This window comes from Bos grunniens, chromosome 18 (assembly GCF_055505025.1).
Source record: "Bos grunniens cultivar Pamir isolate PY7600 chromosome 18, Bosgru_T2T1.0, whole genome shotgun sequence".
NCBI classification, from domain to species: Eukaryota; Metazoa; Chordata; class Mammalia; order Artiodactyla; family Bovidae; genus Bos; species Bos grunniens.
The window spans coordinates 31,729,493-31,801,581 of NC_141182.1; the positions used below are offsets into that span (position 1 = coordinate 31,729,493).

Genomic DNA, 72,089 nt, shown 5'->3' on the forward strand with positions numbered 1-72,089 from the left:
TTGCTGGACTACACCTGGCAAGTGCGTTACAATAGATAACTTTCCTTCATTCATTCACTGTGTATATTTTGTGCACCAAGTGCTGGAAAACATTCTAAGCACTGACAATGCAAAGAACAAAGTAGAATTCCTCTGTACTCAGGAAACTTGTATTTATTTTCTGGAAAGCAGACAATAAAGAACTTCTTAAAAAAAAACTGTCCCCATAATGATAATTAGAGTTTTACAAACTAGGATGAAGTAGAGAAGAACTTCCTGGGAAGGTAGGATTTGAGCTAACAACTGAAAGATGAGACAGAGCTAACCAAATGAAGAAGGAAAAATAGAGGTAAGTTAAACAACACCCTGAGCGTCAGAAAAACTATTGTAAAATTTCTGGTCCTATTTTGGGAAGAAAGCCTATAATCAGACAGGCATATATAATATAAGAACACCAAAGCTCCACATAATCTAAAATATTCATTACAAACAAGTGTTTCTAGGTTCTATTGCCCTTATGAGCCAGAGTCAGAGGTTAGAGATCAGGGCTTGAACAGGGGAAAGGTTTATGAGAGAACCAACTCATATGGATCTGAGGTCTTAAAGGCTATATTCTCAGGGTAAGAGGAAAGCAAATTTGTTTAGAGGGTGTATCTCATATTAACTGTTATTACCAAAATAAAGTAAAATTTAAAAATAAAAGACATAAGGAAGAAATAATTGCTTTCAGGAAGAGCTGAAGACCTATCAGGAGCAGGGTGAAACCAATACAAGTATTCGCTCAACTTTTTGGAAAATGGTTCACAATGTACTGCAGAGAAAGACAATACTAAGGAGTCTTAGGAGAATATTTGACAGTGGATCTTTGCTTACTAGTTCGTGGAATTTGACAACTTTGGACCATCCTACTAGTGACAACCATGCAGTGATCTCTATAAGGAGAAAGGGTGATTTTAATACACTTATGAATTATTTGGGATTATCATTCCAAAACCCAGGTAAGGGACCAAAAGAAGAGAGGGGTTGAGAACTTGCTCAATGTGATAAAGCCAGTTAATAGTAGAACTGTGATAAAACCTCAGGCAGACTGGCAATGAGTCCAAGTTCTTAAACATATTCCAGAAAACTGAGTCAAGAAACGAATGAATTAATGAATATTTGGGAATGATGAAGCACACAATCCTGAGGCCATTAAACTATGTGGATTACATTATTATAAAAGAGATACATGTACAGGCCAGTGATTCTTAACTTTCTTAATCATAATTGTGTCAGTTTTCCAAGAGGGCATTTCTCATTGTCTAGGTATATCTTTGGCCTTCTCACCTGAGGTCAGGGGCCAGTTACTGGCGTAGAATGGTAGAGGGAAGGGAAGCTGCTAACATTCTACACAGTGAATAGGCTAGTATTTCATAACAAATAATTGACTACAATGCCAGTTATACAGCTGTTGAGGAATCTTGTTCTAGACCTTCTATAAATCACCCTAACTGTCCTGAATCCCAGATTCCTCATTTACTAAGAAGGAAGAGCCACATCTACACAGTGGTAATTTAAAAAAATAAAAAAAGAGATAGATCATGACATCTATAATAATGCCTGGCACATGGTTAAAAGCTTTAACATTTTAGATTTAAGCAGGCAAATCACATGTTTGTTTTATCGCAAATGGCATTTTAGAAAGATCATTCTAATAGAAATGTTAAGAATGAATCAATGGATAAGGTGAAATTTCACAGGTGGAAAGCAATCAGGAAGAGGATAGAAAGTGTGCACATCTGAACTTGGGTAAATGCAAGAGGGGTCTTCCAACTCGACTAAAAGTACTGACATATCACACGTTAGAATATGAGGCTGTTTTCTGTTTGTTCTGTTGTTGTTGTATTTACTCTTGCTACTTCATTTCTTATTATGAACCTGAAGAGAATACCAATTGAAACCTTCTTTGCAAACAATGATGCTTCATTTCTTTTGGCTAAAAACATTTTAATCTATTAAATGAATTATATGTTCACAAATCAGACTGTCATCTTCAGGTGAATTGTGTGTTTATGCACACACACACACACACGCGTGCACACATGCAAATCCAATTTGAAGTTGTGATTTATTATTTGAAAGGTGTAGGTTTCACATGAGAAATTTCATCATCTGAAATTGCCTTGTCGTTGAGGATAATAAGAATTAAATTCAGCTGCTGAAAGGAACAAAGACAAATATTGAAAGATGGGAGACTTTCCTAATCCACTGCAGAACTGTAGAGTCCTCTGTGAGATTAGACTGAGGCACCATTTGCAGAAATCACTAACTGTTTCAGTTTATTAAAAGATTAAGAGTAAATCTATTTGGGTAATATGTGCTTTGCAAGACAAGAAATTTCTTCAAAATCGATGCTTTTGCTTTTTCATTTCCTCTCAACTCACTGAGAGGCAATCAACATGGGAGTAGCTCTGATCACACGAAGAGAGCATTCTGATCTTCATTAGTGCAGGGTCGATGCAAGAAACTTTATTTCACATTAAAATCTAGAGGTGGTTCCCGTAGATTTAAAACCCTTTTCTGTTTTAACACATCAAGCCTCCGGATTTCATAATCCCCATAATTAATACACTACCACGCACACAACTTTCAAAACAGGGTTCTGCAAGTTGCAAATAGAAGCTGCATGCTTGAAAATCGATAAATAGATATTTGTCTTCAATTTTCATTTTTTTTCTCTTCTTTTTGTGGAATTAAGGGAGGCTGGGAATTGACATAATGGTAGGAAATGTCAAGAAAATTACATTTCCTTAGTCTATAATTTTTATGCCAAAGTCTATAATCTTTGTATACAACATTTTATGAACTAAATGAAACATAGGTTGCTTCCCAGTGATTGTTTTTATTTAGTTATCAATGTACCAATGAATCAATAAAATGTTTCTTGAGCATATGTGCTGGTCATCATGATGGATGCAAAATGCCCAACCAACACAGAGTCTGTTGGCTCTAGGAGGTCAAAGTCTTGAAGACAAGCAGGTACAGAAACACAAAAATGTAATAATAACTATGTGAGAAGTGCCATGGCTAAAGAAAATACACAGCACTGAGATAGCGATGATGAGGGACTCTCAGCCTGTCTTGTGTTAAATGACTTTGAGAAAGTTCTAATATAGCAATGACCCATTTCGAATTGGTTATGGTCAAAATATGAAGAGACAATTCAGTGCCCGGGTAAATTTTATCTTTTATATAGGAGATGGGAGGGTTAAAGTGGAATGAGAATGTTCTTTATGTTCCTAGAGAGTATAGAATTTTATTTCAATAACTAGTAAATCAGTTATTCAAAAAACAAGGATGTTTAGTTGTGTGTGTGTGTGTGTGTGGTTGCACGATGTACTTGCTCTGTCTCGTTTGTGGTGATTTCAGAGTGGCCTTATCTCTCTCCTGATTCATCACTGTTACATAGTAACCTGCTTGAGTACTATTCATACTCTCTGAAAGTTCTTCATGTTCACTAGAGAGTACGGCTGACCTGTCAGCTCCTAGCTGTCAGCAACCAGCTGCCAGCTATCAGCACTATATTTCTAAATCTATTTTCTCAACACACTGCATGTGATTGAATAATTCCTCTACACAAAGATATTTATATTGTTCTCAGTTTTTGCTCTTGATCATTTGCAATACTGCAGTGAATATCCACGTACATACTCAAAGACGAAATTTCTCAGAGGAGCCTGTTGTATATATATATGTTTGTGTGCATGCTGTGTGCTAAGTCCCCTCAGTCAGGTCTGACTCTTTGTGACCCCATGGACTATAACCCAGAAGGCTCTTCTGTCCATGGGATTCTCCAGGCAAGAATGCTGGAGTGGGTTGCCATGTTCCCCTCATATATCCCCTCTATGATCATTGCTTTCATTAAATTCTCCTGATTAAACACTTATTTAGATGCTAAATTTCTCCATAGAGTTTTTCTTTTCTGTGAATTACTTGTCCCTTTATCTAAATTTCCTCCGCTTATATTTCTCCATACTAATGTTTAAACAGTAGTTCCTATATTTTATGGAAGCAAATCAGTTGCTGGTAATTAACATCTCCATTTAGTATGCTAATTATTTTTAAGTTATTTTATATTCTTTTTCAGAGATTTTCTTTGATGAAGGCACTTGGATTAAAATAAGTAAGATCTAGAAAAAAAGTGGAAATCTAAAAAAAAGAGTGTTAAGGGAAAACATGGCACAATTTACATAGATACATAAACCAATAGATATTCTATTTAGTCTTGAGGTTTAATTTAGATTTCTGCTTTTTACTTCTATGAAGCTTATCAGATAAAATTTAGTCCATGACATTATAATGAACTCTGCCCATGACCCTATGTATATTTCTTTCAACACTTTCCACTGATTTATCTACTACAGTGGAAATGATCTCTAGCTTTAAAAATAATGTATTCCACATCTTCACAATAGAAGGGAAGATACAGCTGAGTTTTTCTTTTCCAGTATTTTGGATATGGAGTGTATGCTGAAGAAACATTTATTGAATGACATGAAAATTGTTGAAATGTTAATATCCCTTATTTGAAATTCTTTTGAATGTTATTTCCTTTTGAAATCACTTCAGTGGACAGATAGAATTTTCCTGTACACATTTTTTCATTTAGAGGAAGCTCACCTTAGACTTCAGAGTCAGTGCAGTCTGGTCTTTGAACCTAACTGTATCACTCTCAGCAATATAACCTTGAAAAGTAAATAGGCTTTTTAATATTCAGTTTCCTCATCTATGAAAATGGGGAGCTGATATCGTAAAATTATAGTATATGCTCTTTATATGGCAGTGCAAGGAAGCTTTAAGTAAATATCTTGTCTTCTTAGGAAACATGTGCAACTGATATCTATGACTATTGTGCTTAGGCAGGACTAAACTTGTAAACTTTGTTTAAAAGTATTTTTTCCAGCTCTTACTATAAGAGGTCACAGCTCAGGGAAACTGGATGGAGAGAAAAATTTATACTATTGCTTATAAACACTACCTTTGAAATCTACTGCTTAAACAGTTGAACAAAATAATCTGTTTTTCAGATAAATTAAATTTTAAGAAATATTAATTTATTTTCTGATTAAAACATTTTTTTCAGTGTGGTTGATGTCCCTTTCCCCTTACAAAACTCCAGTATTATTTAGACATTCTGTGCCTTCACTTTATCTCAGATAAAGTGAACTAACCTCCTCTTTAATTTAGAGTTGTCTAATTCTTCTAAGTTGATCATGGAAAAGCCCCTTCTCTTTGTTAGTAGAGCTGATTACATAGCCCAGTGTTGATCAGTGCGAAGTAAGATGAGGCCTAGATGTGGGCTTATGGTAAAGGATTTAATTTCTTTTAAAAATAGACACATGACAGAGGAGATTGCTCTTCCACTCTCGGTCACTGAAATGCTGCATGTGATTTATAAAACCTTGCAACCAAGAGGCCACCCACTCTAGAGAGCTAACCAGAGAAAAAAGCCCCAGTGTTAAGGAAAGAAAATCATGGGCTGCTGAAAACATATGAGATAATTCACCTTTGAGCTCCCATTCTTTAAAGTCATTATGATGTGAGCTAACAGTTCGGTATTGTTGATTTCTATCATACTGGAGTTTTCTGATACTTGTAATCACAACCATTTAAACTGTTTATAAAATGGATATTTTATAACACTATTTTCATCCATTCATCTAATCAATGGATAACCGTTGAATATCAACTATGTCCCAGGAACCACGTCTGGCCTAGGGATTCAAATGAGGACAAGACAATAAGATCACTCCCCTTGTGCATGATGTAGGATTGAGTCTAATGTTTCTAACAATTGCTTCTATTAAACCCAAGAAGTAAATAGCTCATGAGCTGATAAGCTGATGTGTTAGAAGGAGAATGTGTTCTCTTCCATCTATCAGAAGAACATGGTTCTACATATAATTATACTCACAATTTACTCTGAGAATAGAGCATCATAGTAATTGTGACAGGACAAGACCAGTCACCAAATATGACATGGGACTGTGGGTACTACAAAGTGGGCATTCTGCATTCACTCTTTGAGTTTTAGGTCTAATTTCTAAAGCTATGTAAACGTATATTGTTGTCATTTTGTAGGAGATTGGTAGTATCTAATTATACTTGATATGTACACTTCAGTAATAGGAGTTCTATTTATTAGATCCTTATAAAACTAACTAAATTAAATGTCTTTTTTTCTTACATGAAATACGGAAATGCTAGTGAGAGGAATATATCTGGAAAGGAGGACATGTCTGGAAAGCATTGGTATACTATGGAGGGAGGGAAAAGAAGTAGTTACTGTATTTGAGTGCTTATTACATGTCAGACAATTACCTTACTCTCAACATAAGTATGCATGTTTATCTTCATTTTGTTATGAGAAAACTGAGATACAAGAAAAAGAAATGATGGCCCTTCAGGCTGGGAACTGAGATTCAGATATGCCAAACTCCATACCTTCATATTGGGCTGATTCAAAAGTTCCTTAATTTGCAGGGTGCAATAATATTGTTTCATGAGCTGAACTGAAGCTTTACTTTATACTAGCTATGGGGGAAAATATGAAAAATGATTTCTTATATCCATGAAATCTCAAAGGGCAAATTTAGGCCAAAACCACAAACTAAAATGCCTACGAAGGGCAGGAAGGCATGTGAAATGAATATTTGTGAAATACCCAAAACAGTGAGGCAGGGACCTAGGCTAACTGGAGAACACATGTGCCAGTGAATTGTTGCCATGGAAAAATGAAAGCTCACTGTTGCCAGATGTCAACTATTTTGACACAAGCCAGAAATATAGGTTTCTATGTACTACAGTGGACAAGTAATTGAGGTTTACAAGATTGCACATGCAATTGAATTCTGATAAGCATACTTAAGAATATACATATGCAGCCAATAATTTTTAGCAAGTATAATTACTACATACAAGGAATTCTTAGTAAAATATTTATTAAATATGGTAGTAACATTTCAAAAAAACTTCACTGAATGTCATATGCAGTATGAACATAATTTTTAACCTAATTATTGTCATAATTAAATCGAATATCATGTGTCTTATAAAATTGAGGTAAGGCTAAAATTCTTTGCAAATTCAGTTTTCTATTATTTCCACTCAGAGAAGTTTATGAAGTAATACTGCATATTTATTCAGTTCAGTCACTCAGTCATGTCCAACTCTTTGCGACCCCATGAATTGCAGCACGCCAGGCCTCCCTGTCCATCGCCAACTCCTGGAGTTTACCCAAACTCATGTCCATCGAGTCAGTGATGCCAACCAGCCATCTCATCCTCTGTCGTCCCCTTCTCCTCCTGCCCCCAATCCCTCCCAGCATCAGGGTCTTTTCCAATGAGTCAACTCTTCGCATGAGGTGGCCAAAGTATTAGAAACATATCAAGTAATTACTAGCACTGGCCATGATTAACACTAGAAGTTAATATTGTGTCTTGTGATGAGCATAATCTTAATTTTTCACATTTTATTTGGAAGTATATTAAAATTATTTTATACTTACAGAAATGTAGCAAAAATGATATCAAGGACTTAAGTATACTTTTCTCCAGTTTCTCTTTCCCTTCCACTAACTCTGCTCTCTGTTTATCTCTCCCTCTCACTGCCCCCCAACATTCACATGCACATTATTTTTTTCTGAATCACTTGAAAATACATTAAATACACAATGTCACTTTATATCTAAGAAATTCAGAGTGTATTTTCTAATAATAATTATATTCTTTTAACCATAGGATTATCAAAATCAGAATATTAATACTGATATAGTAATATCATCCAATCTACAAGCCTTATTCAAATTTTGCCATTTGTCTCCCTATTGCCTTTATTGCAAAAGAAAAAGAATTTGGCCTGTTATCAATCTGAAGATCATGAGATGTATTTGTCATATCACTAATGTTCTCAACCTGAAATTTTCCTCAGTCTGTCTTGGTTCTTCATTATCTTGATATTCTTAAAAATACAAATATTTATTTCAGAATATCAAAGAGAACCAGACTGTGAGATATTTTTTAAATCGGTTAAGATCCTTATGCTGGGGAAGATTGAAGGCAGGAGGAGAAGGGGACAACAGAGGATGAGATGGTTGGATGGCATCACTGACTTAATGGACATGAGTTTGAGCAAACTCTAGGAGATGGTGAAGGACAGGGAAGCCTGGTGTGCTGCAGTCCATGGGGTTGCAAAGAGTCGGACACAACTGAGCAACTGATCATCAACAACAAATTCAACAAGCTGAATGTATTAATATTTTATTCTATGATTAAAACTTTTGGGTTCTATTTATGTATACTTTTCTTACCCCCAAAACAAAGATATTCTCCTATATTTAGAAATTTTATTTATTTACCTGTTTTTTAACCTTTCAATTTAGATTAACAATTTATCTGGAATTGTGTATGGTATATTGTAAAAGTCAGGATTGAATTTTTCTTTTATATATGTATATACACATGTATGTATATATACATGTTATACAGAAGTGTGTGTGCATACTGAGTGAATATATGTGTATATATATATATGTTTGAATTGTTAGATGGATGCTGGGTATACATGGAATTGTGTATACATAATTTAACAACATTTATTGAAAAGAGCATAGTCAAAAACTTAATGAAATATCAATTGCATACATGGAATACATCCATCTCATCAATATTTTCAAATGTAACAACATAAAATTGTTACTGCCCTTATATTATTAAGCATTCGTTAACTACATACCTGGAGCAATGACTTCTGTTCACGATTGTCTTCCATTTTTATTTATTTATTTTTTAATGGACTTGTATCAAATATTTATTTAAGTGAATAATGAGGGAACTTGGGTTTCAAGGAAATGATAGAAAATAACACCGAAATGTTTGCTGAGCTAGAGACTAACAGGCTAATTCCTACAGGATAATAAAACCATAACCATTGTGTTTGTTTTTTTCTACTAGATTGAAATTATTTAAACCTCTACTGGAAAAATCTTCGTAAGTTAACATATAATTTCACAATTTGGGCCCTAATCAATAGTAAGTAGAAGTCAAACAAAGGCATATCCCTCTAACCAATGAAATACCCTTGCATTAGCCCATTGGACAATGCTCCAGAGTAGCATCAAAAGGACTTCCTTCTTATTTTATTTATTTATTTATTTTTTGTTGCGCTAAGGCATGTAGGATCTTATTTCCCTAACCAGTGATGGAACCCATACCCCTAAGAGTGGCAGTGCAGTGTCTTAACCATTGGTCTGCCAGAGAAGTTTCAAGTCTTCCACTTTTGAATTCTTGATAAGTTTTATTACAGGTTTGTCAATATTATTAGTCTTTCCAAAGCTAACCAACAAATAATTTACTTTGAATCTTGTACATCCTCTATATATTTGCTTTCTGTTCCATTTAAATTTGCCTTCAACTTTAATACTTTTTCCTTATACATAATTTTGTTTTGCTATTCTTTCATAAACTTTGTTCTGAAGCTTAGTTCATTAGTTTTATTTCTTTCCTTTTTGTAACATACAGTTCAGTTCAGTCGCTCAGTCACGTCCAACTCTTTGCAACTCCACGGACTGCAGCACGCCAGGCCTCCCTATCGTTCAACAACTCCTGGAGCTTGCTCAAACTCATGTCCATCGAGTTGGTAATGCCATCCAAACATCTTATCCTCTGACGTCCCCTTCTCCTCCTGCCTTCAATCTTTCCCCAAATCAGGGTCTTTTCCAATGAGTCAGTTCCCCACATCAGATGCGCCAAAGTATTGGAGTTTCAGCTTCAGTATCAGTCCTTCCCATGAATATTCAGAACTGATTTCCTTTAGAATTGACTGGTTTTAACATACAGGAAAAGCTTTAAATTGTGCTGCAAGTACTGCTTTCAGTGAAACAATAACCTATTTTTATTTATTTGCTGTTTTTACTCATAGATTTTTATGCAGTACATTTCTAGATTGGGCTTCCCTGGTGGCTTAGATGGTAAAGAATCTGCCTGCCATTCAGGAGACCTGGGTTGGATTCCTCGGTAGGGAAGATCCCCTGGAGAAGAAAACACGACCCACTCCAGAAATCTTGCCTGGAGAATTCCATGGACAGAGGAGCCTGGCAGGCTATAGTTCATGAGGTCACAAAAGAGCTGGACATACTGAATGAATAACACTTTCACTTTCTTTTTTATCATTGTTTATATATTTTGAGACCACGTTACTCAGTGGAAAAAAGTAATTAATATTGTGATTTTTTTTCACTCACAACTTATCATTTTCAATAACGAGTACCTTTATCTGTAACAGACTTTGCCTTGACTTCCATTTTTCTGTTAATAATATAGATATATGAGCGTAATTTGTTTAGTTTGGGCATACTTTTTTTTTCCCTTTTGTTTTAGTCATAAGCTTCCTCATTATTGTTGCTTGCAGTTGCCCAATAACATTAAATTTGGGTTCTTCCTAGAAACACAGATTGATATGTCTTTCTCTGGAGAGATAGTCTGATTGTTTCTGCTGAGTACCTAGAGGAATGTAAGATCTCTTCCACTTAGTACTGCTTCCAAACCTATCTGAAGATTAAGGGTCCCAAGACCATCAAGGATATGAATACTTAGGATAGATAAAAGAACTATGTCCAAAGGATGGGAGAAGTCAGTTATAGATTTGACTTCCTCACTCTAAAATAAGCTTTAAGACCCCAGATCCATATGGGTTGGGTTTGACCTCTGACTCTGGCTCATAAGGGCCACAGAACAAAAAATCACTTGTTTATAATGAATACTTTAGGTTATGTGGAGCTTTGGTGTTCTTATATATTCTGTATGCCTTCATGATGATAGGTTTTCTTCCCAAAATCAGGCTAGAAATTCTGCAATATTTTTTTCACATGTTCAGATTTTCTGCTTGTTTTTGTTTTGTTTTAACCTAACCACAAGGAGGTCAAAACTTTCAATCCTAAAGGAAATCAACCCTAAATATTCATTGGAAGAACTGATGCTGAAGCTGAAGCTCCACTACTCTGGTAACCTGATATGAAGAGCCAACTCATTGGAAAAGACCCTGATGCTGGGAAAGACTGAAAGCAAAAGGAGAAGAGGGCAGCAGAGGATGAGATGGTTGGATAGCATCACCAGCTCAATGGACACGACCTCGAGCCAACTCCAGGAGATAGTGAAGGACAGGGAGCCTGGCATGCTACTCTCCACGGGGTTGCAAAGAGTCAGACATGAATAAGCAACTGGAAAACAACAACAAAACTCAGTATCTGATACTTGTTGTTTGGCTTATTCTATCCTGTCACTACCACAACCGTAAACTGACGTCCTTTCACAGAGATTTTTTATTCCGTGTTTTATTGACTCACTCCTGTGGAGTGAATTGTGATTTTACACAATGCTAGCTCATCGACTTCAATATCTCCTTACATTTATAGCTTAAAAAGTTTCCTGATGGGGGGTGGGAATCACACAAGGACTATAGTGATTGAATTCCCACAGACAAATTATGACTAAATTAGGATTAATTTACCAGGTTGTTTACTTCCATTTTCCGGCATTCACACACATGCATATTATCTCTAGGTTTGCCTATCAAATCCTACTTTATGAAGTACAGGCCAATACTTTGACTTTCCACCTCCAGCCACTGAACCTGGAAAGTAACTCCAGAGTACTCACTTTACTTTTTTTAGAAATAAATCAGTATAGTATAATGTCTGGCACATAGTAGACTTTTAATATGTTTGTTTAATATATGTTGTAGAAGTGAAAAAAAGTGTTAAATTGTATCTATCAAATGTCAGATAAAAATTCAGTGGTCAGTTTGTCAAGCTGTTGTTTGATGTTTATATTTCATTTAAGAAAATGGATACCTAAAAATCATAGTAGGAACATAATTAAATTTTTGCACACTCTATATTTATATCTACATATATCTACATAATGTGTGCATATATATATATATCATATATATGATATATTGTTGTTGTTTAGTCACTAAACATGCTATTTAGTCACTAAATCAAGCCCGACTCTTTTTTGACCCAATGGACTGCAGCCCGCCAGGCTCCTCTGTCCATTGGATTTCCCAGACAAGCATAATGGAGTGGGTTGCCATTTCCTTCTCCAGAGGATCTTCCAGATTCAGGGATCAAAGTCCACCTCCTGCACCTCCTCCATTTCAGGCAGATTCTTTACTGTGAAGCCACCAGGGAAACCCATATGTATATAAATGTGTATATAAATATTCCTCTCTTAAAAAATTTGGCAATGGTTTGTTTTGTTTTTCACACGAGTTCTTAAACACATGAATTAACACTGAATGTAATTTCCGTAAAAGTGAAAATTGAATTCTCTCTAGGGAGTATGTTTATCCCTCCTATCAATCTTCAGCTTTTAAAATGGAATGTTAACATCATTTTGGGATGCACCAAGGTGTGTGCATGTGTGTGTGTGTGTGTGTGTACAATATATCTCAAAACGACAGAAAGACAAATTGAGCAACACATCATTGCTTTAGGCACGGTTTTTAACAAAGAAGTAGTTACTCTGCTGGATATCGCCTATTTCACTTCCCATGCCTATTCTCCTCCCTTCTCTCCACTACTCGCTGTCCTGGGAGGCTGAATAAAAGAACTGCATCTGCAGACTCCCTGATATGCTCCTTCAGTTGTGTTTAGATGAATGGGTGCACTGGTGGGCATGAAGGGAAAGAAGACAGTAAATGTATAGATTGTCTAGACTGTCATTCACACAGAAGTCACTGTGCCTCTCCAGGGAACTTTCTCTTTGCATCTCTGGTTCTGGGTTATTGGTACCTACTCTTTTCCCCCATTATTCAGGATTTGCAGTAGTTATATCTCTGTTTTTGCTAATCTTGGGTTTCCACCCTATTTTTTTGTGTGTTCTCCTGTTCCCTGCCTGTACTTTTATGAATAGTACTTAATTAAACTTTCCTCCAGTTACACTAATTTGAGTGGTTCATTTGTTTCCTATGGCCACCCTAAGTGATGCAGGAGAGTAGACGCTCAGTTATCCAAGACCCACAATAACTGACCAAAGTCTTTAGTTAGTATGCAAAAAGATATCATTTAATTCATACAAAAATTTCCATTCTTAGCTCAAATACCTCTGGACCATTGATTCCCCACAATTAACATTAAGGTGAAAATGTTACCCTAACATGAAACTATGAAAGGAGTCAGCAAACAAAGCTTTGAGTATTGGCTTTGCTCCCTGAGCATTCTCTATAACAAAGGGATGCTCTCCATAGAAAAGACTTTACCACAGCCTATCCCAACTGAGAAAAGGATATTTCTACTATTACAGCCTACCATTACAGCCTTCCTGTCTCAACAACAGTGGACAAATATAAGAACTACTTGTAAAGGTCACAACCTAGGGACACAAGTCCACTAAAGACTGATATTTAATCATAAGATTGCTATCAATCTTTGTAAAATTATTTTAAAATTTATAAGGAAAGGCAAAAGACCTAGAATAACCTACAAAATACTAAAGAAAAAGAAAAAGTAGGAAGAGGAAAAGGAGGAGAAGGAGAAGAAAGTTGGAGGACTCACACTATCCTTTATCAAGATTTACTATAGAACTATACTAACCTAGACTACATAGTATTGGTAAAACAGAATCAGTGAAACAGAATAGAGACCCCAGAAATAGATCCATATATATAATTGGACTTTGACTAAGGAGCAAAGTCCAATTAATAAAAAAATATAATCACTTCAACAAATAATAATGGAGCAATTCAATATCCATGTGCCATGTGCAAATCTGAAACCGGCACACACTGTAACCCTTTTACTAAAATGAAATTTTAAAAAAATGGATTATAGATCTAGATGTGAAATGGAAAACTATAAAACATTTAGAAGAAAACATAGAAGAGAGTCTTAAGGACCTTAGGTGAATGCTGACATGTAATAACAAAAGCATAATTTATAAGAACAAAATTTAATAAGATAGACTTCATTAAAATTTCAAATTCTACTCTGTGAAAGACACTGTTAAGATAATGAAAAGGAGAAACATACTGGAACAGAAATCATCTCTGATAAAGGACATATATCCCAAATATAGAAAGAACTTTTAATAATCAACAATGGTCCCAGACAAATAGGCAAAAAGTCTAAAAAGACATCTTACCAAAGAAGACATGTGGATGAAAATAAGAATAATTTTACATTAGGGAACTTCTAGTTCAAATAACAAGACTTCACTTCACACCTATTTCAATGACTAAGATGTCCTTTCCCCCAAAAAATAAATAACAAATAAACCAAAACAAAACCAAACCCTGACAATATCTACTGTTGAAGAGGATGAGGAACAAAAGTGACTCATACTCTTTGCTGATGAGACTGCAAAATGGTAAAGATACTTCTTAAAGTTGTATGAGAATCTCTTATAACGTGGTCTAGTGATCATGCTCCTAGGTATCCATTCAACTTATTTGAAAACACATGTCCACATAAAAACCTTCACAAAAGTGAATGGATCCAGTCTGAAAAGACTACACACTTAATGTCCTCAATTGTAAGCTCTTCTGGAAAAAGGAAAACTATAAGGATTGTTTAAAAATAATAATAATAATAATCAGTGGTTCCTATGAGTTTGGGAGGATGGGATGCTACTGTAGAGATTAAGTACAAAGGAATTTTTGTAGGTGAAACTTTTCTATATAAAACCATAATGGTTATTTCATAACACTGTGAATTTGCCAAAATCCATAGAACTTAGGACAAAGAGTGAACCTTAATGTATGCAAATTTAAAAAACTCATTTAGAATGTTATGGGATCCTTAGATGGAATTGAGAAGGTGATAAAACAACTCCATTACAGATATATGAACTAACCTTACTACAGGATGTTGGGGGAAAGGATGTTGATCTAAGTAACTTTGAAAACAAGTGGAATCTTAAGACTAAAGGCAAAATAAACTACTTAAGCAGTATGTATATTGGGGCTCCCCGGGTGACTCAGTGGTAAAGAATCTGCCTGCAATGCAGGAGACATGGGTTCAATCCATGAGTCTGGAAGATTCCCTCGAGAAGGAAATGGCAACCTACTCCAGTATTCTTTCCAGGGAAATCCCATGGACAGAGAAGCCTGGCAGGCCACAGTCCACAGGATCGCAAAAGAGTTGGGCATGATGTAGCAACTAAATAACAATAACAAAGCAGTATAGTAAGCTGATGAAATGGTTTACTATGAGGGTACAGGTTAACAGCTGTGATACTGCCTTACATGTAAACTGGAAACAATCATTATGCAAACAAGTGCCCAATGGTAAGAGTTAGATTCCTCACTGTTGAGAGGTTACTAATAAACAAGAGAAGGCTAGAATGATTCATGCGGTAATGCATTTAAATTGAATGTATCAGTATGAAGCTATGTTAACTTAATATAAATGTAGATGTGTACAAATAGGAGTATTTGTACATATATGTATATACACAGTTTAGTACACTCATATAGAAGTCCATGTTTTATCATCTGAGAGGGTCCAGGAGCGTCTATACTAGACTGGCAATAATCACACTTAGCACCCAGAACTTGGATTCAAATACCATTCTTCAGTAAAAGAAACAAAGGCTCCCAGGAGCAACTGCTGATTAAAGTACATGAAAAGAATTATACAAGGTGAGCTTGGAGCATCCTGTAGTAAGAAAATATAAGAGAGTGCTAAAAAAAGTATCCCTCAATGGTGGTAGGATTTCAAATGGAAATGAGAGCCAAATGAAGAGTTCCCAAAAGCAAAAGCTGGAGTAATTTTTAAAAAGTAGAATTGGATTATAAACCAAAGTATAAAATAAAAAACAATGAGTCCATACAGGTATAAATGAGGCATTGGATGATTAAATAAATGGGGTAGAAGAAACAAATATCCTATAGAGAAGAATTTCAAATAATTTACAGATACTCTGCCCTCAGGAGGTGAATCAAAATTCCCCGCTCCTTAAACGTTGTCTGTACACATGACTTCCTTCCGGAGAGAACAGTATGAAAAAGCAGAGGAAAAAATAAACTACAGTGGAATTACCAACATACTACCTTAGCCAAGTGATCAAGGTTAACATCAATGGTAATAAATCAAGTTGATATGAGCCTTTGATATGTGATTAAAACACCATTTCCCCCTATGATATTCCTCCTCCAAATTCATAGTCTCAGTCTAATTATGAGAAAAACATTAGACAAATCCTGATTGAAGGACACTCTATAATACTTGACTAAAACTTAAGGTTATCAAGAACAAGAAAAGTCTGAGAAACTGTCATAGTCAAAAGGAGATTTAAGGTGTATTATGAGAAAGTGTAATGTGATATTCTAGATGAGACCTACCTAGAGCATCTTAAAAAAGACGTTAAATAACTACTAAGTATGGGCTTTACTTACATCAATATTGGCTCAGTAATTGTGACAAGTTTGTCACAGTAATATGTTGATAATAAAGGATATCGTATGCAGTTTGTGAGAACTCTTTGTACTATGTTGGCAAATTTTTAATAGCCAAAACTTTCTAAAATTACAAGTTTATTTTAAGAGTTCAGTGGATTAATACTAAAATCTTCATGATGCATGGTATGCAGTTAACAACACATACTATATATTGTGATGATATGAAACAATCCACCTTGACCACTGTTATTTCCTTTAAAGTGAAAATTTTCTATAATCGAGAAAAATTCAGCCATGAAGTTTGTAGATAATACTGGGGATCTGCGATGTTACCCTTTAAAGCTGAAACGAATTGTTGCAAAAGTTTAATTTACACCTGCCATCTTCACATCCCTCAATCAACTAATCTCATATCACAGTAGAATCAAATGTAAAGAGGACTCAAGTAATTTTTCAGTCATATCCTCTAAATTCTTGTGCTCATAAATTTACACTAAATTGCCTTTATTTCTGTACTGCTCTTCTTTTTTAACCATCCCAAATTTGTACAATTTAATCTGTACTCCAAAATACATTTATTTTATAGCTGTCCCTCTTTCCTTCATTATTTATGTGTAGTTATTTCTTTACTATCTCTAACTTTCTTTAAATATCAGTTTAAATATTAAATGTCTCATAAATTCATTAATTTGTGATGTTTATATTATCATCTGCATGCAGGAGAGTCTGAAACCTATAATATCTAGTCTTAGCCAGTTGGTTAAGTCCCACATTTCTTTTTCAAAGAAAAAGAACCACCTTCCAGCCATCTCCATCCGCATTTCTAACAAGTACTTCATATTTAGCATACAACCCTTATTGAGACAGCACTCTGTCCATTATCAATGGCATTTGACAAGTGTATCCAAAATACACTCGTTGTCATGGATACATCTTTCCTCCTCATGTTTCTACTTCAGTCCCTGGACATAATCCTCAAACTCCATTCTTACTTGTGTTGTTTTCATTCCATTGACTCCATTCACAGTTTTAACTTTTCTGAAAAGTATCTTTATAACTTTGTCTTTATACTTCAAAAACAAATACAGCCATTGCCTTTGAAATGCCATCCCATGCTGTTGACTTTTGTAATATGTATGTACTTCATTTAAAAGATGTCTCAAAGGATACAATTACACAGTTTTAGAAATGAGAGGAATAAACAGCAAACTCCTTGCTTCATCCCTTATTCCAGAGAGTAGGTAAATGATACAAGAAAAGAAGATGATAGACTTTAAGAGAAATAGAGAAGGTGAAGAATCAGATATGCAGCAGGGAAAAATGATATGTAATTTTGCACATCTTGCTTCCATATGGCCAGAGTTCAAGACAGTGATATCTCCAAAGATATTAATAATGTATAGGTTTTTATGTTGCGTGTATTCACTTTATTACTATGCTATATAAATATATTGTAGTTTTATAAAAAATATTATATAATGAGTATATATGATAAAGTGAAAGTGAAAGTTGCTGAGTCGTGTCCAGCTCTTCGTGACCCCATGGACTGTATAGTCCATGGAATTCTCTAGGCCAGAATACTGGAGTGGGTAGCCTTTCTCTTCTCCAGGGGATCTTCCCAACCAGGGATTGAACCCAAGTCTCCCACATTGCAGGCAGATTCTTTGTCACCTGAGCCACAAGGGAAGCCCATACATGATTAAGTACTCTCCAAAATGAAGCCATTTATATATAATTCCCATAAAAATAAATTTATATTAGAAGCCTTCTTACTATGCATGTATGCATCTTATATGTGCAAGGGTTCCTAAATCCCCAGTTACTACAATATTTTCTTTATTCAACATAATGAGCAATTGTCCACTTGATTTTCATTTGCTTTCTCCCCAGTCATTCTTAAAGATCTCCATCTGTTATTTAGGCTCAATGAGAGGGAGTAACAAAAAACTGCTCTGTTAAATAACCAGATCCAGATCTCTATTTTCACTCTGATACCAATTTTCGTTAATCTTAAGAGCAAGACAATTGTTTTTAAGTAAAAAGAACTATATTTATTGGTTCTCCTTAAAATCCAAATTCAATATCTAACAAAGTATTCACTATATTTACTACAGAAATGACATTTTAATCTAATCCACATCCTTTGCAAGTTTTCTTTGCCCAAGTCCAGTTTTTCTTCCTTTCACACAGGGCCATAAGAAATTATCTATCATGGTTTACTCACTTATTTTTCATTACTAGAGTCATGAAAGAGGGATAAAATCCATGTATGGAAAGGCACACTCTTACAAAGATATAAGGCATTTTCAACTTGACACATGAATTCAAAGAGATCCTAAAGATACTTCTTTAGCAAATTTGAAAAGCTCATTTGGCAAAAACAATCCAGATGGATAGCCTATTGGGAGGTAGGAAAAAAAAGAAAGAAAATATGTTAATAGAAGAAGAGCTTTACCATATATATGTAATAAAAATACAAAACATACATTTGAGAACACACATATTCATCCACATGTATACTTTAGTCCTGGTATAGAAATAGAATTAGCTGTTTATATGATATACTGAATTCAGAATATGATAATGCCAACATTTTTAGTCAGCAAGAGAGGACATGTTTTTTGACAAGTGCAATTGAAATAACTGGTTAGGATTTTAGGGGAAAGGAGGCAGTAAAATACATTTCAGTAAACATTAGATTAAAGGAAAATGTTAAACCTTAAATGGCTAACAAAATGTGACATATTTATTTCAAAGTCTTACTTTGAAAAAAGACTTTTTAATGACAGAAATTTTAACAATCATGATATATAATTTCACAATCATGATAATTCAAAACAAAAAAAATTTAAAAGTTGATTAAAAAAAAATAGGCAATGAGTTAATTAACATCTATACACCCCCACATGCACACAAAAACACAGTAATAAATTTTAGGTTGATGAAAGGTGTGACTGAGAATGCGTGTGTGTGTGTGTGTGTGTGTGTGAGAGAGAGAGAGAGAGAGAGAGAGAGAGAGGTTAGCCCCATTTGGATATTTATCACTCATTTCTTTATCCAACTGATATTTCTTCCTCAACACTATGCCACTAGCCTTGAAAATATCCCTGTCAGTTAAAGAAGGGAGAAGATATATTTTACATCTGTTAAGCAGACTTAAAAAATAGAGACATATTAAGCAAGTTTTTAAAATTAAATTAAACCAGAAACAAGATTTATGATGCTTCTCTGAAAAATTTTTGACCTGATTTTCTAGTGTACTGATAATTCTAGAATGAAAGACAGTGAGGACGCATGAGAAAATAGTAGCACCATACCTTAGACACAACTAAGAAAAATGTTCAGATGCTTCTCAGGGCTATTCAAAGAATAAGAAGATAAAAAAAAAAAAAGTTAGGGGATAGGAAAAGGAGATAAAAACCCATGAGAGGCACATAAAAATGATTAATACATTTTCAATATTAAAGATTCTAAATGATGGATGAAATTTTAATTTTAAAAATTAATCCAGAACAGAAATGAAAATTTCCAAAAATGTTTTTTGGCACTTTTGAAAATTATTGAGAATATGAAGGCTTTTGTAATAGAAATTAAAATGAGATGCCAAACTGGGCATCCATACAGCAATAGAATAGTAAGGCAACAGACCTAGACTAAAGAGAAAAATTCAAAACAGTAGACATTAAAAGGACACTAGAAATTGCTAAAAAAAAAAAAAAAAAAGGCAGTGTAAATAGAACTCAAAATGGTGAAAATACATAGAGAAAAAGAGTAAAAACAAGAAGGGCTAAGCTCTACTGCTATTTCCAGATTCAAATACACCAGCTTCCTCTTTCTTTTCTTTTCCACTCAAGAAATAACATAACTCATAAATTTCACAGAACTACTGAACAATGATATTTACAAATTCATTTTCTTGCACAGATCTTGCTTTCCTCTCTTCAATGAGCTAGCTTCTGTTCACCTCAGATCTCAGATGGAATATTAGATCATTATTGCATTCCCTTCCTGGTCTGTCTAGTTTGTAAACACCTGTTTTAAACTTCATGCTGTCTTAATACCATCCTTTTACAAGTAAAACAATTATATATATATATATATATATATATATATACACACACATATAGTATGTGTGTGTGTTTGTTGTCACTGAGATTTTACATGAATTTATTTTATTACTTGATTAATATACACTACCCTTTACTACACTATGCATTCCTTACCATGTATCTACAATGTGCCAGGACAAAAGTAGGAGTTCCTTTAATTCTATAAAAAACTTTCATATGTGTGTGTGTGTGTGTGTATTTGTGTCTCCTAGACTGGTAAAGAATCTGCCTGCAATGCAGGAGAGGGTTCAGTCCCTGGGTGGGGAAGATACCCTGCAGAAAGGAATGGCAACCCACTCTATTATTTTTGCCTGCAGAATCCCACGGACAGAGGAACAGAGTGGGCTACAGTCCACCAAGTCGCAAAGAATCGGACATGACTGAGAGATTGATTATTTCCTAGAGTGGCCTAAACTATTTATTTTCTGAATCTATTTGATTCAGGAAATACATTCTGTGTTCTTCTTTTGGTTACTTGGCCAAGTTCAGATATTTTCTATTATCCTTTATGCACACCCATGTGGGTTTGTGTGTTTGTGAGTGTGTTTGTGTATGCTGTTTTTCACTAATCTCATAAATGAGTGACAATTTAAAGTAAAAATATCACTGGCGTTGGTGTCTAACAATAAGTGTAAGAGATATTATTATGATTCACGTCTAACATCATGTTTTTGGGAAGCAAACTCATCAGCTATCATTATGATTAATATCTTTATTATCACTACAAGAAAACAACAGTAATATAAAAATCCTCAATGTATTAAATGCTTACCATGAGTTGTGTTCTGTACTGAACACTATGAATACAGGATTTATAAGCCAGTAGCAACCTCCTTACTGCCTCCATATTACAATTGGTTAAAACCCACCATCTCTCGTGGCTCAGCTGGTAAATAATTCACCTGCAATGTGGGAGACCTAAGTTCGATCCCTGGGTTGGGAAGATTCCCTGGAGAAGGGAAAGGCTACCCACTCCAGAATTCTGGCCTGGAGAATTCCATGGAATCTATAGTCCATGGGGTTGCAAAGAGTCAGACATGACTGAGTGACTTTCACTTCACTTCACTTCACCATCACAGATGTAAATAACAGTTTAATCCATACATGAGTCAGAATTTGAATCAGGTTGGATGGAATCAAAAACCCTTTGCTTTTCCCTGATCAATGCTGCCTCTCTGAGCCTCATTCCTCAGCATAAAAAAGAGGTGAGAAAGCCTACTACAAGGTGTCTCTAAGGATTACATGTGATACAAGAACATAGCTATTCCAGGATCTAGAACATACCAGGGGTTCAATAAACATCTACTGAGGAACAAATTCTCAGCTGAGGAATATACCACTGAAGTGTTAACTATATATGTATTAATTTGACCTTGCCAAGTTGTAAACCCCATGACAGAATACTTAGAATTTCCAACAACATTCCAAATGGAATGGTAGAGAAGTCAACACCTGAAGTCTAACTGGGGCAGTAGTTACACAGTCCAGTTGTTCAACAAACTGTCACCAAGCACTATGCACAAGACAAACTTTTAGACCCTGTAGAAACAAAAAGTAATCTATAGTTCATAAAGAGTAAGATTGTTTCAAGGTTCAGAAGCAATGTCATAAGTACCAAAAAGGTGGAAGTCAAATGGCGTATTGGCTACACCAACTTAGTTTTTTTTTTTTTTTTTTTAATAATAAAACTGCTAATTTATAATTTAAAACATTATTTGTAAAACTTTCTTACTGCGTAATTATTTTCCAAGAGAACAGTTATGTAAATAATCTTTTCCAAATGGACTTCCACCTATTAGGTGGATAGTCTATTGACTATTATATTTAGCTTTGTCAGATAAATGGATGATATCTGTCCTTGCCTCATTTGCTTTCCTCAATAGTTATTCAATGAAAATAAATAATTCACCTAAATTGTCACAGACTGAAATTCAGGATCTCTGCTCACTCCAGCCATGAATTTAGGTAGTAACAGTATAATTACTTGTTAATTGTTCTTTGATTACATTTACCTTTATCTGTCACAACTTGAACAGGTACCCTAATTGCAACTCAGATAATAGTGTTCCTCCATCATGCTACATTCAGCTTAACTGCAATGAAGAATAGAGGTATTTAATTCTTTTGAGACATGATCATCTCATTCTGGACATTAAAGAATTTTAAAGAGAATCAGTTATTAATGAGGAAAGCTCATGCTATTTGCTCTTGTCCAAAAGGGACATTTATCAGAAGACACAGTAATGCGTTAATGTAAAAAGACGCTCTAAAATTACACATCTAATTGCAAGCTTGTTTTGATCTATTCTTTGAATAAAGGATGACTTGTGACTGAAATCTTTTTAGAGTAATGGTAATTGGGACAGCATGGATCACTGACAAGCACAACTAATATTGTTTATAACTGTCAATACACCGATGCCTTCTTAATGAGACAACTTTTAGCCCAAGGGAAAAGGATTTAGTTAACCAAATGGAGGAAAAAAAAAAAAAACCGACAAGTATTTTCTTAGACTAGCTTATCTGATTCTCTCCTCCCCTCTCTATCACTTAATTTTAAGGAAAAAAGTTAGTAGATGCTTTACGCTGGTGGTTAGTCTGTTTATAAAATATGACAGTACTTTGGTCCTATGCCCGGCTTAGCAGAGGTCACAGGTCCTGCTTGTCCTAGTCACAGAGATAATCCTGAACAGGAAAAAGGATACATTTGAAGCTATCCTCATCCCCTTTGGTGGAAGAGACAACTTTGGGGCCTGAAATGAAAATTTACTTCCCACAAATCACCATGTCTTAATCCTCCCTTTAGTTCTAGTTTCTTGGAGAGGAACCTGAGTTAGCTAGTCTTTTTGAAAGATATAAGCTAACTCAAACAGAAGGTGGGTGGGAGACTGGTCTATTTTGAGACAAATGTGTTAAAGAAATATATGGCAAAACCAACACAATATTGTAAAGTTAAAAAATAAAATAAAAAAAAAATATAGCATCAAAAAAAAAAAAGAGTTTCAAAAGGCCAAAAAAAAGAAGTAGTGGTAATACCTCAAGCAAAGCTTCCATGATAGTAGCTGATATTAACAATGAGTGCTTGAGAATTGTGAATACAGGACTAAAGTTTGATACTGTATGATTCTTTTGTTGCATTTCTTTTCCAGTAGGAAGTCCAACTTCCTCTAGTACCAATTAGCATGGTATGCATACTTAGTGGTATATATTATATATACCATAATTTATTATAGAAGGTGATAAGGTAATGAGTTACACTGAGGTTATATGCAGGGACTTTGAAGTTCGCTCCAAAGGTTCATATCAGTTCAGTTGAGTCAGTCGTGTCCAACTCTTTGTGACGCCGTGGACTGAAGCACGTCAGGCCTCCCTGTCCATCACCAACACTCAGAGCTTGCTCAAACTCATGTCCATCAAGTTGGTGATGCAATCCAGCCATCTCATCTTCTGTCGGCCCCTTCTCCTCCTGCCTTCAATCTTTCCCAGCATCAGGGTCTTGTCAAATGAGTCAATTCTTTACATCAGGTGGCCAAAGTATTGGAGTTTTCAGCTTCGACATCAGTCCTTCCAATGAATATTCAGGACTGATTTCCTTTAGGATGGACTGGTTGGATCTCCTTGCAGTCCAAGGGACTCTCAAGAGTCTTCTCCAACTCTATAGTTCAAAAGCATCAATTCTTTGGTGCTCAGCTTTCTTTATAACTCAACTCTCACATCTATACATGACTACTGGAAAAACCGTAGCTTTGACCAGACAGACCTTTCTTGGCAAAGTAATGTCTCTGCTTTTTAATAGGCTGTCTAGGTTGGTCATAACTTTTCTTCCAAGGAGCAAGTGTCTTTTCATTTCATGGCCAACGTAGACAGCATATTAAAAAGCAGAGACGTTAGTTTGCTGACAAAGTTCTGACTAGTCAAAGCTATGGTTTTTCCAGTAGTCATATATGGATGTGAGAGTTGGAATATAAAAACAGCTGAACACCAAAGGTTCATATAATTGTAGCCAAAATTACTTTTACCCTTTTGAAACTCAATTTCTGAAAATATAACATTTGGAGAATAGAAGCAATAATGTACACTATTATTGTAAATTTTGATTGGGATAATGTACATAAACTACTTACAACAGTACCTGGCACATAGAATATATATTATTATAATACTATAATATTATAATTAAACTTACGCCATGATCTGAATGTCTAGTGTCAAGACTATTATTCTCTAAGTTCTGCATCCTATCTTAAATACATTTAAATCTTTTGCTATAATGTGAATAGATTTCATTACACCATACATAGTGTGTGTGTGTGTGTGTGTGAGAGAGAGAGAGAGAGATATTTAAAATGGTAAACTTCTCTTATTCTAGGTTTTTGCATTTTCCATAAGTAGTGACATTTTCACAGTGACTGTAGTCTTTAAATGATTTTTCTCAGTCTTATTGACATACGTATCGATTTCTAAATTTATTTGCCAAAAAATGTTAATATTGGTGGACCTGTAACTTTGTAAGCTGATTATTAGATATAAAGAGGAAATGCATTCCAAAATTCTAGTTCTTGTCTTATCTTCTTAAATTAACTGCTTAAGATGAAATTTATATACCTAAAATTCACCCATTGCATGTGTATATAGAGAGAGTAAATTCATATTCAGTAAATTTGTACTAATACATAGCCAATACCCAGTTTTATAACAGTTCCATCACTCCAAAAAAAGTGTTTCATGTCTATTTGAATGTCAATCCCCACTCTCACCCCAACTTCAAGCAACCACTGATATGCTTTCTATCTCTATAATTTTGCCTCTTCCAAAATTGCATATAAATGGACCCATAAAGTAAATAGTTTGTGTGTGTGTGTCTGATTTCTTTCATTTAGCATGCTGTTGAACTTTGTCCATGTTGTGCACATCTATGGTTTTTTTTTAATATCCAACTATATTATATTGTATAGATATACCTCATTTTGTTTATCCATTTAAGTACTGATACATATTTGGATTATTTCCAGTTTGAAGTTAAAACAATAATACTGTCATAAATATTTCTTCCTCTACCTTTCTCTTTGAATAAGTCCTATGAAATCTGATGGGGAGGGAGGTGGGAAGGGGGTTCAGGATGGGGAACACATGTACACTTATGGCAGATTCATGTCAATGTATGGTAAAACCAATACAATATTGTAAAGTAAAATAAATTAATTAATTAAATAAAAAAATGAGGCTACTGTTTTCAGAGAAATATAAATGTGTACCTTGCCAAAAAAGCAATGATTCAGTTTCAAGTTTCATAGGCTTCTAGAACCCCAAAAGTCATCTATGATTCCCTGGATCCAGACTAAAAGACCATTCCTAAGAACATGCAGATCATTACTTTAAGATACAGAGAAAATTTCTTGTTTCCTTATACAAAATTATAATTATACTGTGTGTTTTAGAGAAACATACACATAATGGAGCAATTGACTTCCAAAGAACTACAACCTTTGGTCAAGCTAATCCTGATAAACCACACATAAGCAGAAAGGCCAGGGGACAAGAAACAGCTATGAGCTGTGACATCTGCTATGTTGACAATGTACAGACAAGGCACTAAAGAAATCTATAGCCTAGCAAGACATGTCAATATCATGATTTGATTTCAAGTCCTGAATCCTGAATAAAGAAGTGACACACATCATCAACAGTCAATGATCACTATTTGAGGGAATGTCTAGGATATACGCAAACAGTTGGGAAGAAGATGGAGAGTGCCAAGTATGGTGTCTGCCCAGAACGAACCTGGAGTTCCCTGGCACTCAGAAATTACACAGAAAAACTCTTTTTACTGAGCTTTCAAAAAAAAAAAAAATAGCACCTAAGTGCCAATTTCAATATCACTGGAGTTATTTACTTCCTATAAGATTTATGGAGCTGAGTTGTTTCTAAAAATAGGACATAATTATGTGCATATGTTGCCTAACACAGATTAGGTATTTAATTCATTATGGCTGTTAGGACTTGTCCCATTCCATTAAAATCCTGATGTAATAGCTGGGGAATCCGATGTATAAATAAATAACTGCAAATAATTGATTTGGTGAAGGAATAGACAACATCTTTCCAAGCAGAAACGGGGAGCAGCTGTGGCAACTCTGGATGCGCGGGGGTGGGATTGGATGACATACTTAAAGAGCAGCAAAGAAAGACAGATTTGGAAGAAGAGCAGAAGTTAACAGAGTGGATCAGTGGTAAAGATTAAACAGAATATTTAGGCAAAGGAAAAGCGTATAGAAAGACATGGACACGTGGAAATGTGTGAAGTATTCAAGGAGCAACGAGTTTTCAAATGTGGCTGCAATGGATACAACAAAACAAATGCAGTGGAGTTTAGGTTTAGCACTCTGAGCAGGCAGATGGGACAATCCAGCGATCCCTGCTCATGCCCTATGTTATTGTTTTCAGAGAGATGTTATCATAGCCTGTATTTGCATGACACTTCATGCTGCAGAAAACTTCTCATTTAGAATTATCTAATTTGCTCCTTAACTACCTGGAGATGGAGGTGACAAAAGAATCTTTGGCCTAATTTTTAACCAGGAAGCCTTTCCTGAGAGAGGTTAATTGATTTTCCTCACTCATACAGGCAGGTAGTTGTCTGATTTAAAGTTAACACTACTAAATGCAAAAGTAATGGTGCTTTTCAATTGTCCTTGGATTTTGAAGTCAGATTGAGTATTACTACAGAGAAACGGAAGATTTCCAACAATGGTGATGATGACTATATTAACTCACAAGATTATTTGATTGTTTATTCTCTAGGTTATGTATTCTCAAATATTGAATATATTAGATTCTATTGTATTAATCTCTATTGCAGGTTGAATAAATTACTTCTAGTCTGAAATCAGAGTGGACCTCATGCCAGACACTTTAATGAACAATGAGAAAAAGAAGATAAGATATATTGAGTAGTTTTTTCAGAAGCTTGCTCATGGAAGATGGTTTGGAATGACCATACTATTATATAGGATTATTATGTAAATTGAATATACTTATTATACAACATTTCCCCAAATTTGAATTGCTTGTCAACAATCTAAGAGTTACGGAAAATCAAAACTATCAGTTAAAATTTCCGTCTCCCTCTCTCCCTCCCTTCCTCTCTCTCTCTCTCTCTCTCTCACACACACACACACACACACACATACCACTTTAAAGATCACTAAAACATAATACATCCTTTTTGCTAGAAACTTGTTCTCCAGAATGCCGAGGTACATGTTATATCACATTATAGTTGAGTAGGAATTACTATGGAAATGTTCAGTTGTAGTCTTTGTAGCACAGACATCTTCTTACCAGAAATGGCTACCTGCTGCCTGATGGGCTGCCTCCTGTGAAAGACACCCCCCGGTTCCCTTCAGTCTTTCTCTACAACTACACCTGTATGATGTGCTGCATTTGTCAAACCAAAAAAAGACAAGGAATATTGACAAAGAGAAAGTATGTTGTTATTTTTACCTTCAAAGGATAGAATTCATTGAAGTATTTACGAGGGAAGAAGAAAATAAAATTATCTATAAACTAAAACATTTTTTTTTTGCAAATTTAAGCATTCACTTTCATTACTATATTGGGCTTCCCCAGTGGCTCAGTGGTAAAGAATCTGCCTCCAATTCAAGAGACAGAGGTTCGATCCCTGGGTCCGGAAGATCCCCTGGATAAGGGCATGGCAACCCACTCCAGTATTCTTGCCTGGAGAATCTCATGGACTGAGAAGCCTGGCGGGCTATAGTCCATAGAGTCGCAAAGAGTCAGACACGACTGAAGTGACTTAGCACTCGTCCACAAGGTGAACTTCTCAAAGGACTGTTTTAAGTGTTTAGAGTACTGAATAAGAAAGGGTTCCCTATTCTCAAGGTTTTTTTTTTTTTTTTCATGGAGAAGGGAGGTGGGGGAGAGAAACAAATAAATGGGTAACTGCCTGAAAATGTCCCTGGTGGCTCAGATGCTCAAGAATTTACCTGCAAAATGGGAGACCTGGGTTTGATCCCTGGGTTGGGAAGATCCCTGGAGGAGGGCATGGCAACCCACTCCAGTATTCTTGCCTGGAGAATCTCCATGGTCACAGGAGCCAGGTGGGCTACAGTCCATAGAGTCACAAAGAGTCGGACAGGACTGAGCAACTAAGCACAGTACAGTGTTAGAGTCTATGGCAGGGTTATCATACAGCCCTGTCAGATATTTAGGACAAATTCATATAAATGGAGAAAGTTTGAACCTTTTAGAATTAACTGAAATTAGAGACCTAGAAATTATGAACTGAAAAAAGGAATTTCTAGAAAGTGAATCAGCTAGTAAAGTGTTTTTTCCTGAGTTAAGTTAAATGGCTGAGCAAAAGGACCTCATAGATGGCATGCAAGGAGAACTAAAAAAGAGGCTGCAAAAGGGAATTTTTCTACAAACTCATGAATTGGGAATTACAGTTTACCCATTCAGTACATTTTTTCCTGAACTCCTTATCCCTTAGTGGCTGCAGGTGGAGTGAGATTAAAATAGATATGGTATGGTCCATGCCCCCTTAGAGGATATGAAACTGTCTAGTGGAGGAAGCAGACAATTCAAATAATCACACAAATAAACATGCAATTAATGCAATTTTATAAGGTTAATGAAGACTTTCAGAGTGGGATGCAAGACTTTTCGCCTTCAGGTCTTACTGAGCCATCAAAGCATGGGAGAATGAAAGTCAAATGTTCTTCAAGATTATATTTTTAAACCATATATGATAAAGTTGCATCATCAGAACTGGATTTGATTCAAGCCATCTTCACCTTAGCTTATCTTTCAAAATCAGCAGCAGTGGGATGAAGAGATGCAGAAAATTTTAGTAGAACTCTCAGAAGGAAATGCAGTTGATGGTACATGAGGGGCAAGTGAAGAGAAGGAATTTACTGAGTTTATACCAATATTGACAGAAGCAAAATGCAGCCATGATTTGTTTGTGAAAAGCCCAAGAGAAGAAAGTGGAATGTTGAAAGTAGAATTCAACTCAGCTTTCTCCCTCAGATTGGAGAAATACAAAAGTGTACCCTTGAATAACTAACATATTTTCAAGATTTAGTTCAATTTTACATATAGACTAGAAAGTTTTCAACAAATATAGCATTTGTTTCCAATTTAATATTTACATTAACATTAACATTTTCTCACTTGGGTGATAGGTGACCTATTCACAATGCTAATGAAGAGCTACTCTTCATTTGTTCATCAAAACATTCAATGAATAATTCCAATATATTAGGGACTGCAATAGGCATTTAGTAACCATAGTGGAAAGGAGAGAAGTCCCTGTCCTTACCTGGTGTATATAGTTTACTGGAGAAGCAGACATTGACTACATTGTGACAATGGTGTGATGATAGTTTCAAGCCCTAAAGGTTAAGGTAGGATAGAGGGAAACATATTCAATGAAAGTTTTTATCAGGAAAAACAGCAAAGCTTGAAAGGTCTGCAAAATTAAGCATAGGGTAGCTATGCTGTCAAGCAGAAAGGCAGGGATAGCTTCAAACATTCTATTGCATTCCATATTCAGGAGAAAAAGATCCTTCCTGATGGCCATAGAAAGGAGAACAACGATCATTATTAGAAAGTTAAAAGGTGGCAGATTCATATCAATATAAGGAATGGTTCACTACTAATTAAGACCATTTGATAATGTAGAAGTCTGAGTATGGATGTAGAGAAGTTGTTACTGGAAGCATTCACACTCAAGTTGGAAGAAGAACTCTTCAAAATGGGTTCTGAGCATATAGATTCAAACAGAAAGGGGCCAGACAGTGCACATATATGAACTCAGAGAGGTGAAAAAAATTAAGAAAGATGAACCAATTGGAGAAAACACACATTATATAGAGCTTTCACTTTTATATGGTATTCATTTTACACTTATAAAGCATTTATGCAAAAAAGAAGAACATTTTTAAAGTGTTAGAAGATTTTAGTTTGGTGTACTTTCCCACCAGCATAGGTTAGTGACCCTTGTTAGGTTATGTGAAATGTAAATGGGCAGCTAAAATTAGAGTACCTGAAGTCACTATTTTCCTTCATACCCTGATATTGGTTTTAAAATTCATTGATAACATTCTAGGATTTTGAGAAGTACATTATTGCTAAACACAGACAATTTGCTGAAGTTCTCTAAATTATACCTTGTTTGTAACCACTGATGTATATAAAAGAACCCAGAATACTCACTAGCTGTGATGCTCCAAGTGTTCAAGCTCATTACTGAATCTTGGTTTCCCCACTTGCAATTTGGGAAACTGCTCTTCAGCGGAGAGAAGTAGCCACGGTCCTGAAAGTTAGCAGTCTTACTGAATGAGCCACAGCTTTGTCTGGGCACACAGCAGGGATGGGGAAGATAAGGCATATAGTCCTCTTACCCCAGTGATCCCTACACTGCCATTGCCACCTTGCTCCTATTGTCAGATACCACTCTCGTGACTTCTCCCCACCTGGTCCATATAATCTTCAGGTAGGACTAGGTAGGAACTTGCATGACCCCATTTCCTAGTTGCTTAGCTCATAAATGATCACCTTATACAAATTAGGTCAATCATCCTGATTCCCACTGACCACTTTGCCCTAGAAATAGACATGGGCTGTGCCGATAACTCCCTTCCCAGACTTATTATTGGACATAGGAAAAAGAGGTTAAAGGTATACTACTAAGAATTGTCAGGTGCTATCCTTTCCATCATATTAAGAAAAAGAAAAAAAAAAAAAAACACCTGTCATGTACAGAAAGTAAGATGCATAAAACTGTCATGCAGATAGATGTCAAGGCACAAAACTGAGAGCTCCCAAAATGTCAACATCTCAACAGTTGCCCCAGTGGTCAAGCCCACCTCTCCTGATGTGGACTGGTGGTTTTATGAGATTATTCAGTATCTTCCCAAGGCTCTCTTTTTCATGTCCCTGATTTTATCATCTATTTTACAAAGTCCTAATAAGCACATTGATATCACCTTCCTCAGAAGATGTTTTTCTAAAATATGCATTGGCAAACAAAACAAACAAAAATGGCATGGTTTATCTTTTTCTTTTTCCTTTTTTTTACTGGAGAACTCAAACCAAAAAGAAAAATTGAATGCCCCTGATAACTAAATGACATACTTCAATTAGCTCATTTACTAGACACATTCTATTAAGTCATACATTTTGCCCATTCTCATTCCAGTCCCTGTGAAGCCACAGGCTGTCCATGAGTTATTCATTAGGATGGCTACTTAGGAACTGGCAGACTAAAGTCTGTGTTTCTCAAAAGGTCATCACCTGGATGAGTCAAAGCCTTGGCAGGATACCTAAGAGATAAGGAAAATGTAATTAACAAAGAAATCTAGGACCACTTGCCCATATATTCCTTGTACTATGTGAACAATTGCACTAGCAATACCTGGGCAGATGTTATGAAAACAGATGGCAAACCCAGAGGAAGTACGAAATCCTGGAGAGAGGAAGCATTTCAAAGAAAGAGAGACTAAGGTTCAAATCGTGACTTGACTATTCTCATTTGAGCCTGTGATTTAGTTTCTTTGAACCTAAACTACTAACTGTAGTCATTATTGAATAATATATAAAGCACCTTGACACTAAAGTGAGATCGGGTAGATAACTTTCCAATGAGTATTTTAAGAATATATGATAGTTTTCCTGCAATACTTTCCCTACTCAAACTAGAGACCTATCATCAAGTCCCTTTAGGGCTGAATAATAGACAATCAAATAAATATCTGGTACCAATTATCCATTTTAATAACACATAAGAAAAATGGTACACTAGAGAGAAAGATTAAGGGTAATAATTATAAATCATATTTACTGAGCACCTACTTAGGCCCATCACTTTTTAAGTCACTTCCATCAATTTTATGATTTCTAAAACTTTCTAAGAAAAATACCTGAGGATTTCACCTTACATTTGTTAGAAATGGCACATATGATATATAGCAAGATTTTTCAAGGTTATCAAGGAATTGTGATAGACATAGGAAATAGAGAATTGGTTAAACCAGTGTCCTTGAGGTCACGGGGCCCAAAACAGAGAAAAAACAATCATAAATTAATAATAGCAGCTGCTGCTTATTATGTAAATGCATATCATAAACTATTTGATATGTTTTTAATATTTCCCTGCTTTACTAAAGAATTAACTGAGAAGCAGAGAATAATTTTATGGACCACCTCATTGTTTAGAATCTTATATGCATAATAATATCATTGGATATAAATACCACTGACTGACAAATATAGGACATTCAGTATCACAGTAATCCAAGTCAAAGTTCCAGCCAGTAAAGTGAAGTTGAACGGTTCTATGAAGACCTACAAGACTTCTAGAACTAACACCCTGAAAGGTGTCCTTTTCATTAAATGGGAATGGAATGCAAAAATAGGAAGTCAAGAGATACCTGGAATAACAGGCAAATTTGGCCTTGGAGTACAAAATGAGCAGGGCAAAGCATAACAGAGTTTTACCAAGAGAATGCATTGGTCATAGCAAACACTCTCTTCCAACAACACGAGAAGACTCTACACAAGGACATCACCAGATGGTCAACACCAAAATCAGATTGATTATATTCTTTGCAGCCAAGGATGGAGAAGTTCTATACAGTCAGCAAAAACAAGACCAGGAGCTGACTGTGGCTCAGACCATGAACACCTTATTGTCAAATTCATACTTAAATTGAAGAAACTAGAGAAAACCACCAGAGCATTCAGATATGATCTAAATCAAATCCCTTATGATTATACAGTGGAAGTTACAAATAGATTCAAGGAATTAGATCTCATTAGACAGAGTACCTGAAGAACTTTGGACGGAGGTCCATGACATGGTACAGGAGGCAGTGATCAAGACCATCCTCAGAAAAAGTAATGCAAAAAGGCAAAACAGTCATCTGAAGAGGCTGTACAAATAGCTGAGAAAAAGAGACGTGAAAGGCAAAGGAGAAAGGAAAGATATACCCATTTGAGTGCAGAGTTCCAAAGAATAGTAAGGAGAGATAGAAAGCCTTCCTCATGATCAAAGCAAAGAAATAGAGAAAAACAATAGAATGGGAAAGACTAGAGATCTCTTCAAGATAACTAGAGATAGCAAGGGAATATTTCATGCAAAGATGGGCACTACAAAGGACAGAAATGGTATGAACCTAACAGAAGCAGACGATATCAAGAAGAGGTGGCAAGAATACACAGAAGAACTTTACAAAAAAGATCTTCATGACCCAGATAATCACGATAGTATGATCACTCACCTAGAGCTAGACATCCTGGAATGTGAAGTCAAGTGGGCCTTAGGAAGCATCACTACGAACAAAGCTAGGGGAGGTGATGGAATTCCAGTTGAGCTATTTCAAATCCTGTAAGATGATATGCCAGCAAATTTGGAAAACTCAGCAGTGGCCACAGGACTGGAAAAGGACAGTTTCATTCCAATCCCTAAGAAAGGCAAGGGCAAAGAATTGCAAACTACCACACATTTGCACTCATCTCACATGCTAGTAAAGTAATGCTTAAAATTCTCCAAGCCAGGCTTCAGCAATACGTGAACCATGAACTTACAGTTGTTCAAGCTGGTTTTAGAAAAGGCAGAGGAACCAGAGATCAAATTGCCAACATCTGCTGGATCATTGAAAAAGAAAGAGAGTTCCAGAAAAACATCTATTTCTGCTTTATTGACTATGCCAAAGCCTTTGACTGTGTGGATCACAATAAACTGGAAAATTCTTCAAGAGATGGGAATACCAGACCACCTGACCTGCCTCTTGAGAAACCTGTAAGCAGGTCAGGAGGCAACAGTTAGAACTGGACATGGAACAACAGACTGATTTAAAATAGGAATAGTTAAGGAGTATTAAAATAGGAGTACATCAAGGCTGTATATTGTCACCCTACTTATTTAATTTATATGCAGAGTACATCATGAGAAACTCTGGGCAGGAAGACGCACAAGCTGGAATCTAAATTGCCAGGAGAAATATTAATAACCTCAGATATGCAGATGACACCACTCTTATGGCAGAAAGTGAAGAGGAACTAAAAAGCCTCTTGATGAAAGCGAAAGAGGAGAGTGAAAAAGTTGGCTTAAAGCTCAACATTCAGAAAACTGAGATCATGGCATCCAATCCCATCACTTCATGGGAAATAGATGGGGAAACAGTGGAAACAGTGGCTGACTTTATTTTTCTGCGCTCCAAAATCACTGCACATGGTAATTGCAGCCATGATATTAAAGACGCTTACTCCTTGGAAGGAAAGTTATGACCAACCTAGACAGCATATTAAAAAGCAGAGACATTACTTTGCCAACAAAGGTCCGTCTAGTCAAGGCTATGGTTTTTCCAGTGGTCATGTATGAATGTGAGAGTTGAACTATAAAGAAAGCTGAGTGCGGAAGAATTGATGCTTTTGAACTGTGGTGTTGGAGAAGACTCTTAAGAGTCCCTTGGAATCAAAGACATCCAACCAGTCCACCCTAAAGGAGATCAGTCCTGGGTGTTCATTGGAAGGACTGATGTTGAAGCTGAAACTCCAATACTTTGGCTGCCTGTTGTGAAGAAGTGACTAATTTGAAAAGACCCTGATGCTGGAAAAGATTGAAGGCAGGAGGAGAAGGGGACAACAGAGGATGAGATGGTTGGATGGCACCACCAACTCAATGGACAATGTTTTGGGTGGACACTGGGAGTTGGTGATGGACAGGGAGGCCTGGCATGCTGTGGTTCATGGGGTCTCAAAGAGTCAGCCACGACTGAGCGACTGAACTGAAATGAACTGTCCTGGGTTTGATTTCTTTATGGAATAATAAGCTAGATGATATAGTTCTGTACTTGTTTAAGATGTTGAAAATACATTTACAATGCATTATTTTATTTTGTGTTATTCCTCTGTAATTATCCTGTTAGCCAGTAATCTTGGGTTTTGCTGTCATTTTTAGAACTGTGGGGAATGGGATATAATCTCATTTAGTTTGGAGCAGTAGCTCCACAGAGCCAGGAGAGCCCTGATTCAGGAGGTTTTCCTGGATGTATTTGGAGTGGTGATGATGGAAGACAGTGAGGTGACAAGATTTTAAACCAATCACAAAATATAGGCCAAATAAAAATAGTAAAAAAAAAAAAAAAGTAATGATGATGATGATGATAAAGTGCTAAGATAGCTCAGTTTGCAAATTTAGGCCACATGAGAATTAGTCACCTACCTAGACTTTTTTTTTCTTCTCTCAAAGAGGGACTTGCTTATTGTCAATATCAGAATTACCTGAGCTGTTGGTCAAAATGCAGATTCAGAAGATTGGAGGTTACGAAGTTTTAATATATGATATCCATGAGAGTGAAATGCTGAGGAGATAAGGTAATCCTAATAGTCATTTATTTTGTTTAATATTGTATGCCAATTCCTGGCACAGTGGCTAGCATATTATAGACGGAGGAAAGAAAGGAAGAAGTGAAGAAAGGATGGAAGGAAGAGAGGAAAGAAGGGAAGAGTAGAAGGCGAGAGAGAGGAATGGAGGGCAGAGGGAGGCAGAAAGCAGAGGAGGGTTAGGTATGGGGAGAGGCGAGACAGTGAGAGGGATGAGAGAATCTTCCACACACCAAGAAGCCATATTATTTTCTTTGTTTTTTCTTTTCATATTTCAAGCTAGAAGTTTCACGTTTTCAACTGGACATGTGTGAGGGATATGTGTGTGTGGATGGGTGTGTTTATGTGGGGGGGGTTGTTGGAGACCATCTGGGAAGTGGTTCCTCTGATTAGATGTAAATAATATATAGTTATTAGTTATTAATAATATAAGAGAAAATGATTCTCTATCCCACTCCAGTTTGCCTGTATTTTAGCTTTATTATTTTTTTCATTTGAATAGCGCAAAATCATTTGGAACTTCACATTCAAGAGCCCAGTCCCAAGAAGATATTTGTGCCAAAAGTCAAGCTTCCAGAGTACTCTCTACATCCTCTTTTGTAAAATCAATCATGTTATTGATTATTTGTGTCATTTTAATATTTATTGCTATACCCATTCATGAACAAGGACCTAGTAGATTACTTGGTGATAGTAGGTAAGCACTAGATAAATAAGTGTTATGTGTTTATGGGAAAAACTAATGATGTAAAAATCACTACTGTATGGCAGTGACTTCATATCCACTCTTTATTTTTATATATTATTATTTTGTGAGCCATTCATTCCTCCCTGAAGTTCAGAGTGAGCTAAAAGGACTATCAGACAGAATGTGCGTGGATTCAAGTGTAGAAGGCATATGGTTCACTAAAGAAAGAAACAGCTTCATGGGGGAAAAACGATATATGAGGTGAAAGAATTAAAATATGCTCTCGGGTATTAAAAATAAAGTTGAAAATGACATAATAAAGAAACTAAGGGAAACCTTACCACCAAGACACTACTTGAAAGTAACAGGTTTTTCAGTGGTTAATTTGGGTCTGCCTCTCTGTTGTTGATACTTTCGATAGTCTTGCTTTTGTTACTGTTGGTATTTTTTGTTGTTGAGGTAACTGTTGTAAATTATGTGGTGGTTTTCCCTCTATAGTCCTCTCCCTTATATGATTCTTCTTTATGTCTTAAGTTTTTCTTGGCTAAGCATTCTTAAATTCATGCTTAGAATTACTTTGTGCTTCATGCCATCTTAAAGGCCCTTCTGTTATCACATGGATATTGTATAATCTTTCTTGTAATTAGGATATAGTTAAAATTGCAACTTGGTTTTGCAGCCAATTGTTATCTGCAGATAACAATTTTAACTCTATCTAGGTTCTGTGTAATCTTGGCAACCTTATCACTGATGACTCATAGTGCGTATTAGGAAGGACAATGGTGCCAGAAGTCCCCAAACATTCTCATACTAGTAATAGGTTTCAAACTCATCACCAGTGTGTACACCAAAACACACTTGATATTCACAGGAGAAAGGTTAAACCACAGCTGAAGTTGAGCCCCTTCCAGTTAGCACAACAGAGCTACATGAGAGCACATTCCAGGTTAATCTATAAGAAGAAGAGAAATTCAAATGCAATGCAACTATAAGGTCAATCTATATATTGTAATTGCTAGTTAAGAGAAGCACACTTTAATGGTGATAGGGAAAGAATTGGGATGTTCAAATGTTGAGACTTAAAATGTAATGACATTTGCAGAATTCTGTTCCTGTGAATTGACCTTCAACACGATTTTATCTATTTAACTTTTGGCTAAGCTTTTAATAAATCATTCATTTGTTCAACACAGATTTATATGTCACATTTCTTACTTGGCATCTCTGACTGTGTATACAAAAGAATGCTTACTATGGACAAATACTCTTTCTGACCCTTAATCCCTCTAACCCATTCCAAACCTGTCATTCCTCATTCTTTTCTTTCAAAGAAAAACTATTATTAGCTATTCACCTGGCTAATAAAGCATTTCCTTTTGCATCTTTTCTTTCCTTTATACCACACACCTAAGATATATACAAGTCATGCCCACGTGTCTATTATTATTTCCTGATCCCAAGATACTATCTCACTTTTGGTGCTTGAAAGCCTCCTGAATAGTTTCTTCCCTCCATTCTCATTGCTACTATGTTCCATTCTTTACACAGAAGCAAAAATAAGCTTCTTCTTGAAGAAAAGAAATTATAATCCTCTTTTGCTTAAACATTCAATGTTTTGCCCAACAAAGTAGAATAAAATCCAAATTCCTTTTGTTGGTTTGTATACTTATTCTGTCTACTTTTCCCTCATAATATCATACCCCCTCGTTTTGACATTACTCTTAAGCTATACTCACATTATTCTCTTTATTACACAAATCAAGCTTATTTTTAATCTGGGGCCTTTGCAACAGTTCTTCCCTTTGCTGCAATTCTTTTTAATTAAACTCGGTATGATTGAGCTCCCTTTAAAGATCTATGCTTAGATAGTATCTTTTTAGAGAGATTCTCTTGGCTATTCAAATTCAAATCTTGGCTATTACCCAAGACTCTCTTGGCTAATCAAACTTGGCAATCCTTATCGCTTTATTTACTGCATAGCATATTTTTATACTAGTGAACAAAGAAGAAAATGACACAAACTCATTTATTGCCGGTCTACCAATTCTAGATTGTAACCTCCTTGGGAGTGAAACCATGTCTGTCTTATTCCTGCTGTGCAGGAATATGATAGTCATAATGCTTTTATAGAGATGGAAGTGAATTAATTATACTTGGAATTTTCAAGCAACATTTAAGAGGGAAGATGAGTCTCAATCAAGATATTGATGGACACATAGGAATGTATTTGGAAGAATAGGATGAGAGGGAGATACTCTGAGTAAAATGACTTTCATAAAAGCAAAGTATTGCACCTTCATAAAAGTAAAGTCTGCAATTGATGGAGCATAGTGTGAACAAGAGGTGCCAAATGGTGACAGTGCAAGAACAATGTGTTGGATAATGGAGGATTTTGCATTGTTTGCTGAAGAATTTGGATCTTACTCTGGTCAATTGTTTCTCAAATTCTTCCATTCATGTATTTCTAATAGAAGATGAGCTAGAATACATATCCTCTGGGGACTAGAGATACAGTCCAAAATGCCATCAATAACATTGTTTGTTTTATACAATGTCCTACTTTAGCTTAAAATGTGTGTGAATGTCAAATATAAATAAATAAATAAATAAAAATTTAAAAATGTGTGTGAATGTCATATTCTAACCATTTTGATTAGTTTTTATACAAAAATAAATATTGTGTTCAAATATTTGAAAAAATAAATTCAGTATCAATTCCTTATCCTGTACTGTGGATATCCTTGGCAGACCACTGTACCCCTAGTGTTTGGGCACTCTAGTTAGAGTGATAGCTAACAAACAGCCTATCATAGGGGGCGGTCTTTAAAATATGAGTGGTGAGATCACATTTGTGATTTAAAAAGATCATTCTAGTTGAGAATGTGGAGGCTATATTACAGGAAAGAAATAAATGGGCATTCAATAAATATTTGTTGCATTGCTCTAACTCTCACCAAAGCCAAGTTTACACAATCATATGCAATAACATTTGTATGGTTTATCCAGGTTCCAATACTTTCTCTTGAGAAATAAACATAGGGCTCTGACCTAAGTCATCTGAGATCACGGTCTGTGCTAATAAAATGCACTGCAGACTCACTTATTTCCCACTCTACAATCTCAGAATATATAAAAAATGATTATCCACCACATCTTTGAAATAATATACAATAGGAGCTTATCACAGAATGAAAAGTTGCCCAATTAAATCATTTCATCAAGCATTCACTTTGAATAGAGTTATGAAATTATTTTGAAAATGAGGATGATTTTTCCAACATGCAAGATTTTTGTCCCAGTTGCAAGATCTCATCAAAGCTGAAGACCAAGACAATTATAGCATTAGGAGTAATCTAAGGGGAGGAGATGTCAGCTCAAAGAACTGAATTTTCTCTTTGTTGATCTTATTCTCACCAATCAAAAGGCCTCATCACTTGTAGCTTGTCTTTTTGTTATTTTTGTTTTTTAACTTCAAGACCTTTTTCTCCAAAGTGATTTTCTTGATGATCACTTAAAAAGAACTCCGTTAGATCCGAACTGAGTTGCTGTTTTAGGGAAAAAACAAAAACTGCTTGATGCAAACTATCTGGAGTTGCATGAGGATAATCATTTCCAGGTGGGGAAGAAGCCAAAAGAGGCTGAAGGTTTAGCGGGGAGAGGCCTGGGATTACTTGAGGTGATCTTGGAGAGATTAGAAAGCACTTTTTCCTACAGGAAGTACTGTAGACACTGTGGAGCTGGTAGGACAGGTGGTATGAGGCGTTCTGTGTGGCTTCCCCAGGGATTTTATGAAATACGGAGAAAAGAAGAAATAACTTGGACAGTGATGGGTAAGGACACAAGGCTTTCTTACAGCACCCTGAGAGAATCCAAAATCTACCCTCCCCCTTTTCTCTATTAGGCTGGCTACTTCTCACTTTGAGTGCTTTTTCTCTTACATATAATGTACAATATATTCCCTACTGTTCAGGATGTTTTAAGTTTATTCAAAAGAAAGTGCCTAACGTACCAGAACTTTAAAATGTCCTGGACATTCTTCATGTTCCACTAAAATTGAATAAACTTTAGATGGGATTATTCCCTGACTACAGGTCACTGACCTCCCTTTACTGACAGCATTTACTTTAGAAAATTTTCAATTGTAAAGTCTTCTTCCATCCCTGTAAAACGTAAATCTTCTCCTTGCCTCTTGCCAGTTTTACAACCCAGGGATGTCATTCTCAAGGACCTGGAAGTCAATCCTTGAAATGATGTAATCATCAAGGAAAGTATTGTCCCTGTTCCCCATCTCCATGGTAGGAAGGGGCCTAACTTTGAAAGTAACAATTAACAAACACGGATGACTTGCTCACACTGGCCAAGCTCCCCTCTAAAATCCTCCAGGACTTTCCCACTAGGTCTCCCCAGCCCTCAAAAACCCTTAATCCTTTGTTTCAGCAGAGTTGGGTTCAATCTCCCTTCCCTGCTGCAATAGTCTTGAATGAAGTCTTTATATAACTGTGTCCAGTGCAATTTTTGTATGACAAATGTATATTCATTCCTTGTAATTCAAAAAGGTCTACAATTCTATGTAATGTTGCTTTTAAGAGTTCTACCTGAAAATCAATGGATTTTTACACATTCCTTAACTATGTACAAAGTTGCAGGCATAATTAAAATAAAAGTATTAATCAGAATCAGACACGGTGTCAATAAAAGCAAAGTGGGTATTAGAGACATTTGGGCAGTTAGGTAGGTGGCAATTTCATGGGCAATGGTTTCTATTGTGTATTTACCATAAGTCTGTTCAGTGATAATGAATGTAAAATAACTGACTTAATACACGCAAGTAGAAAAGAAAGGGAAAAACATTTTCTTAATATTTGTTTAAATGGGAATATAATGAGTATAGCTGGGAGGATTAATATTTTCTCCTCTGAGTTCCAAAGGAAACAATTTGGATATGACACTACTTATCACCAGTTAATGTAGGATGGTTCATGCAATAACTAAGAGGACTGAATGAGGAGATGGTAAGGATGCTTCTTAGCATAATAAGGGAAAGGTTAAAGATGAGTAGTTTCTGTGAAATTCAGCACTATTAGAAGTTACCACAAATTCTCATATAGACCCAGTAGAGGTTTGGAAAGAATATTGTTTCTCATTTTGGCAAGATATTAATTTAGACACTCTACAAGATAAACTGCTACAGCCTTTGGTGGAAGCTCCCCTGCACAACATCCTTCCTTGACAACTGGCACTCCCATTCCCACTATCTATAAGAGAGCAATTTACCATTTAACCTTCCAATAGCAAGGCCCAAAGGTACACTTTTATTTGCAGAGCAGCAATAACTAGAGACCCAGGTTTGATCTCTGGGTGGGGAAAATCCCCTGGAGAAAGAAATGGCAACCCACACCATTATTCTTGCCTGGAAAACCCCATGGACAGAGGAGCATGGCAGACTATAGTCCATGGCCTTGCAAAGAGTTAGACACAACTTAGCAATTAAACCACCACCAATAACTGGACAGATACAAACCACTCCATAATCACTTAATACCTCAGGATTTGATACTGTAAAGGTATAAGATAAGACTGAATCCTGATTACTTTGATAGGTTGGTTGGAATATTGTAGCAAGTGGATGGAAAAAGAATTTAGAAGAGTTCTATGCAAAGTGAAAAAGAAGAAATTAAGAAACAAGGGTTAGGTACCCTAAAGGACTTCAAGATTGAGTCAAGTGTGTAACACAGGTTCCCTCTAAACAAAATCATAAAGGCAACCAATTAAACACTCTGCAAATACCCACCTAAATTTTACTGGGTCTAGGATATGTGTGTGTGTGTGTGTGTGTGTGTGTGTGTGTGTATTACTATTAATAGTAACATATATATTACTATCAATAGTATTAATGATACTATGAACTAGGAAAAGAGAGAACATCCTTCGTTAAGAATCAGTTAAGCTGATATTCTGTTTTTCTATCTGCAAAATGTAGATGGATACTTTTCATAGGAGGTAAAAATAAAAGCAGACAACAGTTAAAATTACATAAGCATCACATTTAATTTTGGAACTGATTAATTCACTCACATATTTGTTAAGCATCTATTATGTAGTAGGCAGGCACTGTCCTTGATTTTGGAGATACATCAGTGAAGATGCACAGTTTTTATCTAGCTCCCATGAAGTTTATAATCTAGTAACAGGGGTGGAGATGGATGGGAAGGCTGATAACTTAAAAATTAATAAATATAGAGCATGTTCCCTAGGATTAAGTGCTAATATTTGGAGAAATAGCAAAATAGTCATGCTGCTGCTAAGTCGCTTCAGTCATGTCCGACTCTGTGTGACCCCAGATGGCAGCCCACCAGGCTCACCTGTCCCTGGGATTCTCCAGGCAAGAACACTGGAGTGGGTTGCCATTTCCTTCTCCAATGCATGAAAGGGAAAAGTGAAAGTGAAGTCACTCACTCGTGTCCGACTCCTAGCGACTCCATGGACTGCAGCCTACCAGGCTCCTCCATCCATGGGATTTTCCAGGCAAGAGTACTGGAGTGGGGTGCTACTGCCATCTCCGAAAGTTGTCTTAGTGTGTAGAGTAAATGAGTAAAAGAGAGAGTTGTAGGAGATAAGGTCAAAGTGTAGAGAAAGACCAGACCCTTATAGGAAAGTGTAAGGATTTTTATTTTACCCAATACGACAGAAAATTACTGGAAGGCTGTGCAATGGAAATAACTGATGTGTTTTGTTAATATAAAGGTCATTCTTGCTTTGGGATTGAAAATAGACCAATGGGTATTGAGAAGAAGAAAAAAGGACAACTGAATTCCATCTAGAGGACAGAGAATACTACGAGAAGTGGTCAGATACCAAGTAAATTTCAAAGACAAAAGCAGATGATATGATTTGATGATGTATTAAATGCAAGGGGGATAGAATGAGAGAAATTGGGTATGACTTCAAGGGTTATGGTTGAGAAACACCAAATTAAGTTATTATTAACTGAGAAGGGAGATAAGGAGATGGTTTGGAAAGATGAGGAGCCAGGTGTTCAGCTTTCAATAAGGGTAGGAAGTTGGATACACTTGTTTTGAGGTTAGTAACTAGATCCAAATAGGTAAATATTTAGATGGTCAAACACAGTATTTAAAGTCATCACGTTGGATGAGATAAGTCATCTGCTGAGAGTAGGATGAGGAAAAGGATAATAAAGGTTTGAGAAAAGAGGAGTATGATACAGGAAGTGGAAGAGAAAATGGACTAGGGGAACACAGTAGGGCTGCCTGGCAGCACTGGAACCTGGTTTGAGTTTCACATGGTGGATTTTAAGTGAGACCATTCAGCATGGTTTTGTGTGTCTCCTTTCCTCCCACATTTACATTAAGCTGCAAGAATGTAGATGAATGAACTAATGTCTGGGCTAAGCAACAGAGTATTCAAAGTCAGGGCCAGGGGGTGGGAATAATGGAGTTGACGGTATAATGATAATGATCAACCATAGAATCTAAAGTTGGAAGAAGTCAAGTGAGAATGTGAAATGAGAAAAAATTAAAGAACAATATTGTCGAAGTATTAAAAACCTCGGTGGAGTGAAAAATAATTTGAGTTGGTATACTCAAGGGTGTTCAGTAGAATGGACAGAAGTTGAAATGCTTGAAATTTCCATTAAGGAAGGGATGAATATTTTGGTCACATCAAAATCAGTATTATGAGCATGGATGGCACATGTAAGGTTGAAGGTTAGATTACAGAATAAGTGGAAAAACTGAGAGGCAGGGGTCTTGATAGGATTATTTACACGGGTAATCAGTCATTAAGAATTTTGAGTGCAGTTGCGATCAGGATAGAGACAGTGAGCCAGGGTTTAATATCTTCAAGCAGTGAAGGGGAATGATGAGTAAGCTGAAGATGACTAACATAGAGGACAAGAGTACAGCTTGACATGATGGCATGATGTTTAAGCTCTGTGGCTTTCAGGGAGGGGATGGGATAATTGCTAGGAAGCAGCCATAAAGTTCACTAAGAACTACTTAATCTTTCTGTCCAGTGGTAAAAGAGATACGAAAGAGGTCATCAGGGAAGATCCTTAAAGGAAAGGGAAATGTTTGGAGGAGAAGTCAAAGATATAGAGAAGACTGCTGAAGAACTGCTGTGGGTTTCTGAAGGCAAAATAAAAATGTTTCAGGTAAAAAAAAAAAAGTGGACTGCAAGACAGGTTTTTATCTGTTTCTAATACACATAGAAACTGAAACTCTAAGAAAGTATTTGATAAAAATCATAAAACTTGTACAATTTGAGACAGAATTTAAAGACCACTATCACTCTAAAGCTCAGGAACTTCTAAAACCTTTTCTTATCATGATGCAGAAACTATCTAATGCAGTTAGGGAAAGAGCCATTCTAGTGTGGGAATTACCTCTAACCATGTAATGTTCTCTTATTTTCCAGATGTATTCTGCATGATATGTAAGAAACTAGGACATGTCTTAACCAATTCTAGATATTTCTCAACATTACTATTTTTTGCCTAGCTCATATGGAATATTTGATTATCTTTATGGATCTGTAACATGGTACATAATGAAAATGGACAGAAGTAGAACTGCCTACGTTCACATCCCAACTCCAGCTCTTTATTAGATACGAGATTTAGATTAGTCAATTAAATCAATGGTATTAATCAATTAACCTGAGTGTGTTCCCATGTGGTGATATTGGAATAACAATACCTTCCTTGTGGTTATACTAAAATGACTCTGAGAGGGGTTAGGAAAGGAAGTTCAATTCAGTTATTTTCTTTTTTCTTCTTGCTAAGAAATAAATAATACGATTCATTATTAATGGGGAATGTTTTTCCTTATTCTCAGAGACCAGTAGAGGAGGAAGGAAGAAGAGGAACGACAATCTAAAGCTGTTTCTAGACCTTCTGTACCTAGATTTGTTCCTACTTTGCTGGATCTAGGATAGACGTTCTGTCCTTTAAAAGCACACAGTAAGAAATGTTCAGATATCCAAAGGTAAGCCTAGGGATGAATAGGAAGTAGAGAGGTAATTTATATTGCATAATAGGAGGAGGACTTGAGGTGTGGTAAAATGTTTGAAAACAGGAAATAGAAATTATTGAGAGAGAGAGAGAGAGAGGGGACTGAAGCACTGGTGGGGAAAATAATGTAGTTTTATGAATGGGATGTTATGAATGGGATTTTAGTTGTCTGCATATCTCTAATGTAGAATGGCTCATATATATATCAAGCTTTTATTAAAGTCAGCTACAAACTCACACCTTATTAGTAGGAGATTGAATCAATTGTTGGGAGAAGGACCAAATCATCTTCTTAAAGCCATAAGTTGTTTAAAGAAGGAGTGCTTAAATTCAACCCGTACCCCTAGCCTTTTCCCTATTCCTTCTTCCTCCCTCCTCTCTACCACTGCTGTGGTCTGAGATCCCTACTCTGGGTTTCCTCATTATACATACAACCCTGCCCTAAGGGAGTTAACAGCTGCCTTGCATTTCAGGAGTCAACAACACCCAAACAGCTTTTTGATGCAAGACTATGAAGAAAAACAATTTAGCCTGATGTTTTCCTACTAAAGATAAAAACATGGATAAAAGTCTAAAGTTTTGACTAAAGTGAGAGTGGCTCAATCAGATTCCTGAGGAATGGAAGGAAATGGACTGACATTCCTGTGAATGATAGGGGTCTTGGAACAAACAATAAGTACTGCCAAAGAAGAGGAGAGTCAATTTTATGGAAGACTCTGAGGAGTTAGATATTAAAAATGGTAAACATGGAAGCAGTCGGTAAAATTCTCTTTGTTAGTGGGTAATATTCTGTATGTACACATAACCCACCTATAGAAAGAGTTGTGGATAGATATTTGTATAAAAACTGGGCAGATACATTTCATGCAAAAGGACAGAAATTAATCACTGAAATCACCAAGACTGAATGCTAGAGTCAGCTCCATGTACCCAGCAACAGGTGGTTCTCAGGAACATTACATGATAAAGTTGAAGGAGAGGGAGCCCTGATAGTGGGCACAAATAAGAATCAGGAAAACACTGACAGGTGGGGTCTGACCAGTTACATTTTAGGTTGAAAAGTTGATGTATCTGATATTTATGGAGCTCCAGAGTCAATAACAAAATGAAACATGATCATACATTTCATTTGCATGTGGAAACATAGGTATTTTATTTTGGTACAAGTCAGAAATGTAATTAACAAAACCAGATGGTATACTGGGTAAAGAATCCACCTTCCAATGCAGGAGATCAAAGAGACTTGGGTTCCATCCCTGGGTCAGGAATATCCCCTAGAGAAGGAAACAGCAATCTGCTTCAGTATTTTTGCCTGGACAATCCCATGGAAGAGGAGCATGGCAGGCTATATAACCCTGGAGTCACAAAGAGTCAGACAGGACTGAGCAACTGAGCACAAAGAACAGTTATACGTCTATAGGTTTATAGTAAAGACCACAGTATTCTTTATAGTAAAGAATGGAGTAAGAGATTGCCTGAATTAGAGTTCTGATTTAGAGTTAGTACCTGTCTCAAAGGAATATTGCAAGCATTCAATGAGATCATGTAAAATAGTTCATCATAAAATAAGTTCATGTGAAATAGTTCTAGGCACATAGGAGGAACTCATTGAGTACTGCTTTTATCAATAATAACACTTTGTAACTTTTGCCAACCACATTTTTCACTATACAATGGAACTAATACTACCCAAAGTTAGGAAAAGTTTAATTTTATTATATTTGTACCTATTAGTTGGAGATCAGTCTCAATGTCTCTGGGGATAAACAAATACCTCAGTTGGGTTTCTTTCCTCTTCATATGAAAATTGCTTGGAAATATCTGGTGGTGTTGAGTTTGGCCACAAAATTGTTCATACCAAACCAATTGTTGCTCTGATTAATAAATACATTATCTTTTTTTAAAAAGCTAAGCCTTTTGTATGAACAAACTTTAGAGACCCGCAACATTTAAACTAATTAGATTTTTAACAGGAGGTCTTGGTTTCGTAATATTTCACAAGATAGACAGATGTTTCCTTATCCCGTGACAATTGCCCTCTGGGGCAATTAGTCATCAACCTATTGAAACTTCTAATACTAGCACTATTTTTTTTTTCAGCTTTTGGTATAGGGCATTTAAACAAGTTATTAATGTTTATTAATTTGCACTTTCAGAAAAAGAAATGTACGAGGGCTTCTGAGTAGTAGAAGATATGCATATACAGCTGATTTATTGATATTAGGTACTTGTGTATCTCTTTATTTAACTTATATGCAAAGTACATCATGAGAAACACTGGGCTGGAAGAAGCACAAGCTGGAATCAAGATTGCCAGGAGAAATATCAATAACCTCAGATATGCAGATGACACCACCCTTATGGCAGAAAGTGAAGAGGAACTAAAAAGCCTCTTGATGAAAGTGAAAGAGGAGTGTGAAAAAGTTGGCTTAAAGCTCAACATTCAGAAAATGAAGATCATGGCATCTGGTCCCATCACTTCATGGGAAATAGATGGGGAAACAGTGGAAACAGTGGCTGACTTTATTTTTGGGGGGCTCCAAAATCACTGCAGATGGTGACTGCAGCCATGAAATCAAAAGACACTTACTCCTTGGAAGGAAAGTTATGACCAACCTAGATAGCATATTGAAAAGCAGAGACATTACTTTACCAACAAAGGTCCATCTAGTCAAGGCTATGGTTTTTCCAGTAGTCATGTATGGATGTGAGAGTTGGACTGTGAAGAAAGCTGAGCGCTGAAGAATTGATGCTTTCGAACTGTGGTGTTGGAGAAGACTCTTGAGAGTCCCTTGGACTGCAAGGAGATCCAACCAGTCCATCCTAAAGAAGATCAGCCCTGGGTGTTCTTTGGAAGGAATGATGCCTAAGCTGAAACTCCAGTACTTTGGCCACCTCATGCGAAGAGTTGACTCATTGGAAAATACCCTGATGCTAGGAGGGATTGAGGGCAGGAAGAGAAGGGGACGACAGAGGATGAGATGGCTGGATGGCATCACTGACTCAATGGACATGAGTTTGGGTGAACTCTGGGAGTTGGTTGGAAAAGGCAATGGCACCCCACTCTAGTACTCTTGCCTGGAAAATCCCATGGACTGAGGAGCCTGGTAGGCCGCAGTCCATGGGGTCACGAGGAATCGGACACGACTGAGCAACTTCACTTTCACTTTTCACTTTCATGCACTGGAGAAGGAAATGGCAACCCACTCCACTGTTCTTGCCTGGAGAATCCCAGGGACGGGGGAGCCTGGTGGGCTGCCGTCTATGGGTCGCACAGAGTCGTACATGACTGAAGTGACTTAGCAGCAGCAGCAGCCGGGAGTTGGTGATGGACAGGGAGGCCTGGCGTGCTTCGATTCATGGGGTCGCAAAGAGTCAGACACGACTGAGCGACTGAACTGATCTGAACTTACTCTTAGACATATTAACCTGTATTCCAAATTGGAATCATAGGTATGAGATGCAAATTAAGAACACTTAGTTTATTAATGTTATACAGCCGATGAAATCAAGAGTGTGTGCCACGTAATGACCACTAATGTAGCCACCAAGACCAACACACTGGGTTACTGTTTTCATGCCTCGTGTAGATTGTTTCCTACATAGAATATCTTTGGTTCATGCTTTTATTATGCAGTTGACTCACTATTATCCCCATTTGGCACACGAGAGATTTAAATTTATAGAGTCCAAATACTTTACCTTAGGCACACATTTATGAAAAGTATACCCAGATTTGAATCCCAAACTTCTAGTTCTGATATGCTTTCTACTACCTCTATTCTGAATCACTTAATGTATGTGAATGAATGCTTTTACTGGTGATAGTTGGAACTGTCAGCAATTCAACAGGAAACAGATGCTATGCTCAAATTAGGATAATTTGAGGAAAGTTTATCTAAAAAGGGACCATATATTGGAGTGTGGGTGGTAGGATAACCACAACGAATGTTGCAAAAACCTGGGCTAGTAATAGGAGAGCTGTTACTATCCCTGGATCTGAAGAGACAAAGGCAACAAGCAGTAACTGAAATATGGAATTGTGTTACAAAGCTCACCTTGGGAAAACCAAGGACCTTGAGCAGAGGACAAAGCAAGCTCAAGATAACCCTGCAAAAAGGAATCCAGGGACCTAAATCCACTCAGTTTCTTTTCTACCTCTTGTCTCCTGCCAGACTCCCTAAGGTCCTAATCCAGCCCCAGAATCATAGACAAGGGAACTCACTGATGTACTTCATACAAGTTTCTGCAATAGGCAGTGGGGTAGAGAATAAAAAAAAATCAGAGGTGAAGCTAATAGACATGAGAGGATTGTTTATGTTGAGCTAAGTGTGATCTGAAGCAAGGCTGCCTGTTTCAAAAGTAGTTTTTTAAATAATATCTGTGATCTTGTGTCTCAAAACTAAATTTTGAAGACAATTTTTGATTAAGTAACATGGTCATCCTTAAAAACAAGACAATGTAACTGTATGCGTGTGTATACACACATACACACACATACAGGTGTTCATGCATGTGAAGTCGCTTCAGTTGTATCTTTGGGACTGACCCTATGGACTGTAGACTTCCAGGCTCCTCTGTCCATGGGACTCTCCAGGCAATAATACTGGAGTGCGTTTTCATGCCCTCCTCCAGGAGATCCTCCTGACACAGGGATGGAACCCTTGTCTCTGTATCTCCTGTATTCTGCATTGGAAGGTGACTTTTTACCTGTATATATATATATATATATATATGTGTGTGTGTGTGTGTGTGTGCATGCATATGTATATATATACATATATGTTTTATTTTGTTTTTAAATTATTTGAAACTTTAGAACAACTATCTAACATGAATATTGATTTCTTTCCACTTATGATGCAGTGTGATGACTCTTCTTTCTGCCAACAGCTATTCCCGTGAGTGAAACAATGGTCTGTTGCCTACCAAAGGCCAAGAAGAGCCTTTAAAGCTGTTAGATAGCACTACCAGAGTTGAAGTCAGTACTGTGTTTGTGAGGGAATCAAGCATGGAGGGAATAGTCAGATGCATGTAACTGGGACAGCAGCTTTGTCATAATACAATCCTCTTATCAAATTATGAAAAAAAATTAGAAACCAACTAATCAACAGATGATAATAATAGATTCCTCTGACATCTTCTTATGTGCATTCTTATTCATCACATCTCTCATTCATCAAGAGAGTAAGGACATTGTGTGTCTGTTTAAAAGTGGACCTTCTTTTCAGATTCCTCTAGGTGAATCCACTTAGAAGTATAGATTTAATATAAGCACTCAAATATTTGTCAAATTGACCAAAAAATGAAAATTAGTCATCACTTGAACATTAGGGGAAAAACAAAATATAGTCTGTTTGCATAACTCCATATATGTTTGTAGCTATTAATGATACCTGGAAAACATCAAGAAATTTCCAATCCTGGATGATATTTTAATTAAATTCACAGTACAAGAATGTTTTGTTCTTTTTAAATAAAAAATATTTTTGGCCACACTGTGTGGCTTGAGGGATCTCAGTTCCCTAACCAGGGATTGAATATGAGTCCCGGTAGTGACAAACCAGAATACTAATGACTAAAGCTCAACATTCAGAGAACTAAGATCATGGAATCCGGTCCCATCACTTCATGGCAAATAGATGGGGAAATAATAGAAACAGTGGCTGACTTTATTTTTCTGGGCTCCAAAATCACTGCAGATGGTGATTGCAGCCATGAAATTAAAAGACTCTTCCTCCCTGGAAGGAAAGTTATGACCAACCTAGACAGCATATTCAAAAGCAGAGACATTACTTTGCCAACAAAGGTCTGTCTAGTCAAGGTTATGGTTTTTTCCAGTAGTTGTGTATAGATGTGAGAGTTGGACTGTGAAGAAAGCTGAGCACCAAAGAACTGATGCTTTTGAATTGTGGTGCTGGAGAAGACTCTTGAGAGTTCCTTGGACTGCAAGGAGATCCAACCAGTCCATCCTAGAGGAGATCAGTCCTGGGTGTTCATTTGTGGGACTGATGTTGAAGCTGAAACTCCAATACTTTGGCCACATGATGCGAAGAGTTGACTCATTAGAAAAGACCCTGATGCTGGGAAAGATTGAGGGCAAGAGGAGAAGGGGATGACAGAGGATGAGATGGTTGGATGGCATCACTGACTCAATGGACATGGGTTTGGGTGGACTCTGGGAGTTGGTGATGGACAGGGGGGCCTGGGGTGCTGTGGTTCATGGGGTTGCAAAGAGTTGGACACGACTGAACGACTGAACTGAACTGATCAGGGAACTCCCACAAAAACAGTTTTATTATTCTCGTTTCACAGACAAATCATCTGATTCTTAGAGAATTTTAGTGTTCTTATGGGATGAGGAAGCTTATAAGTGACCACAACCTAACTGGAATCCAAACACAGTTCTGCTGGCCAGAAAATAATAAGCAATGTCTACTCTGACCTCATGTAGCAAAGGTTTCCCAGGTGAGACTGTTAACAGGCCTAGGTTTGAAAATCAAGAGTACACTCCACTGCAAGTGATAGCACATTCAAAGGCAAGAGAAAAGTGCCCAGAGGCAAAGGTAGGTAACTGCCATTTAGTGATTCCAAAGTTGATCAATTTCACTCAACTTGAATTGACTTTTAACCAACCCCCAAATTCAGCATTTTCCTGTTATTCTTCCCAAATGCTGTATCCATACCCAAGTCAGAAATCTTTGTTCTGAGTCTCTTCTTTTGACTGGAAAGGAACAATACTGTAGGATACTAACAATTTCACAAACCTCCTGATTGTAGAATGGGAGCCCACCACAAAGACTGCACAACCAAGATCTCTGCCGTCTTTCATACATTCTAAGTGTGAAGCAAAGATACAATTAAGAGTTTAATCAATTTTTCATGCTTCCAGACTCGTTAGTATAAATGATCCTGTTTTAAATTTCTTGTTTTGGGAGGGAAAAAAAAAACCCTTTAAAATTTCATAATTTGACCATACGTCACAAGTTTTAGACTGAAGCTTAAAATAGTTTCAAAGAAGAAAAACTTAGTGTAAGTTCTATTCAGAAATCATCATCACCACCACCATCCTACATGGTATCTCTGTCTGCTGTCATTGGGTTCCAAATTGGTTGCCCAGGATCTGAAAGGCTCATTCCAGTGAGTAATTAAGATTTATTAATAGTCTTAAAAGAAAAAAGATAATATCAAGATTGTTGTGTCTTAAAAGTGAGTCAACAGCCTAGATTAGTCGAAAACACTGAGAGCCCTCTAAACATAAATATCTCTGGGATCCACCAAGACTTACTAAGTCTCTAGGATTGAATGTTGTTGTTTAGTCACTAACTTGTGTCTGACTCTTTTGTGACCCCATGGACTGTACCCCACCAGGCTCCTCTGTCCATGGGGTTTTCCAGGCAACAATACTGGAGTGGGTTGCCATTTCCTTCTCCAGGGGGTCTTCCTGACCCAGGGATCAAACCTGTGTCTCCTACGTTGACAGGTAAATACTTCAGTGCTGAGCCACCAGGGAAGCTAGAATTTAAATTTATAACAAGGTTCTCATATGATTCTTGAGCTTCCCAGTGGCTCAGTGGTAAAGAATCTGCCTGCAACGCAAGAGACCTGGGTTCAATCCCTGGGTCAGGAAGATCCCCTGGAGAAGGGAATGGCAACCCACTTCCATGTTCTTGCCTGAGGAATCCCAGGGACAGAGGAGCCTGACAGGCTACAGTCCTTGGAGTTGCAAAGAGTCAGACACAACTGAGCGACTAACACTTTAAGATGATTCTTAACACAAACTATCCCATCTTTACTTTACCGTGCAGTCCTGTGCTATCAGGGAGCTCACTACCTTGAAAACTATCCATCTCCATCCCTGTACAGTGTTTTTTTTTTTTTTTCCTATTAGGGCGTCTTTTTGTACCAGTTGATAATGTGTTTTTCTGTAGCATCCCACACATTACAGCAAAACAAAATCACTTTTGACAGTTTCATAATGAGCACAGAACTCAGTGTTCTGGAAGATTTCTCTAAGCCTTATAAAGCTGAAGAAATGTAACTGAGAGATCTTAAAAACAACAGAGATCCCCATTGACCAGAAATAGAGTTACATTAGTCTACAGGAGAGCCAAATGGAAGGAGAAATCATATCACTGGCTGGTTCCCCTTGCCAACAGAATCTCTTTCCTTTAATCCAAATTTCAACATTGTGAAAACCACAGATGTAAAAATGTCAGTGGGTCCTATCATCATCCCTCACTTCTCTTTTCCCACTTGCCATTTAAAAAGTTGGTTAACCGTTGGACTATTGATGGTAAAGCTCCAGTGTTCTGATCTTTATATTTCATTATTTGGTGTCAAATTCTCATAGAGCCTCCTCTTCAATATACCACAGCATCATGTTCTAGAATCTGCTGAAGTGAGTTTCTCAAATTTCTAGTCACATCAGTCTTTTCCTAACTCTCTACCAATGAAATAATTGCTCCCTTTACATGAAAAAAATAATAGGTTTTCTTTTTTTTTAATTAGTTAATTTATTTTAATTGGAGGCTAATTACTTTAAAATATTGTAGTGGTTTTTGCCATACTTGGACTGGTGATCTATTTCACATATGGTAACACACATGTCTCAATGCTAGTCTCTCAAATCATCCCACCTTCACCATCTCCCACAAAGTCCAAAAGTCTTTTCTTTATATCTGTGTCTCTTTTGCTGTCTTGCAGATAGGGTCATCATTACCATCTTTCTAAATTCCGTATGTATCTGTTAATATACTATATTGGTGTTTTTCTTTCTGACTTACGTAACTCTGTATAATAGGCTCCAGTTTTATCCACCTCATTAGAACTCATTCAAATGTGTTCTTTTTATTAGCTGAGTAATATTCCATTGTGTATATGTACCACAGCTGTCTTATCCATTGGTCTGCTGATGGAGATCTAGGTTGCTTCCATGTCTTAGCTATTGTAAACAGTGCTGTGATAAACACTGGGGTACATGTGTCTCTTTAAATTCTGGTTTCTCCAATGTGTATGCCCAGCAATGGGATTCCTAGGTTGTATGGCAGTTCTATTTCCAGTTTTTAAAGGAATCCCCATACTGTTCTCCATAGTGGCTGTACTAGCTTGTATTCCCACCAATAGTATAAGAGGGTTCCCTTTTCTCCTCACCCTCTCCAGCATTTATTGTTTGTAGCCTTTTTGATAGCAGCCATTTGGACAGGTGTGAGATGGTACCTCATTGTGGTTTTGACTTCCATTTCTCTGATAATGAGTGATGTTGAGCATCTTTTCATGTGTTTGTTAGCCATCTGTATGTCTTCTTTTGATAAATACCTGTTTAGTTCTTTGGCCCATTTTTTGATTGGGTCATTTATTTTTCTGGTATTGAGCTACATCATGTGCTTGTATATTTTTGAGATTAATTATTTGTCAGTTGCTTCACTTGCTACTATTTTATCCCATTCTGAAGGCTGTCTTTTCACCTTGCTTATAGGTTTTCTACTTTCCTTGTGCCTCTGACAAGCATACCTGCCTATTATGGACTGAATGTTTGAAATCCTTCCAAAATCTATATGGTGAAATTCTACAGTGACAGACTTTCTTTTCTTGGGCTCCAAAATCACTGCAGATGGTGACTTCAGCCATGAAATTAAAAGACACTTGCTTCTTAGAAGAAAAGCTATGACCAAACTGGACAGCATGCTAAAAAGCAGAGACATTACTTTGCTGAAAAAGGTCCATCTAGTCAAAGCTATGGTTTTTCCAGTAGTTGTGTATGGATGTGAGAGTTGGACTATAAAGAAAGCTGAGCACTAAAAAACTGATGCTTTTGAACTATGGTGTTGGAGAAGACTTTTGAAAATCCCTTGGACTGCAAGGAGATCAAACCAGTCAATCCTTAAGGAAATCAGTCCTGAATATTCATTGGAAGGACTGATGTTGAAGCTGAAGCTCCAATACTTTGGCCACCTGCTGTGAAGAACTGACTCACTAGAAAACACCCTGATTTTGGGAAAGATTGGAGGCAGGAGGAGAAGGTGATGACAGAGGATGAAATGGTTGGATGTCATCACCAACTCAATGGACATGAGTTTAAGCAAGCTCTGGGAGTTGGTTATAGACAGGGAAGCCTGGAATGCTGTAGTCCATGGGGTTTCAAAGAGTCAGACACAACGGAGCAACTGATCTGAACTGAGTGGGATAGTATTAGGAGGCAGAGTCCTTGGGAAATGATCAAGTCATGAGAGAGGCTCCCATGGACAGAATTAATTCCCTTACAAAAGACACACCAGAGAGTTTTTTACCCCATGTATAATGTGATGACACAGCAAGAAGGCTGTCTATGAATCAGAAGCAGGTCTCACCAAATACTGAATCTGTTGGCACCCTGGCCTTGGACTTTCCAGGCTCCACAATGATTCAAAGTAAATTTCTGTCATTTTCAAGCCAGTCATTCAGAGAAATCCTGTTACAGCAACCCAAATTAAGGAGGACACTATCCACCTTCACCTTCAAAGTCTGTGCACTTTCCAAGGGCCAGCTGAATAGTCTTTTCTTAGTGGAATCTTTTCTAGATATGTGTAATGATTCTATGTTTTAGCAAAATCTGCATTTCTATGATAGGCTGAAATCCTGCCAACTTCAGCAACAATGGTCATCATTTTCCTAGGTAATAACAACTATACTTACAATTGCAATTCCTTTTTCTTGATATACTCCCTGTAGCGAAGTCTGTATGATGGAATGGTTAAGATGGCAGGATTGTGTGTCTCACTTCCTGTGTTCACATACAGCGTTCATCTCTGATGACGGCACAACACTGAGCAAGTCTCTTAATCTCACTGTGCTTTGGTGTCCCCAGTTCTACAGACGAAGACAGGAGTATAAAACAAGCTTGAATACTGGGTAGTTTACATATAATAAATTTATATTTAGTGTGTTAGTTGCTCAGTCATGTCCAACTCTTTGCAACCCCATGGACTATAGCTCGCCAGGCTCCTCTGTCCATGGGATTCTTCAGGCAAGAAAACTGGAGTGGGTTGCCATTTACTTAATATACTACAAAATTAAAAGATGCTTACTCCTTGGAAGGAAAGTTATGATCAACCTAGACAGCATATTCAAAAGCAGAGACATTACTTTGCTAACAGAGGTCTGTCTAGTCAAGGCTATGGTTTTTCCAGTGGTCGTGTATGGATGTGAGAGTTGGACTATAAAGAAAGCTGAGCACAGAAGAATTGATGCTTTTGAACTGTGGTGTTGGAGAAGACTCTTGAGGGTCCCTTGGACTGCAAGGAGATCCAACCAGTCCATCCTAAAGGAGATCAGTCCTGGGTGTTCATTGGAAGGACTGATGTTGAAGCTGAAACTCCAATACTTTGGCCACCTCATGTGAAGAGTTGACTCATTGGAAAAGACCCCGATGCTGGGAAAGATTGAGGGCAGGAGGAGAAGGGGACGACAGAGGATGAGATGGTCGGAAGACATCACCAACTCAATGGACATGGGTTTGGGTGGACTGCGGGAGTTGGTGATGGACAGGGAGGCCTGGTGCTGCAGTTCACAGGGTCGCAGAGTTGGACATACTGAGCGACTGAACTGAACTGAACTGAAGTATACTTACATTTAAGTATCAAAATGAAAGTGAAAGTCACACAGTTGTGTCTGACTCTTTGCGACCCCATGGACTATACAGTCCATGGAATTAGGTATTTCATTTTCCAGGAGATTTTCCTAACACAGGGATCAGCAGGCATCTTTACCAGCTGAGCCACCAGGGAAGCCAATTTAAGTATAAGTAAATAAATAATGTGAGGTTTAACCTGATGCCATCTAAGTAGTTCTTGGAACATTAAGTGAAGCACTTGATTAATTCCAATCACTTGAAACATTAATAAGGTTAATATTATTTGAACTTACTATTTTTCTATTATTCCACTTCACAGACAAGAAATTGAGACAAAGAAAAAAGCTGTTTTGACCTACATGTTATAAACAATAAAAGGTGTGTTCTAACAGATACTTTAATATATGTATAAATGTAGATTCCTCATCATGGATCTAGCACTGAGTTTATTTTCTACCTGAGGATCCTGGATATTACTTCCAAGCACCAGTAATTGCCATCTCTGCCTAACCCTACAGAACACCTCTGCCAAACAGCTCAGATTTCATCATACAAATTGTAAAATAGGTTAGGAATAAGTATAGCATTTTGTCAACTGGTACCTAATTTAGGATATTTATATTAACAACACTACATATTGTATATTCTCCTGTTACTCTTTTATATTTTATTGCACTGAATCATCAGGAATATTATACTGTTAAAAGATGCCCTATAAATTGAGTATGCTTTTCTTAAACTTATGACAGACCATGTTTTGATTAAATCATGATATGCCAAAAATATAAGTAAGAAATGTATATATTTTTAGGTAATTAACAGTTGGAATTAGGGATGAATAGCACTTCCTCCCCCTTACCAGTTGGCTGGTGATTATAACTGGTATTTTTGTCCAGACCAATTTTTGTCATCGGTCTTTCTTACAGAAACTAACAGCCAGTTCATCTTTTCAGCTGCTGTAATTCATCCAATTTCATTTAAGGACTATGAAGATGAAATTAAAATTAGAGAAGAAAAACACCACTTCCCAGAGTTTTGGGCCTCACTCTTATTGATCAAATGGGTTGTATTCAGATTATTTTCAGAATAATTGATTCAAGAGAGTTAAATAAATGTCTTTGCCTTCTCTTGCTATAGGAATTTTATAATTTTTTGTTGTTGTTGTTGTTTTTGCTGGTTCTCACCATGCTTTTTTTTTCTTCTTTTCAAATGTGAGAATGACAAAGCTATTCCTCACTTATATATCTTCAAAAGCAAGGATCATATGATTGGTTTGGAAGCTGTAGTATAGCCTGAAATTCTCTTTTCCCCAAGTCAGATAAGACAGATCTTTGGATTGGTACTGGGATTATTATGATAAAAACATCCACCCTCAGTCAAGTGGCAACTTTAGCTAAAAAAGAGAGAAGACTCCATTCATAGAAATATTTATTCTTCCAGAAGCATTTGCTTTATAATGCACTGTGATGAGCACTTAATGTATGTCATCATGAATCCTGACAAAACTTGATAATTAGGTATTATTGCCCACATTTCATAGAAGGGAAAACTGAGGTTATGAGCAGGTAAGCTACTTCTCAATTTCATATAGCTGAGACAAATCAAAGCTGGAATCAACCCTGGCTGAGTTCATTTGAATCAAAAACTTGGGTTCAATGGTCTTTTATATTTTTTACTTATGTTGGGTTTTATGCTGAGGGCAAAAAAAGAGAAAACTGCAGAATTAACAGCAAAATTAGCATGGAGGCTGCAAGAACCTGAACTAAGAGAGCAGCAAGAGAAACTGAAAACCTGAGATGGGTAAGACAGGAATCTAAGAGTAGTTCACATCTATTTAATACCTCTTGTGGACTACAAAGTGTTTTACACACTACCCATCATTAACCCATGAGCTATGGATTGACCCAACATTTGAATCCTAAGTTATTAGGAGCATGATGATTTGTAAAGAGGAAACAGTAAGTAGAAACAGGAAGAAAAGAATGAATAATTTTTAACTCTTTCTCAGATAACTAAGATATGTTTATAGTCTATGTGTCCAATTATGGGGTCTAAGGTCTGTGTAAAATTTTCAGAATTTTCCAACAGGTCATAGAACAATAATGAAAAAAACATAAAATTAATGTTAATTTAAAAATCAAAGGGATAAAAAAACATAAACTGTTTTGATACAAATTTTAAATAGACACACAAATAAAACTAAAGGCTGATGCTAGTCTTTTAGTTCATTTTACTTTAAGGTAAATAAACACATTTTATTTTGTATGAAGGAATAATGGGATCATGTATTACACTTTCTCTGCTGCTGCTGCTGCTGCTAAGTCACTTCAGTCATGTCCGACTCTGTGCGACCCCAGAGACAGCAGCCCACCAGGCTCCCCCGTCCCTGGGATTCTCCAGGCAGGAACACTGGAGTGGGTTGCCATTTCCTTCTCCAATGCATGAAAGTGAAAAGTGAAAGTGAAGTCGCTCAGTCGTATCTGACTCTTAGCGACCCCATGACTGAAGCCTACCAGGCTCCTCCGTCCATGGGATTTGCCAGGCAAGAGTATTGGAGTGGGGTTACACTTTCTCTACTCTCCTACAATTTTTCAACATATTATATTACTTTCCATTTTAAAGAGCAATTACTTTAAATTAAGCCCCACATTGTTAAGTGATTTCCTTGTTTTAGAAAAATATTTCTGTGTATTACTATGTTTTGTAATTATTAACACTGAATTTAATTCTTACATTTTAGGCCAGTAGCTGCTCTTGGTTCAAATCAAACTTTCAGAGAAAAGAGTTCATTTGTTGTGTATTATACTTGGGTAGTTACAAACTCCTTGGGTTTCCAATGACAAGCTGTTCCACAAGGTAACTCAGCATGTCCACATGGCCCAGGTCATCAAGAAGCCTGTTCAAAGCCTTAAGAGGGAAGTCAGGGTCACCATGTGATAATCTCTCTGATACTTCAGACTGTAACAGAAACCTTCCCTTTCTCTCACTGCAAGAGGAAGCACTGTGGATCCCGTATGTGAATGTTGCCACACTCAATCGTTTTTAAGAAGCCCATGTGTGTTTTCATCTTAACACTGTGTAAAAATGTTTTGCTTTGTGAAAGTGAATTTAAAATTAAATCCACGATTTTGGGAAAAATCCCACCTGCCTAAAAACTGCATAAACACTATAAAAAACTGTATTCTCCAATTAAAGACAACAGCAGTACACAGTTGGCAAATCATGGGTTTCAAGTTAGAGGAAGCTAGATAGGAAACCCAACTTCATGAATTAGCAACTGAGTGTCTTAAATTTAGAGTACGTCAGAAATAGGACTCTGGGGTAAGAAGTAAAGTACAAGTTGTTAATCTGGGAAGTGATCACAGGGAGTATCACAGGGTGAGGAAATGACATGGAAGAAGGAAGGATATTGATTAAAGGAGCCTAAAGAAACAGGTTATTGTTATAGGCACCTGGGGTTCAATCCCATTGGAAAAATCTGAGAAAAAAAGTAGAGAAGGTGCCTTGGAATTACCCCACTCAAAGAGCAAGAAAGCTGAAGTGTTAGATACCTAATCCCCTTAGTCATTGGTGAAGGGCTGTTAAGAGGATGTTTGAAGCTGTGCATATGAATGCTGTGCTGTGCTCAGTCACTAAGTCTTGTCTGACTCTTTGCTACCTTATGGAATATAGCCCACCAGTGTCTACTGTAGATGGGATTTCCTAGGCAAGAATCCTAGAGTGGGTTGCCATTTCCTCCTCCAGGGGATCTTCCACCAGGGATTGAAGCCATGTCTCCTGTGTCTCACTGTATTGGCAGGCAGATTTTTTTACCACTTAGCTTCTTGGCTGCCTGGCACAAAGTTTGTGCTCTGAAGTTATTTTATTTCTTCACTCAGGATACAAGGGGTTGACTCTGTACATATTTTGTAGGAAAGAATCCAGGAAATCCCTCTTTTCTCTTCTTTATTTTGCTCATCCTGGCCTAGTACATTAAACTTTTAAAATGCTCTTAATGATGATATCAAAGAGAACATTCCATGGTTTTCCTAAGTGGTACATAAATAATAAGTCTGTGTTTCTGATAATGTCAATAGAATTCCTTGTTTAAGATGATCTAGGGTAGTAAAAGTGTTATAGTATCATAATTCTTCAAATCATGCCTAATATTATCTAATCACTGTGATACTAGACAAATTGATTCATTGCTTAGCGATACACATTTCTCATCTAAAACAAACAAGTGAAGTCCTTCAGTCATGTCTGACTCTTCGCAACCCCATGGACTGCAGCCTACCAGGCTCCTCTGTCCATGGGATTTTCCAGGCAAGAGTATTGGAGTGGGTTGCCATTGCTTTCTCCGAAAACAAATAAGCAAGTAAAAATGAGACGGTTAACATAATAGTAGTGTCAACAACTATAAGCCCCCTTTCTTTCTAAGTTTGATGACTAACATTACACTAAAATTTCAGTATCTTCAACACAGGACTCCCCAAAGTCATAGCAAAATAAAAGCTTTGAACCTATAGTGACCATAATTTTCATTTGATATTTAAATTACAACTAAGATCATTGTGTGATCTTATAGTCTAAAAATCTGAGAGCTTCTGTCTTATTTTAAGTCTGAGGATATCAAAGTTGTCCAACTCTTTGTTCAAATAAAATTCTACCTGAATTGCAACTGTGTAAGATTAAAAAAATTAAGCTGGCCCAGTTTAGTCACGGATGTGGATCTATAACTCTATGCTTAAGCATCTAAGGCACCCTACATAGGGATCCTGAGGCACATTTGAAGAATTCTGGAGCCCTGGAAATTTATTAAATTTGCCCTAATGAGTTCAGTTGGCTGGAACTCTCCATAGCTGAGGCCACACACAAGGCCAGGAGTGAGAATGGGCATCGTGACTCCTGAATGGCATTCTTCCCAGGACTTGGGTTCTGGCACACATAATGAGCCTGGACACAGCAGCTCTCTGATGATAGAAGTCCCGTAAATCTCCTTAGTGGGCTTTCACAACACACACAAATCACTCTTGGTTAGAATTGTTCCAGCATGATTTAGAAGGAGGAAATATCACATTCTCTATCATCACTGTGAAGATGGATTATTCTGAAAAGATGTGCTGTCTTAGATATGCAGTTTCATAGTACACAGTCTCCACACAAAATATACTTCAATGAATTACAGGCCACCAAAGAGCACCCAGAAAAGGGAGAGGGAGATCATTTCTACCCTCTACCTCCCCAGGTTCCCCATCTACAGATACAACCAACCTAGATGGAACATACTAAAAAAAGAATTCAGAAAGTTCCGAAGAGCAAAGCTTGAATTTGCCACCCCCCAGCAACTCTTTGCATAGCATTTACATTGTACTAGGTATCATAAATGATCTAGAGATGATTTAAAGTATATGGGAGAATGAGCATAGGTTATATGCAAGTACTACATTTATATAAGAGACTTGGACATCTGTGTATTTTTTATATCAGCAGGGGTCCTAGATACCAAAGGACAGATGTACATTTAAAACAGAGAAACTGAAGCTAAATAAGTAAATAAATAATGCGAAATATGTTCATAGGAGAAAACATCATCACCCTATGATGGCGCTTTTTACCAATGTCAAAGCTGTAATCAGAGAAATCCAATATGTTGATAACTACATTATTAATTCTGATTTCAACAACATTTATCAGTTTTGGTAATTACATTTCTTAACCCTTAACAAGTGGTGGTGAAAAAAAAATTTTTTTGTGTATCCTAGAAAAGTATTGTAAAGGTATTGATTTACAAAGATGGAATGACATATAGACAGTGTAAAACCATTTGTATTATTTTCCCTTCTCTAAAATGGTAGCTTTACCTATATTTCAGTAAAGTACTGATTCAAATACAGTGCTTTAACAATAGAAGGCCAAGAACTTTAGTGTTAGCCAGAAGTCATCAAGATTAAAGATCTTTTTTTGTTGGTGGGTTGATTTCTTTTTGATTTCTTACTTTTATGCAATTTAGTTTCCTGTAATTATACATAAAACATAAAACTTTGATTTTCAATATCTTTAAATATAAATATTTCCATCAATTATCAATATTCAATATACTTTAGCACTGTCAACAATTTTGAAATCTGTTTACCATTTTAACTCTTTTGATAGTGTTTGGAAATATTTCTTATAGACTTACCTGAAGTTGAGAAATATTAATATCCTACTTATGATATAATATTTCAATTTTCACATTAAATAAATTTTATCCAATCCTTACTTATCCATTTAGTTATTTGATTATTTTAATATTTGCTTTCCTAATAAATATTTATTGAACCATGACTGAAAATATAATGGTAACTAAGGTAAGCCAATCCAAACCTATGCCCCAACCAGTAATGCTGAAGAAGCTGAACTTAAATGGTTCTATGAAGACCTACAAGACCTTTTAGAACAAACACCAAAAAAGGTGTCCTTTTCATTATAGGGGACAGGAATGCAAAAGTAGGAAGTCAGGAAACACCCAGAGTAATAGGCAAATTTGGTCTTGGAGTATGGAATGAAGCAGGGCAAAGGCTAATAGAGTTTTGGCAAGAGAACGCACTGGTCATAGCACATACCCCCTTCCAACAACACAAGAGAAGACTCTACACTCGACATCACCAGATGATTAACACCAAAATCAGATTGGTTATATTCCTTGCAGCTGAAGACGGAGAAGCTCTATACAGTCAGTAAAAACAAGACCGGGAGTTGACTGTGGCTCAGATCTTGAACTCCTTATTGCCAAATTCAGACTCAAATGGAAGAAAGTAGGGAAAACCACTAGACCATTTAATTATTACCTAAATCAAATCCCTTATGATTATACGGTGGAAGTGAGAAATAGATTTAAGGGACTGGATCTGATAGACAGAGTGCCTGATGAACTATGGACGGAGGTTCATGACATTGTATAGGAGACAGGGATCAAGACCATCCCCATGGAAAAGAAATGCAAAAAATCCAAAAGGCTGTCCGAGGAGGCCTTACAAATAGCTGTGAAAAGAAGAGAAGTGAAAAGCAAAGGAGAAAAGAAAAGACATAAGCATCTGAATGCAGAGTTCCAAAGAATAGCAAGGAGAGATAAGAAAGCCTTCCATCAATGCAAAGAAATAGAGGAAAACAACAGAATGGGAAAGACTAGAGATCTCTTCAAGAAAATTCGAGATACCAAGGGAATATTTCATGCAAAGATGGGCTCGATAAAGGACAGAAATGGTATGGACCTAACAGAAGCAGAAGATATTAAGAAGAGGTGGCAAGAATACACAGAAGAACTGTACAAAAAAGATCTTCTGACCCAGATAATCACGATGGTGTGATCACTGACCTAGAGCCAGACATCCTGTAATGTGAAGTCAAGTGGGCCTTAGGAAGTATCACCACGAACAAAGCTAGTGGAGGTGATGGAATTCCATTTGAGCTATTTCAAATCCTGAAAGATGATGTGGTGAAAGTGCTGCACTCAATATGCCAGCAAATTTGGAAAACTCAGCAGTGGCCACAGGACTGGAAAAGGACAGTTTTCATTCCAGTCCCAAAGAAAGGCAATGCCAAAGAATGCGCAAACTACCACACAATTGCACTCATCTCACACGCTAGTAAAGTAATGCTCAAAATTCTCCAAGCCAGGCTTCAGCAATACGTGAATCATGAACTTCCAGATGTTCAAGCTGGTTTTAGAAAAGGCAGAGGAACCAGAGATCAAATTGCCAACATCTGCTGGATCACTGAAAAAGCAAGAGAGTTCCAGAAAATCATCTATTTCTGCTTTATTGACTATGCCAAAGCCTTTGACTGTGTGGATCACTATATGCTATGCTATGCTAAGTCACTTCAGTCGTGTCTGACTCTGTGTGACCTCAGAGACGGCAGCCCACCAGGCTCCCCGGTCCCTGGGATTCTCCAGGCAAGAACACTGGAGTGGGTTGCCATTTCCTTCTCCAATGCATGAAAGTGAAAAGTGAAAGTGAAGTTGCTCAGTCGTGTCCGACTCTTCGCGACCCCATGGACTGCAGCCTACCAGGCTCCTCCGTCCATGGTATTTTCAACTATAAAACGTGGAAAATTCTGAAAGAGATGGGAATACCAGACCACCTGATCTGCCTCTTGAGAAACCTATATGCAGGTCAGGAAGCAACAGTTAGAACTGGACATGGAACAACAGACTGGTTCCAAATACGAAAAGGAGTACTCAAGGCTGTATATTGTCACCTGTTTATTTAACTTCTATGCAGAGTACATCATGAGAAACGCTGGGCTGGGAGAAGCACAAGCTGGAATCAAGATTGCAGGGAGAAATATCAATAACCTCAATTATGCAGATGACACCACCCTTATGGCAGAAAGTGAAGAGGAACTAAAAAGCTTCTTGATGAAAGTGAAAGAGGAGAGTGAAAAAGTTGGCTTAAAGCTCAACATTCAGAAAATGAAGATCATGGCATCTGGTCCCATCACTTCATGGGAAAATGATGGGGAAACAGTTGAAACAGTGTTAGTCTTTATTTTCTGGGGCTCCAAAATCACTGCAGATGGTTGATTGCAGCCATGAAATCAAAAGACGCTTACTCCTTGGAAGGAAAGTTATGACCAACCTAGATAGTATATTCAAAAGCAGAGACATTACTTTGCCAACAAAGGTCCGTCTAGTCAAGGCTATGGTTTTTCCAGTGGTCAAGTACTGATGTGAGATTTGGACTGTGAAGAAAGCTGAGTGCCAAAGAATTGATGCTTTTGAACTGTGGTGTTGGAGAAGACTCTTGAGAGTCCCTTGGACTGCAAGGAGATCAAACCAGTCTATTAGGAGATCAGTCCTGGGTATTCATTGGAAGGACTGATGCAAAGCTGAAACTCCAATACCTTGGCTACCTCATGTGAAGAGTTGACTCATTGGAAAAGACCCTGATGCTAGGAGGGATTGGGGGCAGGAGGAGAAGTTGATGACAGAGGATGAGATGGCTGGATGGCATCACTGACTCGATGGACATGAGTTTGAGTAAGCTCCGGGAGTTGGTGATGGACAGGGAGGCCTGGCGTTCTGCGATTCATGGGGTCGCAAAGAGTCGGACACGACTGAGCGACTGAACTGAAATGAAGGTAAGCCAGGTAACTGCATTCATGGACACTACATTGAATTGAACCAACTTATTTTGTTTTGTCTTGCTTGAGAAATTTATCTTTTCATTTTAAAGAGAGACTATTTTTGTGTCAACTGCCTTGCCAACTCCAGTTATCCAGACATCCTTACAAAGCTGGCATTATTATACCTATTTTCCTGCTATGGAAATTATAGGCTCAGATAGATAAAAGGATGGATATACAATAAAACTACCAAATTAATGATTCAGCTATATATGGAACCATCATCTTTTTGGTTGGCTAAACAATACTGTACCTATCATATCACACAATTCTTAGAGATTTCCAAGGGAGGGAAATGATGGCTGGGTATCTCACAGGCAGAAGGAGGTAACTGCAGCTTAGCTTGGGAACAGAAATACTTACAGATCATTATTGTAGTTCAAAGTCATGTTAATAAAAAGAACCCTCCTGCACATTTTACTTAACATACCATAGCTTTAGAAATGAAAAGTCGACTCTTTTGTGGTCACCTCCGGGACTGCATGTTCTTCTCGTCAACCACATAAACTCTACACCTAACCACAGTGTAAAGTCTACTCCTTCACACTGCATCTGACTTGATTCATCCAGAGCTGAGCACCTAGCCAATTTCCTTTTTCTTTACCACAAGACCAGATAAAGTGTTGGTCAGTCATACAATATAAAAATAGAATTTGTCTGTGGTCATATTTCCCAGTACGTGAAACTGCAGAGAAAAGAAACAAAGAAAAATTTGCAGAGGAAAAAAAAAAAAAGAAAAATCTGCAGAGAAAAAAAAATGTATGTGTGGAGAAAAAAAAATAATGTGGCATAAAGAGAGTGATAGAGACAGGATTGATCCAGTGGCTTTCAATCATGATTCCAATTGTTCTGGATGTCCAATATTTTGGCTTGACTTTGTCTTACATTATATGTACTTCTATTCAATTTTTTTTTTATACATCTCATTTGACTTTTTACTTTCATTTTCTTCTAGGAAATTAGATAATCCTCACTACTACTAACGGAGAAGGCAATGGCACCCCACTCCAGTACTCTTGCCCAGAGAATCCCATGGATGGAGGAGCCTGGTAGGCTACAGTCCATGGGGTCACGAAGAGTCGGACACGACTGGGTGACTTCACTTTCACTTTTCACTTTCATGCATTGGAGAAGGAAATGGCAACCCACTCCAGTATTCTTTCCTGGAGAATCCCATGGCCGGAGGAGCCTGGTGGGCTGCCGTCTATGGGGTCGCACAGAGTCGGACACGACTGAAGCGACTTAGCAGTAGCAGCAGCACTACTACTAAAACTGTGTATTTAACATACACAAATTATTCTCAGATCTGTTAGTAATCTGAGATTACTCAAATGATTTCATTCTCTGGATATCTCTTTCCTAAACTTCAAAATTCTTAGCCATGGCTACTTCATAGAGATATGAGAATCAAATTGGACATTGCATGTAACAACACTTGATGATACATAAGTCTATTACTTGCCTATACACATAGAAAGAAGAACAAAAAATTAAGCAGGCAAATGTGTAGACACCTTGAATGGCTCTCCTAGGCATTACTTGTAAAACCCCTGGAGAGCACATGTTCACTTGCCTTTCCAGGCAGTTCTGCACTCGGCCTGCACTTCAGTCATACTGAATTGCTCATCATTCTCTAAACACATCCTTTGACCTTTGCATACGCTATTCCCTCTTTCTGGAATGTCACTTTCTCTCAATCCTATGAGAATGTATTGAATTTTTTTTCTCATTTTTCCAGATCAAATCATTCCTCCCTTTGTAAAGCCTTTGTTCTTTGACTTCTTTCTTAATAGGGAGAATGGACAGTACCCTCCTTTTACTGTTTGGGAACAACTCTTCCATAGAACTCATGGAATTCCTAATTAATGATTTACTTCTAACTGTGTCACTTTGGTTAAAATCTTTGGAGTCAGAGGCCATACTTTCTTCATCTTTAATTAACCATTCAACACTTTAAATTCCTCATCTTCAACTGCCCACAAAAAATATGCATTACATATAGATTCAAAGATGACAATTTCTGTCTTGAGCTTTTCTTTCCATTTTTCCCTTAGAACACTCCATATACAGTGGCGATATCACTGTATTTGTTTTATTTTTATTTTTTTCTGTTTTTTTTTTAAATTTTATTTTATTTTTAAACTTTACATAATTGTATTAGTTTTGCCAAATATCAAAATGAATCCACCACAGGTATACATGTGTTCCCCATCCTAAACCCTCCTCCCTCCTCCCTCCCCATACCATCCCTCTGGGTCATCCCAGTGCACTAGCCCCAAGCATCCAGTATTTGTTTTAATTTCCTCAAACATTGTATTCTACAAGAGCATTAATATATCTTGAGGATCTACATCTTTTAACTTTAAAAGAACTATGTCCCCACCCAGGGATGAATGATAAAGAGTCAACAAAAAGCAAAATCCTTCCTATTTATATTTAATAGATCACTGTTTTCTTTAACTTGATCATATCTTAGCCATTCTAAGTCAGTTTGGTTTGTGTACCCTAAAAGATCAAGACTGATCTGATCCACATTTTCTCAAAAAATTATTATCACTTATTGGAGAAATTAAACAAGTTTGTTAATTTGTTTATTAAAACAAATTAAACTTGTTAATTGAAATAATTGTGACCATAACTTAATACTGTTCATTTTTTCAATGGAATTGGTTTCCTATACCCAAACTGTATGCTAGATAATTTAAGAAATTCTATGCTAGATAATTTGAGATACTGGTATGTTACTATTTATATAAATTATTCTATTTCATTCTCCAATAGCCCTGTGAGGATTTTATTAGCAACTCATCTAACAGATAAGGAATCAGAGATTTTATACGTCATGCTTGAGGCCACACAGCTTTGGATGTATAAAGGTCCAGTACATATTCTCAGTGGCTTCAAGGAAGAACAACCCTTTTGCTATTTGTAACTCTTCCTAAAGTCTAAAATCCCGTATGTGCCCATTTTCAAATTATTAGTTTCTACGTGCCTCATGGGTCTTTGGTCAGGAATCATATCTTTGACTCTTAGGCTAGGTGTGACAGTCTTCTACTCAGCTTCCATGTCTAGTTGTACTCTCTCTGCTACAATCTTCTTAAAACATTAAAAAAATATTCTATGGATGTGTTTATATGATGATCTTACCCCAAACTGTTGAGGTACTAGAGGCTGTGAACCAATAATTAATTATATTCTTTTCTTCTCAGTACTTGGTACAATGTGTAGCAGATTGATTGCAATGAATATATGTTTTCAAACAAATGAAATGACATATCTTTAATTTCCCAATACTTGCATTCTCAAGTTGGTGATACACAGTCATATTTTCTGTTGTGATCCTATTATGAGATGTGACCATGTGACCAGACACCCCTCAAGATGACAACGTTTGATTGCCCATCTGCTTACCTGGTATCTACCACCTAATGCTTCAGAATGTCTTCTACTCTTCTGTACTAATAACTGGGACAGATTTACACCAGCTTAACCTTTTCAACTGAATTTATCCCCATGTATCTCTTAGCTTTCCTGAGCAGAGGTTCTCTAAAGATGGAAAAAGCCTTCCTAAATATTTTCTCCAGGTATAGAAGAAAGAGAAGCTATATTATTCCTTTTTCCCTGCCATACAAATTCCAAAAAGTGGATCCTTCATGTGACCTTGACAAAGAACAAAATGAAGCAGCATCAAAGAGCTCCTCCTGGAGGTTAGCATTGGGGTGGGCTAAAGGGCTAATATAAACATTGCTACAACATTTTGAACCTCTACTATGTGAGAGGTGCTCTACGCATTATCACAGCATGAGAAAGAAAGAAAAAAGAGAGAAAGAAAGAACGAACGAATGAACTTGGGAAGTAGACAGCCTGTCTTATCCTCAGCAGGTAAAGGTAAAATCTTAACTGGAGCTCATTGAGGATAAATACATGTTCCAAAGAGACTAGAGATGGCTATGCTTGAGAATTCCCTGCTCTGTGTCCTCAAAGCACATAGTTCATATCACTTTGCTCAAATTACCTTCCACTCAGCTATAGCCAGAAAAGCTAAATAAAAATAAGGAAGATTTCTTCAAATTATAGATTCCTGGCTTTATTCTTACTGAATCAGTACCTGAGATGGTCCAGGAATCTATACTTCTAACAATTTATCAGTTGACCCTAATATATACCCAAGCTTAGCGAAATAAAATTTTATTAATGATATTCTCTAAAATGAACTTAACTTTATTTAAGTTAAGTTTAAAGGCAGGACAATTTAGTATAATTTATTGAAATTGGTTCCACAAGCATTAGTGTATACCCAATATACACCAGGAACCTGCTGGGTTGTAGCAACAAAAAAACTAAAAGAGACATTGACAATGAACCCAAGATACACTCCAGGAATTGATAGGGAACTGGCACAAACACAAATAAATTGAAATGTGCAATGATAAACCAAAAGTAAAAAACCTTAGGGTGAAAGTGTGAGAAAAGAGCGAATAATTAAGGATAAGGGAGGCTAGGAAAGCATCCATATAGGAGAGGGTATATTTATTAAAAGTACTTCTTTTAAATTACTTGTAAGAAAGATAGTATCTAAATGATACATTTCCAGTCCAAGCCTTAATTGTTCACCAAAGAAAGTGAAAGTGAAAGTCGCTCAGTCGTATCCGACTCTTTGCGACCTCAAGGACTGCATAGTCCATGGAATTTTCTGGCCAGAGTATTGGAGTGGGTAGCCTTTCCCTACTCCAGGGCATCTTCCCAACCTAGGGATCGAACCCAGGTTGCCCACATTGCATGCGGAGTATTTACCAGCTGAGCCATAAGTGAAGCCCAAGAATACTGGAGTGGGTAGCCTGTCCCTTCTCCAGCGTATCTTCCCGACCCAGGGAAACAGTTTGAATTTTTCAGTTTTCTCTCTGTTCTATGTGTGTGCATGTGTGTGTGTGTGTGTACGTATGTACACACACACACACATATATATATACAATTATCTGTTTAAGACCCATATTCCAGGGATCTTGTGGTAACTCATAAGTACACTGATGCCCATGCAGGTGAATTTATTCTTGTTATTTCTTCTATTTGGTCTTTTATTAGATAGATTTATTTCAGCATGTGGAATATATAGTACTGTAGAATGAAATTTATATTCTATTCTATGTATTTTCCTGGTTTATTTATTTTCTTCTAAAATCTCAATATAACTTGCAGGAAAATATGATGAACCATGGATATTTTTCTATTCCTGATATTGTCTACTAAAACTACCTTTATCATCTCCTCTGGAACATCGTGGGAGTTGAAGCTTAATGATTCCAATTTAAAACTGGTCTAGAACAAACTGCAAATGCAATCCATGAGAACATTTATCTGAATTAGGTTTCTTCTATTGCCCTCTGACTATATCTTTGTGGAGGTTTTTATAAATGAAAAGAAAGTATATTTCCAAGTATGGAAGTGGTTTCTAGAGTATTTATTGAATCTTTGACATTTACTGACAATATCAATGTTGTTCAGAGAGGGCAAGAGATATTACCAAGGGTACACAGCATCTCTAGCTCTCAAATTTGTCTTTCCATTCTCAGTTCATAATCTTTTCATTTCATCTATCTCTTTAAAATAATATATTGGAGGTAGAGGAGATTCTTGAAAATAATTTTTTTAGGCACAAGGGGATTTAACCATAGAGGG

The 72,089-nt window shown here is 36.8% G+C and overlaps 2 long non-coding RNA genes across 2 annotated transcripts; one reads left to right on the plus strand and one right to left on the minus strand.

Annotated features, from left to right (window-relative positions):
* Positions 1 to 18,444: 18,444 nt before the first annotated feature.
* Positions 18,445 to 56,500, minus strand: LOC147353358 (uncharacterized). The gene is made up of 2 exons (XR_015145045.1): positions 56,327 to 56,500; positions 18,445 to 18,814 (listed from the first exon to the last, which is right to left on the minus strand). It is a non-coding gene; the product is annotated as an uncharacterized LOC147353358 (long non-coding RNA).
* LOC147353359 (uncharacterized) lies at positions 40,284 to 45,801 on the plus strand. The gene is made up of 3 exons (XR_015146711.1): positions 40,284 to 40,454; positions 44,657 to 44,794; positions 45,477 to 45,801. It is a non-coding gene; the product is annotated as an uncharacterized LOC147353359 (long non-coding RNA).
* Positions 56,501 to 72,089: the final 15,589 nt, after the last annotated feature.